This window comes from Oryx dammah, unplaced genomic scaffold, assembly GCF_014754425.2.
Source record: "Oryx dammah isolate SB20612 unplaced genomic scaffold, SCBI_Odam_1.1 HiC_scaffold_22, whole genome shotgun sequence".
Taxonomy (NCBI): Eukaryota; Metazoa; Chordata; class Mammalia; order Artiodactyla; family Bovidae; genus Oryx; species Oryx dammah.
In genome coordinates this window covers 11,859,771-11,931,859 of record NW_024070206.1, presented here as the reverse complement: position 1 = coordinate 11,931,859, position 72,089 = coordinate 11,859,771, and the positions used below count along the sequence as shown (strand labels likewise).

The 72,089-nt window shown below is 42.8% G+C and overlaps 1 protein-coding gene and 1 long non-coding RNA gene across 2 annotated transcripts; both read left to right on the top strand.

Moving 5' to 3' along the window:
- Positions 1–46,635: 46,635 nt before the first annotated feature.
- On the top strand, positions 46,636–47,438 carry LOC120880983 (60S ribosomal protein L7-like). Its single transcript, XM_040264465.1, has one exon. It carries the CDS (start codon positions 46,833–46,835, stop codon positions 47,388–47,390), a length of 558 nt encoding a protein of 185 aa, XP_040120399.1. The 5' UTR covers positions 46,636–46,832; the 3' UTR covers positions 47,391–47,438.
- On the top strand, positions 46,638–65,038 carry LOC120880984. The gene is made up of 3 exons (XR_005725171.1): positions 46,638–46,750; positions 51,782–51,783; positions 65,026–65,038. It is a non-coding gene; the product is annotated as an uncharacterized LOC120880984 (long non-coding RNA).
- The last annotated feature ends 7,051 nt before the right edge of the window (positions 65,039–72,089 follow it).

Genomic DNA, 72,089 nt, shown 5'->3' with positions numbered 1-72,089 from the left:
CAGCATACCTCAAATAATTTAGAGAAAGAGCCCTTATGTCATCATGAAAACCAAAACCACCTCCAAACATTCCTGTAATCATATGGCTGGAAGGCTCTTTGGGAGATTACTTAGTTGAGTGACTCTTGACTGGAGGATTATTACCCCACTCTCCCCTACCCACCCTGCCATGGGTCATCTGGAAATGTTTGGAGGTAGTTATAACTTTCATGATGACTAGGGGTAGGGGCTTTGTAACTGCAGTTAGAGCTCAGGATTTCAGGGACCTTAAACATCTCACCACAATGAGCAATTCTGCCAAAGAAGAATTGTCCCACGTAAAAGTCAGTAGTGTTCAATTTAGACCGACAGCCACATTTTACAGATGAGAAACCTGAGGCTCTGGTATAGGAGATCTTTTGTCTAAGGTCATCCAGGTTGTATTGGAGCTCTTTGCCAGGAACTGGGGACATAGACCACAACTATTTCTTCGTACACTACAGTCACACTTAGCACAGTGCCTGGTGTGTCATCAACCCTCAGTAAATGTCATCTGTTACCATCATCAATATCACCATTACCTTCCTGAGTTAAGCTTATTCTCTTACAAGTAAGGAAGGTTCCCGGGGTGTAGATTGGAGATACAAATTATAGTTTCTAATTAAAACAGGAAAGCAATCAGAAAAATACAAGGGTCAGTACACTGAGACAGGACATTCAGAATCATTCAGTTAATTCCAAACAGACTGTCTCAGCCTGAAATGCTGTACTCAAGGCAAAAGGCCATATGGTGGCTTGGTTGGTGGCATCTCCAGAGTGCTGAAGAACTGCCCTTTGGCCCAATTGTTTTTAACTTAAATGATCTGGAAAAGAGAATAAATCGCACATCATGGCTACCCAGAAGTGTGTCAAGCATTAAAAACAAGTCAGAAATAAGTTGCAAAATATTGGTCTCCAAGACGGAAAATAAAAATATGACTTCATGAAGAATGTTGGCAGTGCCAATCCGTATTAATTCGCATAGGCTTCTGAGTCCCTGGCTTGATAGAAATGCTTTTTAGGCAGGCTAAGATTTTAATTAAAATGGGAAAAGCCTCGCTGCACTGTCTCTAATGATCATTATATACAAGGCTCATAAGGTTGGAAGAAACTGGGGAGGATTTGCAGGAGAAATAACTTTGCAGAGAACTTCTGAAGGCTGTAGGAGTCCTGAGAAATTATTTCATTTAAAACCATTACTTTATAATAAAAGAATCTAAAGCCTAAGGAGATGACGCAATTTACCCACATCCTACGTAGTAAATGACATAATTCAGGACCGCCAGCCTCCATCCAGGACTGCCCTCACCACTATACTTCTAAAGAAACTGTAGAAATTGGTGATGCTGCCTCTTGACTTTTTTCTACTCAGCCTTAAAAGGAGAAATTTTTTGAATACTGAGGGTTTCTGATATGCTCATTTCCTGAGATTTTTTATGCTTTGAATATTTATGTATAATGAGATGATCTTCCGTCATGGGAAATAATGTCAGGTTTTTCTCCCAGAATCTTCTCTGCAGCATTCTGGATAGGCATTTACCTGTAAAGAGAGAGCTGGTCAAGCCTAAGGCCAAGGTCCATTCCAGTCCCACCGCTGTTCCACCTGCACGTTTCTTAGAAGCCAGGCTCTGCTCTTGCAAGCCGACTGAACCGGCTGGTGTCAAATAGATTGTGCAACTGAATGAAATGTGGAATAATTGCACCTTTCCATTAATCAATTATACAAGACTCAGAGCCATCCTTCCCTTAAAAGCCAATTGCTTCAGCAGTGGAGGTTTCTCCCTTTCCATTAAATATGTCAGAAGTTAAGCTGGAAAGAAATCACATGGGTTCATACATCAGTGAAAGAGAAGTGCACTCACACAGAATAATGGGGGTGAGAACAAATTGAAACAGATTGAATGCTAACGGACTAGTTGCCTACTCTTTCTTGCCTTACAGAACAGAAAACACAAGTAAAGCTCAGTTATGAAGGGTAGAAGAAAGAGAACAGTCAAGAGATTTCCTTGGAGAAAATGCTCCAGGTTCTTTTGTATCCCCAAGATTAAGCTCTGTCCTCATTTATGATGATGGTTCAAAGGTTTTCCATTAGGCAGGACCAAATGCTTTTCAGATGTCAAGCTCTGTCGTCAGCAGCAGCAGCTCGTAGTGTTCATCTCTACCTCCCATGAGATGATGTCTTAGTCCATTGTGGTCCTATAACAAAATACCACAGGCTGGGTGGCTTATAAACAGCAGAAGTTTATTTCTCATAGTTCTGGAGGCTTGAAGTCTGAGATCAGGGTGAGGGCGCCCCCAGTTTATGAGGGTGCTAATTTCTTCACATCCTTGCCGATACTTATAACCTGTCTTTTTAAAACTTTTTATTTTGTGTTGGAGTATATTGGATTAACACTGTTGTGATAGTTTCAGGTGAACGGCAAAGGGAATCAGCTGTACATATTACATGTATCTATTCTCCCCCAAACTCCCTTCCCATCCAGGCTGTCATGTAACATTGAACAAAGTCCAGTGTATCTGCTTTTTGATTATAGCCACCCTAGTAGGTCTGAAGTGGTATCTCATGGTTTTAATTTGCATTTTCCTGATGCTGGTTTTAGAAAAGGCAGAGGAACCAGAGATCAAATTGCCAACATCCACTGGATCATAGAAAAAGCAAGAGAGTTCCAGAAAAACATCTATTTCTGCTTTATTGACTATGCCAAAGCCTTTGACTGTGTGGATCACAATCAACTGTGGAAAATTCTGAGAGAGATGGGAATACCAGAGCACCTGACCTGCCTCTTGAGAAACCTATATGCAGATCAGGAAGCAACAGTTAGAATTGGACATGGAACAACAGACTGGTTCCAAATAGGAAAAGGAGTACGTCAAGGCTGTATATTGTCACCCTGCTTATTTAACTTATATGCAGAGTACATCATGAGAAACGCTGGGCTGGAAGAAGCACAAGCTGGAATCAAGATTGCTGGGAGAAATATCAGTCACCTCAGATATGCAGGTGACACCACCTTTATGGCAGAAAGTGAAGAGGAGCTAAAAAGCCTCTTGATGAAAGTGAAAGAGGAGAGTGAAAAAGTTGACTTAAAGCTCAACATTCAGAAAACGAAGATCATGGCATCTGGTCCCATCACTTCATGTGAAATAGATGGGGAAATAGTGGAAACAGTGTCAGACTTTATTTTTTTTGGGCTCCAAAATCACTGCAGATGGTGATTGCAGCCATGAAATTAAAAGACGCTTACTCCTTGGAAGGAAAGTTATGACCAACCTAGATAGCATATTGAAAAGCAGAGACATTACTTTGCCAACAAAGGTTCGTCTAGTCAAGGCTATGGTTTTTCCAGTGGTCATGTATGGATGTGAGAGTTGGACTGTGAAGAAAGCTGAGCACCAAAGAATTGATGCTTTTGAAATGTGGTGTTGGAGAAAACTCCTGAGAGTCCCCTGGACTGCAAGGAGATCCAACCAGTCCATTCTAAAGGAGATCGGTCCTTCCTGGGTGTTCTTTGGAAAGAATGATGCTAAAGCTGAAACTCCAGCACTTTGGCCACGTCATGCGAAGAGTTGACTCATTGGAAAAGACTCTGATGCTGGGAGGGATTGGGGGCAGGAGAAGAAGGGGACAACAGAGGATGAGATGGCTGGATGGCATCACCGACTCGATGGACGTGAGTTTGAGTGAAGTCCGGGAGTTGGTGATGGACAGGGAGGACTGGCGTGCTGCAATTCATGGGGTCGCAGAGTCGGACACGACTGAGCGACTGAATTGAACTGAACTGATGCTAATAATGTCAAGCATCATTTCAGGTGCTTACTGGAAGCTTGTGTATCTTCTTTGGATAAATTTCTGTTCAAATCCTCTGTCCATTTTTAATTAGGTTATTTAGACTATATCCTCCCATGATGGAAGGGGCTAGGGAGCTCTGTGAGTCTCTTTTATAAAGGCCCAAAATCCATTCATGAGGGCTCTACCCTCATGGACCTAAGCACCTACTGCCATCCCCTTGGGTATTAAGATTTCAACATTTGAATTTAGGGAGGAGACCAGTGTTCAGACCATAGCAGATGGTGAGAACACTGTGCTTTTTAATCTATTCTTGAATTTGAGACCAGAGTGGTAAGTAGTGAGAGCTATTTATGGCAATGAGATGGACTCTGGGTGTGAAAATTCAAGTCCACATCTTAGTTCAGAGATCTTCCTTCTCTCCTTAAGGCTTCCTGATCAGCCGAGTGCACACAGCTGGATACACTTGGTGAGGTCAGACCCAAGACATGCTGAGGAGTCTACAGTCCTCAGAAGCCTGCTGTCTCCATCTGCTATGCTGGAGTCTCGCTTCCTGGGAACCTGTGAAGGGGCCTCTAGATCCTCGTGGGATTCTCTCTGTTCCTATTTTCAGTTATTTGGGACTTAAACATACCCCCAAATGCATAGGCAGAGAGTCCCTAGGCTCTGAGAGTAGGGGGTCGACTCCAGGAGTCCTCCTTTAGTAGGAGGTTTCCAGGCTTGTATTTAGTTTGGGGAACTGTGGGGATCATTTATTAACATGCCCATGATGCCAGCTCTCAGAGTGGTGTGGGTAACAATGATATCAGAGAGTATAGGAGCAGTAATATCTGTAATACTATCAAAGCCGTTTAATGAGTGTTTACTACATGCTAGGAACTATGTTAAACATTTCAGTCTTTCTTTCTTATTACTTCTAACAGCCCAGTAAGGTGGATATTATCCCTCTTTTACAGGTGAGAAACTTAAAACTCAGATGTGAAATAATCTGCCCAAAGTCATACACAGTGAATGGCAAAGCTAAGATGGAAGTCTGTCTCACTCTGGGACTACTTGGCCACTACTTCCTGCTGCTCACAGGTGTTCTTATTTAGAGAGTCAAGACCCATCCTTGGAAATTAGTGGGAAAGACCTACAGGCACAAGCTATCTTCCCTTAATCTGGCCAGCTAGCTGGCCAGCCTCAGTCAGGCTGGCTCCTGACATTTGTGGGCTTGCCCAGGTTGTAAATGACACCCCACATGCTGCTGCTGCTGCTAAGTCACTTCAGTCGTGTCTGACTCTGTGAGACCCCATAGACGGCAGCCCACCAGGCTCCCCCGTCCCTGGGATTCTCTAGGCAAGAACACTGGAGTGGGTTGCCATTTCCTTCTCCAGTGCATGAAAGTGGAAAGTGAAAGTGAAGTCGCTCAGTCGTGTCCGACTCTTCACAACCCCATGGACTGCAGCCTACCAGGCTCCTCTGTCCATGGGATTTTCCAGGCAAGGGTACTGGAGTGGGGTGCCATCGGCTTCTCCGGACACCCCACATGACTAAATGTCTAATATTTTAAAGGTATAAATCTAGCTAACTCATAGTTAAATACAGTATGTTATCTATTTATTGTTTAAGTATAGTTGAATTACAGTATTAGTCTCAGGTGTAGAACATAGTGATTCAACATTTTATAGATTATATTACATTTAAAGTTATTATAAAATAATGGTGATATTTCCCTGTGCTGTACGATATATCCTTCTTGCTTATCTATTTCATACATAGTGTTAATAGTTTATATCTCTTAATTCCCTACCTCTATCATGTCCCTTTTCCAATGAGTCAACTCTTCCCATGAGGTAGCCAAAGTACTGGAGTTTCAGCTTTAGCATCATTCCTTCCAAAGAACACCCAGGACTATCTCTTTTAGAATGAACTTGTTGGATCTCCTGATATTGGGAGGGATTGGGGGCAGGAGGAGAAGGGGACGACCAAGGATGAGATGGCTGGATGGCATCACTGACTCAATGGATGTGAGTTTGAGTGAACTTCGGAGTTGGTGATGGACAGGGAGGCCTGGCGTGCTGCGATTCATGGGGTTGGAAAGAGTCGGACACGACTGAGCTGAACTGAACTGATCATGTCCTTTCTGCTATTTCTCTCCCCACTGGTAATCACTAGTTTGTTCTCTATATCTGTGAGTCTGTTCTGTTACATACATTCATTTATTTCACTTTTTAGATTCCACATATAAGCTGTAACATGAGTATTTGTCTTTCTCTGACTTATTTTGCTAAACATAATAGTTCCTAGGTCCTTCTGCAATGTTACAAATAGCAGAATTTTATTCTTTTAGTAGCTAAGTAATATTCCAGTATTCTTCTTCAAATTTCAATTTGCAGAAGCAAACATGCACACTTAGGTAAATTCACAGCCTTGAGTGCATGCGTGCTAAGTTGCTTCAGTCCTGTCTGAATCTTTTGTGACCCAATGGACTGTAGCCCTCCAGGTTCCTCTGTCCATGGGATTCTCCAGGCGAGAATACCGGAGTGGGGTGCCATTTCCTTCTCCAGGGGGTCTTCTCGACCCAGGGATCGAACCGATGTTTTTTACGTCTCCTGCATCGGCAGGCAGGTTCTTTACCACTAATGCCATCTGGGAAGCCCAATATATTCATATATATATATATACATTTATTTATACAGGAAGATCCCCTGGAGAAGGAAATGGCTACACACTCCAGTATTCTTGCCTGGAAAATCCATGGACAGAGGAGTCTTGTGGGCTACAGTCCATGAGCTTGGTGAACAAATCAAAATGTTGGGAGGATGTTTTTGTCTTGAGATTGGAGATGGCATGTAAGCTCTGAGACCACTGCCCGCTCCCCAGCTGGCAGTACCTTGCCCTGTGAATCTTCCATTTAGCTATTCCTGAGTTTATCCTTAAAATAATAATAATAATAATAATTAACAAAGTGTTTCTCTGAGTTCTGTGAGACACCCTAGAGAATTGCTGACCCTGAGGAGGGGGTTGTGGGAGCCCCTTAAATAATAGTCCACAGACAGGAGTATAGGTGGCCCCTGGGACTTGCCAGTGGTGTCTGAAGTGGGGGCTATCTTGTAAGATTGAACCCTTAACTTGTGAGGTCTGCACTAATTTAGGGTAGTTAGTGACAGAATTGAATTGTTGGATGTCTGGTTGTTCTCAGAGAATTGGAGAATTGGTGTTGGAAAAACCACACACATTTGGTCTCAGATGTGGTTTCAGAAAACACCCCACAATGTATAAAATATGCCTTTTAAAATAATTTTTTAAAGATAAACGGGTTTGTAATATATTTGTACATTTATTTATTTGGCTGCATTGGGTCTTAGTTGCAGCATTCAGGATCCTTGTTGCACCACGTGGGATCTTTCGTTGCATCGCCCGGTCTCTCTAGTTGCGGCACTTGGGCTTCGTTGCTCCGTGGCATGTGGGATCTTAGTTCCCCGACCAGGGGTTAAACCTGCATCCCCGGCATTGCAAAGCGGGTTCTTAACCATTGTATCACCAGGGAAGACCCAAAGCTACATCTCTTAAATAAATTGAGTGACTGGAGCACACAATTTTGATTGCAGGTGTGATGTGGATCCTGGAAAGAACAGGCCCAGGGCTGGGGTCCCTCTAGTCCAAGACTAAGAGTGGGACTGGCTTTAGAAACATCAGGGATGGTCTAGCATAAATCTAACTCTTTGACTGGAAAACATGGCTCAGACAGCATCCTCTTTATAAAAGACAACTTACTGTGAGTTTGGGGTGATGAATTAAATGAAGTCACAGTAAAACTTAAAATTGAGCTCTGCAATTTGATATCATTTTTTGCTGTAGTAATTCAGTTTTTAAGTTCCCATTTGGCATGAAAATTACTTATTCCTAAACTCAGGCAGAATGATTGACTTTTCTTGGGTGTGTATTTAAACTCTATTAGGCAATATAGGTTTGAGCTTCGAGGCTTAACAGAAGTACAGTTTTATCTTTGGAGAAATGTGTTAGTCACTTTTCACCCATGCAGAAACATCCTTTTGCCATTTGAAAGGAACAGTTCTCCAAACGGAAGTAGGATTTCTGTTTTTAAACATTTTAGGTCAAAGACAAAAGGTTAAGATCCCTGGTATACAGATTACTTATGAGTAAGATAAAAATGAAAATGCAGTAGAAAAAAAGGAAGGGACATGAATCAACACTTCACCAAAGGAATATAAATGGTCAACACATGTTATAAAAGATACTCAACCTCACTAATCATTTTAAAAACACAAAGCAATAGGTGTTGTTTTGTGGGTTATCTTTTTTTTTAGCCTATTAGATTGGGAGGGGAAAAGATTGCTAATATGAGAGAACAGAATTTCTAAACCTGCAGGATGAAGTGTCAAGTAGGTAGACTATTTTGGGACATGGGAACAGCATATAGTGTTATCTGCTATTATTGGAAATGTTTAAAAACATTGATTTGACAACTGATTTCTAGGAATTCCTCCTAAAGAAACATAGTCCAAACATAGATGAATTAGGATGCTCCTTGCTGCGGAGTTTGTTAGAGTACGAAGCTGCATATTCAGGAATCTCCAGGTCTACCATCTGATACCAGCTGCAGGTTTGGGGAGCCCCCAGACTACCTTCAGTTTCAGTAATTTGCTAGAAGGACTTGCAGAACTCAGCAAAGCCATTTCAACAGAGCCATTACTCTAACAATTAAATTTATCCCAGCAGAAACATGGATTAAAATCAGCCAAGAGGAGAGGCACACAGGGCTGGGTCCAGGAGACACCAGGCACAGTTTCCAGATACTCCCTCCTGCCCCCTCAGTGGACCAGAAACTGTATATGGCAGTATGCATGGCATATCGCCAACCAGTGAAGATCACTTGGGATTTGGTGTTCAAAGATTTTACTGGGGCTTAGTCACATAGACTCGACTGACCACCTGCGTGGCTGATTTTAATCTCTAGACCCTCCAGAGTTCGAGCTGCTACTGTATGACTCAAGGACCTCCAGCCATAAATCACACTGTTAGCCAAGACTATCCAGTATGGCCTGAGGCCCCCAGATAAACAAGGACACTCTTATCAGGCCAGAGAGTTTGAAGATGTCTAATGGATTTTATTCTGTAGATGGAGAAGATTCATTGAAGAATCTTAATAAGGGGGTACCAGGAGTAACATGTGCTGTAGACAGAATGTTATCTAGGTTAAAGATGTAGACAGGATCACAGTGCTTATTAATTCCTGCCCCAGGCAGCACTGCTCCCCACTGAGGCCCAGTCTCACATGCACATCTGAACTGGCTGCCATCGCTTCTTGGCCTTTTGGTTAAGATCAAGTGAACTGGTTACCATTATATTTAGGTTGGTGCAAAAGGTTAGTGTGGTTTTGTCCCGATATCGGCTACATTCGTAAAGAAATGTGGTTATGTTATACATCATTTTAATACACATTTCTCACTCTATGTTTTTTGGCTAATGGTTTATTATTTGCTATGTATTTTATATTTATTTTAGACTAGGGAAATGATGTTAGACAAAAATCAAATTTGAGCAATTTTCATATTTGAGTTCAAAATGGGTCATAAAGCAGCAGAGACAACATCAACAATGCTTTTGGCCCAGGAACTGCTAATGAACATACAGAGCAGCGTGGTTCAAGAAGCTTTGCAAAGGAGACGAGAGCCTTGAAGATGAGGGGGATAGTGGCCAGCCATCAGAAGGTGACAATGACCAGTTGAGAGGACGTCAAAGCTGGTGATCCTTACAGCTACACGCTGAGCTGCCGAAGAACTCAGCGCCAACCATTCTGCAGTCGTTTGGCATTTGAAGCAAACTGAAAGGTGAAAAAACTCATAAGTGTGTACCTCATGAGCTAACTGCAAATTTAAAAAAAATCATTGTTTTGAAGTATTGTCTTCTCTTATTCTGTGCAACAACAATCAACCATTTCTTGATTGGATTGTGATGTGCGACTACAAGTGGATTTTACACAACAACCAGCAACGACCAACTCAGTGGTTGGAGTAAAAGGAAGCTCCCAAGCACTTGCCAAAGCCAAACTTGCACCAAGAAGAGATCATGGTCGCTGTTTAGTGGTCTGCTGCCTGTCTGATCCCCTACAGTTTTCTGAATCCTGGCAAAACCATTACATCAGAGAAGTATGCTCAGCAAATTGATGAGATGCACCAAAACCTGCAGCCACCTTTGGTCAACAGAAAGGGCCCAATTCTTCTCTGGGACAACGCCGACCACACCTCGCACAACCAACGGTTCAAAAGTTTAATGAATTGGCCTATGAAATTTTGCCTCATTTGCTGTATTCACCTGACCTCTCGCCAACTGACTACCACTTCTTCAAGCATCTCGACAATTTTTTGCATGGAAAACGCTTCCACAACCAGCAGGAGGCAGAAAATTCTTTCCAAGAGTTCGTCAAATCCTGGAGCACAGATTTTTATGCTACAGGAATAAATAAATTTATTTCCCGTTGGCAAAAATATGTTGATTGTAGTGGTTCCTACTTTGATTAATAAAGATGTGTTTGAGCCTAGTTATAATGATTTAAAATTCACAGTCTGAAACCACAATTACTGTTTCATGAATCTAATATTAAAACACTGGTCTACTAATGAGTGGGCTCTGGAATGGGACTAGTTGCCAAGAGCTTAGTGTCTGTGGTATGTGCCGTGAACCTGGGAAGCCCAAACCTTCCTGGGTGCATCTTTTTTTGCCTCGTCTACCTGATTGTGTCCACCTCTGTATCTGTTTCCTGACATGTGCTCCAGGTGTCTGAAGGTGAGCTATCCTGAGCTGTCCACTGTTTGACCAGCTGCCTGGACTAGGCCTACTCACTCAGGCATGAAGGTCAGAACATCCTTCTTCATCTTCATGTCTGGACATGATTCTAGAAGGATCCCCTGGAACCGTGATTCTGCCATTCACCCAACTCCCAGCACCATCCAGAGAAGAGTGGCTAACATACACTCTCTCCCCTCCCCTAGACCCATGCCAGCAGGGCCAGTGAGCCCAGCAGTCTTTCCCACTGTCATGGATACAGCTTCAAGATCTTTTTCTACACAGTATTCCAAGCAGCCACTCAAAGATTAGTGTTGGCTATCAAGATGAAGGCCATTTCTCATTCTTGATGGAGGGCCCTGCCCTCCTTGGATGTCAGTGCAGTCCAAGGTGACTTCCACTTCAACAGAATCCTCCAGTGTGGGTTGTTGGCATGTCTGGGACCTCACCTGGCCTTGAGTCCACTTACTCCTGGCTTTTCTCTTCAACTTGGGTGTCTTAAGGTCAAGTCTGCCTGAGCCACAGTTCCAAGATATGAATTATGGAGATAGTTTGTGCTTCTGGGAATTTGGAAATCTTTGGAGACCAGTCAAGCCTTTTTTCAGTCAATACACTGAGAATTTCTACTCTCCCCGCAGCACTGGGCACAGCCGGCTTGCTTCCCCAGGAGCTTACTAGCTAGTTGGAGAGAGATTATGTGGGGCCATGAGATGAACCTAAAACTCCAGGCATCATAAGCTAAATGCTAAATGAGCAGAGAGGGTGACAAGTGCCAGAGGAATTCAAAACACACGGGAGCAGATGCTTTCAGAAACAGCACACAGGGCTCCACTCCTGATTCATCACCCAGTCGCTGGCACTGGCCCCACAAGTGCCAGATGCTGCGGAATGAGCAGGCAGGAGGAGGTGGTGTCCTGCCAGCCCAGCGGGGCCCCCAGAGCTTTGGTGATGCCTCCTGGTACTGGCAGAGGTTGCAGGAGGCAGGCAGGAGTGGGCGAGCAGAAGGAACGCCAGTCACTAGGAACATTCATGTGCTTCCCTGTCATTATCTGAATTAAACTCAGCTACACCCACAGGGCCCCAAATCCCTAGGGAGGCAGCAAGCAGAGAAGCCATTTCTGGGGGTGGGCGGGAGGCTGGGGCGTATGCTGTGAGGTTTCTCGGTGGCTTCACAGCAGCTGGTTCATGTGGGCTTAGAAAAGTGGAGGACGAGGGTCTGGGGCAGCAGGAACACCTTGACCACTGTGACTCCATTTTGAATTACTTACCATGTCTTCAGTTCAGTCCAGCCGCTCAGTCGTGTCCGACTCTTTGCGAGCCCCTGAATCGCAGCACGCCAGGCCTCCCTGTCCATCACCATCTCCCAGAGTTCACTCAGACTCATGTCCATCGAGTCCGTGATGCCATCCAGCCATCTCATCCTTGGTCGTCCCCTTCTCCTCCTGCCCCCAATGTCTTAACATAGCTTAAATCCCGTATATTTCACACAAGATGAGTAGGAATCATAGCACTGAAGAAATCACATCATAACAGAAAGACAAGGAAAGTGCAGAATATCCTCAGAGGAGGTAACTACAGAAAACCAGGAAAGTCACACCAACCTCCTGGAGCAAACTTGGAAGACGTGTGCTTTGCCTCCCCCCCGCCCACCCCCCTCCACAACGTGTTGCAGTCATCTCCATGGCCTGTTGCCAGACATTAAGGGGGTCCTTTCTGGGGTAACTTGTATCTGCCAAATCAGCCCTTTCTTCCTCCACCTCTGTTGCCTGCCCTGATGGAGGCCATGGGCTTCCCTTGCCCACACTGGCCCCTACTTGGGCTTCCAGATTCTAATCTTGCCTTATAAACAAATAACCTGGATTTTACATTTCTCTTCTGGGAAGGCAATCTGTTGGAAAAACAAAGCTCTTTGTGTCACTCTCTTATTTAAATCTGAACTCTAGATCACAGCTTTCACACCTCTTCGAGACCTGAGTTGGAGAAAAATAATTTACAACATGAGAGTTGTGAGTTAAGTTTTACTGGGGGCAAAATGAGGAATGGGGCCCACGAGGCAGCATGTCAGATCCTCTGAGAAACTGCTTCGAGAAGACGAGGAGGGAGCCTGGTGGGCTACACTCCATGGAGTCGCAAAGAGCTGGACATGACTAAGAGACAAACACACAAGTGCACTGTGTCTGTGAAGATGCAAGAGTCTGGGCTCACTGAAATCTTGCCTGTGATAGGCACTTCAGCTCTCCCGGCCTGTGTCCTGCTTTTCTCCACCCCGAATCCCCTCAGGGCGCACAGTCCGGAGTGACTGCAGTGGCTGAGGGCTTGGCAGCTGGCAGCCTGTCTGTCTCCATCATTTGTCTCCATCCTGTCTTCCCTCAGGGGCTGGTTGTAGTGGCTTGATGGCTGCAACATCCTTTGCTTACTGGGTTGGCAGCAACATTTTTTCCTCTCACACCATGAACTAGTGAAGAAAGCTTTTCCCATTGTTTAGGTCCCACGGAAAAAGTGTCTTATTTCCATAAACACGAGAGGGATCCTTGCCCACTTGCTGCCCTTCAGCCACATTATCACCTTTGTTGATGTCTTCGATTTCAAAGAAATAAAACAGGAGACAATTGCAGGGAGGCAGAGAAGCCCACTGCGGTATGGGCTGGGGCTACCCTGAGCTGCTTGCACCCTGACTCCGCAGGAGCATTAGGAACAAATGAGATCCTAGCGATGTTTTCTTAGGTCAGTCTCCCAAGGCAATAGAAATGAAAGCAAAATAAACAAATGGGAACTAATCAAACTTACAAGCTTTTGCACAGCAAAGGAACCCATAAACAAAACAGACAGTCTATGAAATGGGAGAAAATATTTGCAAATGATGTGACCCACAGAGGCTTAATTTACTGAATATGCAAGTAACTCATACAACTCAACAACAACAAAAATCCAAACATCCATATCAAAAAATGGGAAGAAAATCTACATAGACACTTCTCCAAAGAAGACAGACAGATGGCCAATAGGCATATGAAAAGATGCACAACATCACTAATTATTAGAGAAATGCAAATCAAAACTGTTAATACAATGAAATAGCACCTCACACCAGTCAAAATGACCATCATCAAAAAGTCTGCAAACAATAAATGCTGGAGAGGGTGGAAGAGAAGGGACCTCCTATACTGCTGGTGGGAATGTAAGTTGATAAAGCCACTACAGGAAACAGTATGGAGGGTCCTTGGAAAACTAAAATTAGAACTACCATATGATCCAGCAATCCTACTCCTGAACATATATCCAGGCAAAACTATACTTCACAGCAGCACTATTTACAATGTCCAAGATATGGAAATAACCTAAATATCCACTGATAGATGAATGGATAAAGAAAGTATGGTACATATAAACTATGGAACACTCAGCCATAAAAAAGAATGAAATAATACCATTTGCAGCACCATGGATATAACTAGAGATTATCATACTAAGGGAAGTAAGTCAGAAAGAGAAAGACAAATACCATATGATATCACTTATATATGGAATCTAAAATATAACACAAATGAACCTTGCTATGAAACAGAAGCGGACTCACAGACACAGAGAACAGATTTGTGGCTGCCAAGGGGGAGGGTTTTGGGGGAGGGACAGAATGGCAGTTTGCGCTTAGCAGATGTAAGCTATTATATATATTATAAGCGACAGGGTGCACTGTACAGCACAGGGCACTCTATTCAATATCCTGTGATAAGGCATGATGGCAAAGAGTATTAAAAGAGAATATATATATATATACACAACTGAATCACTTTGTTGTACAGCAGAAATTAATATGACATTGTAAATCAACCATACTTCAGTAAGAATTTTTTAAATTTATAAAAACAGTAAGTGAGGACCATTCAACATTGCAGGCGGGTGCCCACCCTCTGCTCTACGGGGCTGAGGGAGTGTGGGCTTTCTGTCAAAGGATGCTCCTTGGCTCTCCACAGTGAGATGATGCTCACAGGCGATGACCTACTTCAAAAGCACCTGCTTAGTTACTCTCTGGCATCCCAGGCTTTCTGATAAGGAAATGGTATGTGGGGACTGGAATTCCAAGGTCAACAGGAGTCAGGACATGAGCTTAGAACAACGGGCATGTACTATGAGTCTAGAACAGGGAGCATGAACTTTTGTTTATAAAGGCCAAATAGTAAATATTTATGACTGAATAGAGACCACGAACCATGTGATTTCTGTAGCAACCCCCCAGCTCTGGCCATTGCAGCGTGAAATAATACGCAATTGATGGGCCCGGCTGAGTTCTAACCAAACTCGTTTAAACAGCAGCTGGTGGGCTGAATTTGGTCTGTGGGCCATGCTTTGCCAACCTGTGGTCTAGAATTTCACGTTCAGAGATCCTGGGGGATTCTGTGTTGACGTGTTGGGCCACTTCTTGGATCACCCAGTTGCAAACATGCATCGTGACTTACTCAAGGTCACACGGCTGGTAAACAAGGCTGGGATCCCAGGCCAGGTATCCTGACCCCTGTCCAATGCAAATTTTCACTGCCCAGGGAAATGCCACCTCCTACTGTTCTCCTAATGTACCTACTATACTGACAATCCCAGATGGTGGGCACACAGAAAGGAAAATGGGCTAATTAAAATAAGCCTTTTTCATCCCCCTTTAGCCAGAAGGTTTAGTAGGAAAAAAGGTCAGTCACTCTGAGTTGCCCTCTTCTAGAAGTCCAGCACAGAGTGACGCTGAGCGGGGTTGAGGGTCAGCCTTTCCTTTGCCTCCTGGATCCACCGGGCTGCAGCAAATCAGCGTTCAGGAAAAGTCTCTGTGGTTCACTTCTCAGCCCAGGTTCCCTGGCAAGGACACTGCTGCTCTAATCCACTGAACTGCTGCTCTGATCAGAGCAGAGCAGGCAAAATGAGGCTTGTCTTTGGGGAATTAACCTTAATTTGCCATGTGATTTGTTTCTGTCCACCTGACTGTAGAAGTGTGGTGCGTTTTAACTCTGATTCTGCTTCAGGGTTCCTACAGTCTAGTTGTCAGAGTTAATTAAAATGCAACTTTTGAAAAACATTTCCAATGCAATAAGAAACCTCCATGTGTATATGCATGTATACATGTGTGTGTGTACATACACTGTTCTTTCAGTGAGCAAACAATAATTATTAGAGACCGTGTAGTAGCATTGAACCACTGTCGGAAAGACAAACATTTTTTGTGAGTATGCCGTAATCTGTTCCACCCCTCCTTCCCATCATGCCCTTTCTATTGCTATGCAGAGCAGTTTTGGTGTTTTCTTTCCAGCTTATAGACAATCCCCAAGATTCAGTGTGGTCTAAGAAAATGAGGGTCACTTCAGTGTCTTGCCAGCCAGAACCATTCATCCCTGTTGGATGCCTTGAATTACCTAAAACTAGTAAAAACCTTTGAAAAGTGTCCTTTCCTTTCTTTGGAAATAGAAGTTTTAGCTTTTAGGCAAAGACCATTGACTGGGCAAACTGTCCTCCTTTCAGAAGAAGGGTCATGCAAGGATTTAGAATCCTCCTGGCCACACTACAGGGAAATGGGTCATTCTTACCAGCACACACTGGATGTTTCATCTGGTCATTTCACAAAAATAAATATCAAGTATTTACTCTGGGGAAGGTGCTTGGTGTTCCTAAACCTAAAACGATGAGAACAGTGACTTAAGACTTCTTTGATTTTTAACCTGACATTAACCACAAAATGGAATTATTAACCTTCCGTTAACAAAGCAGCAGAGCAGAAACGGTGGTGAGGGTCCAGGTTATTTCCCTAGGGAACTGGGTATGTCATGCGTGTCCTGGTTCAGGGAAGAGCAGCGGCTGGGGATCTGCCCTGCTGCACAGCCCTGGCCTGGCGATGCTCCTGGGCCCTGCTCACAGAGGGAGGCTTGACGACCAGCCCACAGATGTGAGTGCTGAAAGGGGCTTCAGGACATCCCTGGTCCCTTCTCTCTCTGTGCAGCTGCACTGGAACCAGCACTGCCAGGCGTGTGGCCACTGAGCAAACCAGAACCCGGGGCTGGCACAGTCCCATTGGAGAGTGCTGCTCCTGGCTGGCCAGCTGTGCTTTGTGCCTGCACCTGTGTCTGGGCTGCTGGAGTCTGTACCCATTTCTGATTCTCTTCCTGATCTCTGGCTGCCTTCGCCTGGCGCCAGGTCTGCTGGATCACCTTCCAGCTTTCCACAAACAACCCTCCTGACAACTCCATCTCCAGTTGTTTCTTTTCTAAATCTGGTCATTAGGAAATATCTCCAGCCCTCTGCACCTGGCCCCACACCCCCTTCCAAGGCTCATGGATGGTTCCATTTGTGCCTTAGCTTGGAGTTATTAGCTACTATTTTTCTGGGATGGTATGAGCCTTCTGGAAACTTCATATTAACAATTGCCACAGGAACAACCAGTTTAATAACAGCTTTAATCCTCTGAAATCCAGGTCCCCCCAAAAGAGTATCCCCTTGCCTCAATCTGTCATTTTCAAAGCAAGTGAATTTACTCATTAGCAATCAAAATGATTACAGTTCAGATGTCTATTAGCTAATAAACCTGATTATTTTAAGGGCATCAGTTTTACTGCATTTGTCTGCAATCATGATGCTTTTGCCATTTTATTTCATGGCTCATGTTTTAACTCACTGCATATCTTAACCAGCTGTATTGTAACAGGGTGGTGCTATATTTGAAAAGTGACTTCACTTAGCCCAGAGATATAGAAAGACACTGACTTAAGGGGGGGAACCCTGATTTTTCCTGTCTCTGCTTCGTTTGTACTTGTCATTTTGAAGGGACGTGATCTGCTAAGATGATGTCAGAGCAGTGGTCCATGTGGACCTGGTTATTCCTGGATTTTTGCCACAGATTCAGGCTTCCCAAATGTCAAAAAGAATATGATCATGGCCCTGGCTGTTCCCTTGTCTTTGGCATTAAAAACCAGCAAACATGTGTCATCTCCCAGCTTCCTGGTTACCTCCCACTCCTCCCTTCCTGATGATGTCCAATCTCTTTTCCGTGGTTTGCTTCTGGATTTTATCAACCTAGCTTGCTAAGTATGATTTAATCTTACAATTCACTCTGAGTTCTGATCCCATCTAGTTTTTAAAAATGAATAGCTTTATGGGTTTTTTTTTAATTACACATTTTCATTGAAATGAATTCATACAAAACAAAAAGGTACCAAGAAAGAAATTTAAATACCACCTGACCTTATATCATCCAATGACAAGCACCAACTTTTTGCTAGATACCCTTTCAGGCATCTATATACAGTTTTATAAAAATGGGATTTACTTTACATTCAGTTCTATGTCTTGCTTTCTTCACTCAACCAGATGTCATTGTGGAGAGAGAGTTCCCCATGGGTCTCTTGTGCTCCTACAGGTCTTTCCAGGCATGCGCAAAATTGCAAGGTCATTTTTCAGGATTGCGTTGATAGCAAACTACCTGAAGGATATCTTCCTCCTGCACAAAGGGCCGTCTTGCTTACTGCTTGCAATAAAATGGTGGGTTCACTTGAATGTCAATGAAACCTCTATCTGAAAGGACACAATTTACATGTCTATAGACAAGAATTATTTTGGAGTAATGTCTACAATTTTTCAAGAAGTAAAATTGCTTCCATAGCATCAGGGTACCCCAGGGGTGTCCTTTACAGTCTGGATAAATCCACAGTTTCCAATGAACCGCGTTTCCCCCATTAGCACTAACCAAACAGAGGCAACGAACTCCAGTTGCCTCTCAGAGGGCAGCAAAACATTGGGAAACATGCAAGGGCAGGGTTGACTTCAAGTTCAGCTAGAGGAGAGCCACCTTCTATCCTTCCTGATTCAGAGCAGGGCTGGTCTCAGAGCTGAGGGGTCAAGGTGTTGAGGGTGCTGAGGAGCCAGACGGGGGCAAAGAGGGGGAGAGAGCCAGCAAAGTCATTACAGACACATCCATCATACGTGATAGTAATGGATTTCTATTCAAACCCACTTGAATTTCATGAAGCAAAACTGGTGTCCCGTCAGGTGTGTTAAAGCTGGGTGTTAATAAATGAAAATTGAGAGTAGGAAAAAAACTAAAAATGATACAGGATTTTGGGAAAGGGTCTAGAAGTAGCTCTATTTTCCCTTTTATTGCATCTCAGTTTTATTTCCAGACACAAATTTTCTCAGTGGAAGTGCCCACAGTTCAAAGTTCTGAGACTGGCCGTGAATCTCTTTTTAGCACCTTTTCATGGTAAAAAAAAAAAAAATCTGGGTTGTTTTCCTCAGGCCTGGCCTGGAAGGGGCCTCCCTCCCTTCTGCGTTTGGAGCTGCATTTTAATGAGACCCCAGGGGATGACTCTGGGGATGCAGGGAGCCAGCACTCAGGTTCATTTAGGAGACTGGCTTTTTTAATTTTATTTTTTTCCTTCTGGGTCTTGGGCAATGCTGAGCACTCCAGCTGACGAGTTTAGCTCTCCATTCTGAAGCACCAGTGCTGTGGTTCACTGAAAAGTCCTGAGAGGGCTCAGGGACATAAGAATGATGTGTGTCTAGTGACCACCAGGCTGTGCTTAAACGAGGAACAGTTTCATAGCACGGGGAAGTCTGCTCAATATTCTTTAATAACCTATGTGGGAACAGAATTTGAAAAAAAGAAAAAGATTCATGTGTATGTGTATCTAAATCACATGGTACACACCTGAAATTAACACAACATTGTCCATCAACTATACTCCAATATGAATAAAAATTAAAAACATTAAAAGAACGGTTTGTTAGGAAAATTCCACCTCTGCCAGCTGCCCTGTGTCAACTTCAAGGCCCATTCAAGTATTCATTCAGCAGCACTTACATTAAGCACATGTTTTAGGTTTCAGAACTTCTAGGATGAGCAAACACAGAACTCATGTCTGTTGAGGCTTGTTGTCCAGTACATGATAAACCCCCAAACAGACCATTGTAAGCAGCCTTTTTTGTTGTTGTTAGTTTCTCAGTTGTGTCCAACCCTCTGCTACCCCATAGACTGTGGCTTCTCTGTCCATGGAATACTCCAGGCAAGAATACTGACATGAGTTGCCATTCCTTTTTCCAGGGGAATCTTCCCAACCCAGGGGTTGAACCTGGGTCCCCTGTATTGCGGTCTCCTGCATTGCAGGCAGACTCTTTACCATCTGAGGACCAGAGAAGATCCCAAGCAGCCTAGAAGTGGCCAAAGATTCATGATGAAGAGAAAAAAAGCTAGGAACAGACCACCTGACTAATACCCACTCCCATCTGAGTAACAAGAATTATTTATACATATGGGGAGACATAAGACATATATGCTTATATATACAGAGAACATTTCTGGAAGCATAGAGGATAACTGGTTATTTCTGGAGGTTTGGCTTTGGGGAAACAGGCAAGGAGATTTTTACTTTCCACTTTATACCCCTCCATATGTTCAGAAAGCATTCTTTTTACAATGAGCAAGCATTACTTATAAATTACAACAACAACAACACAGCATGGCAGTGCCAGCAAAAAGATATGGACGGTGAGTAATGGAAGTGATGAAACAAGTTACTGGAACTAAACTTAGGAATTTTCTTGACCACCTTAACTGGGGTCAATTTTTCTGTCTTCTGGAATCTCATAGGCTTTTGCTCACACATCTGATGCGTGATACCTATCATTCTAAACCAGCATTTCCTTCCCCTTCCTCCTTCCCTCCCTCTCCTCCCTCCTCTCCTTCCTGCATTCTTCCTTCCTTTCTTCTACAGATGTTGATCGAGATTCTATTGTGGGCAAGGCAGATGATTCAATACTGTGTTATGACCAAGTTTTGGGGCTTCCTCAGTGGCTCAGCAGTAAAGAATCTGCCTGCAGTGTAGGAGATGCATGAGACATGTATTCAGTCCCTGGGTCAGGGAGATCCCCTGGAGGAGGGCATGGAAACCCACTCCAGTATTCTTGCCTAGAAAATGCCATGGACAGAGGAGCCTGGCGGACTACAGTCCATGGGGTTGCAAAGAGTTGGACACAACTAAAGTGACTGAGCACAGCACATGATCAAGTTTGGCTGAATATGACAGAAAGAAAAAAAATAGCAGCTCAAATAAAAAACATAAATTTATTTCTCTCATACATGAAAAGTGGTCCAGAAGTAAGCACTCCAGGACCTGTATGGTAGCTCCAGAGTCATCAGAAACCCAGGTTGCTCTAGCTTGCTGTTCTATCATCCTTGGCATGGCAATTCAGGGTCTAAGATGGTTGCTGCATCTTCAGCTCTAATGTCCAAATCCAAGCAAGCCAAAATGAGGACTAGAGAGGAACTCATACTCTCCTTATTTGTGAGACTTCCCAAAGCTACCACACCACACTCTGCTGAAATCTAATTGGTCAGAGCTTAGCCACATAGTCACATCTAGCTGCAAGGGAAGCTGGGACCTGTAAGAAATTTTGAAAACGTAGGGAAGCTGGAACATGTAATATTTTAGTGGGATGCATTGCTGCCTTCAATAAATTTAGGATTCTTTTTCTATTAAAAAAAATGGAAAAAAAAAAATGGAGACCAGATATTGGGAGGTCATGAGCAATCTCTGCTACACATAGGAGCCAAAACAGTCCCTGTCTTTATGATGCTATACTCTAGTAGGGAAATTAGACAGTAATCCAACAATCATGAAATAACAGTAAAATTGCACGTTGCAGTAAGTGAAGTAAAGAGAAATTTCAGTGGGTTCTAGAAATATATAATTAAAAGTCCTGACCTACTCTTGGGGGAAGATATCCCCAAGAAGTATGTAATGAGGTTGGCAATATAGGCAGAGGTCAACCATGCAAGGCCTTGTTGTCTATGTCAAGGATTTTGATCTTTGTCTTAAAAATAAAGTCATCCATGGAAAAGTTTTGAGCAGGTTGTAGGACTGATTTTGTTATTCTTCTATGATTATGTTATAAAAGATCTTTTTGACAGCTCAATGCAGTATGTGCTAAAGGTAGGAAGAGTGGATGTGAGGGATGAGATTGCACATCAGCAAAGGGATGACTGTAGTCCAGTTCAGAGTGTCTTCCTTTTTTGGAAATTGCCATTGGTTGCTGGTGAGGCTGCTCGGGGTTGTGCCATTTGTCTTGCCCTATCCTACTGAAGGAGGAGGGAAGGGCCTACAGCCACAAGAGAGGAAGGTCTGCATTGAGTCATGTGGAGTCATGTGTTATTTATCTATATTTTTCCAGTGATAGCACAGCCTGGTAAACATGGTCGGTTGCCTACCCAGCAGCTATTTCACTCACCTTTTTCCTGCTGAGTGAACCCTGATATACTCAAGTTGCATGGTAAACTCAGTAAGATTGATCACTCCTTTATCCCCTGGGGATAACTCATGATAGTACAGATATGATAATCCCATACTTCTTCCCAGATACTTTCCCAGCTTTCCTGTAGCTAGTGATAAACTTGTGACTCAGTGAGATGAAATGGAGTTTCTTGCCTAATTGCCTTAGCTGGAGAGAGCAATGTTGAAAAAATGTACTGAACGTAGGCATTGTGCCTTGTTACTAATCTTAGAGGGAAAGTCTCCAGTCTTGAACCATTAAATATGATTTCAACTGTGGATTTTTCACAGATACCCTTTGTGAAGTTGAGGAAGTTTTTTTCTGTTCTTCGTTTGTTGAATGTTTTTATCATGAAAAAAATGTTGAGTTTTCTCAAATGCTCTTTCTGTATCAACTGAAATGATCATGAGATCTTCCCCCCTTCATTCCGTTAATGTGTATTGCTTTGATTGATTTTCTAGTGTTGAGCTATCCTTGAATTCCTGGGATAGACTTAGTCACAGTTTAGAATTATTTTTATATGCCACTCGGTTTGTTAATATTTTATTTATGACTTTTGCATACATATTCAGAAGAGCTATTGATCTGTAGTTTTCTTGTTAGTGTTTGCCTTGCTTTGATAAGACAGGGTTATACTAGCCTCATAGAATGAGTTGAGAAGAGTTCTGCCTCCTTCTGCTGTTTGGAAGAGTTTGTGAAGAATTGGAATTAGTTATTCTTTAAATGCTTGATAAAATTCATCAGAGAAGCTAGCTAGTTTTGTTTTCCTTTGTGCTGTTGCTAAGTCGCTTCAGTTGTGTCCGACTCTGTGCGACCCCAGAGACGGCAGCCCACCAGGCTCCCCTGTCCCTGGGATTCTCCAGGCAAGAACACTGGAGTGGGTTGCGCAGTTTAAAAAATATCATTAACTAATTCAATCTCTTCCCTTGCCTTCTCAGATTGTCTATTTCTTCTTAAGTCAGTTTTGTTCGTTTATGTCTTTTTAGGAATTTGTCCATTTCATCCAGTTTATCTAATTATTTTGCATATAATTCCATTCAATTTGCATACATTTCCTTTATAATTTGTTATTTTTGTAAGATTGGTAATACTGTTCCCTCTTTTGCTTATAATTTTATTAAGTTGAGTTTTCTTTCTCTTTTTTTCCTGGTCAATTTAGCTAAAGGTTTATTAATTTTATAGATTTTTTTCAAAGAATCCACTTTTGGTTTCATTGCTTTTTGTCTATTTTTTCTATTTTCTATTTCACTAATTTCCACTCTAGTTTTTGTTATTTCTTGCTTTCTGTTGACTATATGTTTTTTTCCAGTATCTTAAGGTAGAAGGCTAGGTTACTGATTTGAGATCTTTCCTCTAAATATTGGTATAGCTGCATTCTCTAAGTTTTAGTATGTTGTATCTTTATTTTCATTAATCACCAAAGTATTTTCTAACTTCCCTTTTGATTTTTGCTTTGAAAGTGAAAGTGAAAGTCACTCAGTCCAAATCTTTGCAACCCCATGGACTGTAGCCTGCCAGGCTCCTCTGTCCATGGAATTCTCCAGGCCAGAATACTGGAATGAGTAGCCTTTCCCTTCTGCAGGGGATCTTCCCGACCCAGGGATCGAACCCAAGTCTCCCACATTGCAGAAGGTTTCTTCACTGTCTGAGCCACCAGGGTTTATTTAGTAGGAGTATGTTGTTTTCCCTCATATTTTTGAATTTCCTAAAGCCTTACATATTCTAATGAATAGAATATTTCAAAATTGAGAATATATCATTGTTGTGATTAGATTTTTGAAAGACTGGTACTTCTATATTGTTTGCACAAATTTTCACAAATTGATACAGCCATTGTGGAGAACAGTATGGAGGTTCCTTTAAAAACTAAAAATAGAGCTACCATATGATCCAGAAATCCTACTCCTTGGCATATCTGGAGAAAAACATGATTTAAAAGGATACAAGCACCCAAATTTTCATTGCAGTACTATTTACAATAACCAAGACAGGCAAGCAACCTAAACATCATTGACAGATGGCAAAGAAAATATGCTACAAATATACAATGGAATATTACTCAGCCATTAAAAAATAATGAAACAGGGAGGAGGGAGGGGGGTTCAGGATGAGGAACACGTGTATACCTGTGGTGGATTCATGTTGATGTATGGCAAAACCGATACAATATTGTAAAGTAATTAACCCTCAATTAAAATAAATAAATTTATATTAAAAAAAAAAGAAAAAGACAAATTCACTTAAGGCCATGAAGCAGGCATTCAAAAAAGGATGAACACAGTAAATATGATAAAATGTTTTATATGAATAAAAATAAAAGTGTAATAATATAATAAATATAATTTTTATTTTAAAAAAAAGAATGAAACTATGCCATTTGCAGCAACATGGATGGACCTGGAGATTATCATACTAAGTGAAGTAAGTCAGAGAAAGACAAATGTCATCTGATATTGCTTATTTGCAGAATCTTGAAAAATAATGCAAATAAACTTATTTACAAAACAAAAACAGATTCACAGACTTAGAGAAGGAACTTATGGTTTCCTGAGGGCATGGGTCAGGAGGAGGGATTGGTTGGGAGTTTGGGATTGACATGTACACATTATATTTAAAATGGATAACCAACAAGGATATAGCACAGGAAACTCTGCTCAATATTCTGTAATAACTAAATGGGAAAAAGAGTTTGAAAAATAATAGATACATGCATATGTATAACTGAATCAATTTGCTGTATACCTGAGACTAACATTGTTAGTCTCATGCTGTTAATCAACTGTGCTCCAATAAAAAAATAAACATTTTTTAAAAAAAACTTAGTACTTTCATCTTGTTTGTACAAGCTCTTGCTTTTTCTAATGAAGCAAGCTGCCATGTTGCATACAGATAGAGAGGCCTAACCATCAAGAACTGAGGGCAGCCCCTGGCCAACAAATCAGAGTCCAATGGCCCACAAGCAACTGAGCCAAAGGACCCAGCCAATGCATACTTGACTCACAGAAACTGTGAAATCATAAATGTTGTTTTTAAGCCACTAAATTTTGCGTTAACTTATAGAGAATTTCTCTGTCCACAGAATTCTCCAGGCAAGAATACTGGAGTGGGTAGCCATTCCCTTCTCCAGGGGATCTTCCCCACCCAGGGATTGATCTTGGGTCTTCTGCATTGCAAGTAGATTCTTTACCATCTGAGCCATCAAGGTAGCTCGCAGTAGATAGCAAATATAATGTAGTTAATTCAAAAGAAGGGTCTAGGTCCTTTGGGTGGACCAGCCATTTCTTTCTTTTTATTTCCTGTTTCCATGATGTATGAGACCTTGAAAGAACCCTAGCTCACACATTCTCTCTTTGCTCCAGCAGCTCTACTAAGAACTAAATGGTAAATCAAATTGGGTCTGCTCTAGGGAACTGACCATCTTAGACTCAAGAGAGGAAGAATCAAGAGACTCTTCTGTAAGTTCAGTTTTCCAATCTCTCATTCAGTACTGGGGTTAGATGGAGGTTGCTGTTTCTAAAGTGTTTCTTTGTTTACCATTTGGTTATTGTACCCAGTGAATAAATTTGCTTGTTTATAGTGGTTAGGGAAGAAGGGGAATAAAAGACTAGAACTCTCAAACCTTTACACCTAACCCTTATTACAATGAAAGCAGAGTATTCAGTATTCATAGTAGGTGTTCAATAAGTGTTCATTTTTTCCCTATCATGCTCCTTTCCCTTAGATAGTCTTCCAACCCAGGAAGACTCAGAGAAAAGACACAAACATAGATAAAAGACTCAAACATAGATAAAAGACTCAAACCGTTGGCACTATACCCCAGAACCGTGGTCTAATGGGAGGTTATAAAACTCCTAATTTGTCTGCTATTGACATGCTTATTGATAACCTTTGTTGAAAGGGGAATTCAACTCAACAAACATCTAGGTGATGGGTATTATTACATTGAGACCTCACAAACTGAGATGAATAGAGCATGGTTTCTGTCCTCAGAGCTTTTAGTCCAGAACTAGTACCTGTATGGGATAAGTTCATCTTTATGGATCATCTCATAATTTGAAGTTAAATTGCTAAGAATCCACTGATTTTTTTTTTTTTACACTACACTTTCCATAACCCATCCTGCTAAGTGACCATTTCAGGAAATCTAATAGTTCTTCCATTTTAGCTTCAGTCCTGGTGATGGATTTTTCCTGAAGCTATCTACCTAGGTGCTGCCTTGGCTCCCACTCCTAGAACAGAAGCCTACCCTGAAGGAACTCTACTAGCCTATACGGTAACTTTATGTAAATTAGAAAAAAGCACCTGAACATCAAGTCACTTCACGGCCATTGGTCACAGTGTCCACAATAATGGTATGACTCTATGACATCTATGGGGTAAATGGTTCCCCAGAGTTGTGTAATGTATGCTTGCACAAACATGAGAGATATACAGCTTGTACACTTACAGAGAGCAGGATTGGAAATATGGGGAAATGACCTGCTTGATGTGGAGCAGGAATCCGGGAATGCCGGAGAGGGGTGGAGCAGGGGTGTCGGAGGAGGAAGGAGAGGAAGGCCTTGTCCTGGGCGTCTCCTCCAGGTGCGCACCGGATGCTAACATTCACACAGGAATTTGCTAGCCCACCGTTGCTGTCAGTGCCTGTACAACCGCAGGATTTGCAGTGTCCTCCAGCTAATTCCGGTCTCAGAGAGTCTCAGACCAGGTAGGCTTGTCTCCTTGTTGAGCGCCGCTGCCCTGCAACCACTCGAGGGCAGCATCCCACCACTGGGGCTGCTGCCAAGTCTGTTCTCGGAGACCAGTGACCACCCTTTACAGGCGACAGGTTTCCCAGGTGGCTCAGCGGTTAAGAATCCGCCTGCCAAAGCAGGATATGCAAGAGACGTGGGTTCAGTTCCTGGGTCAGGAAGATCCCCTGGAAGAGGGCATGGCAACCCACTCCAGTACTCTTGCCTGGAGAATCCCATGGACAGAGGAACCTGGCGGGCTACAGTCCGTGGGGTCACAAAAAGTTGGACACAGCCCTGCACTACTTAGGCTACAGTAGCCTTCGAAGAACAGCAGAGCACTTCAGATGCCGACACTTCCGTCTGCGTTCCCTCTCCTCTCGGTCCGTTGAGACCCACACTGTGTCCCGGACAGAAATCTCCTGCCCAGATCCACCCTGCCTGTGGTTCTCAGGCCCTTCAGCAACCGTGCTTGTCCTCCAGACTTCATAGTTTCCCTCATGCAGACAGCACGCCAAGGTCTTTTCTGCTTTAATATTTCCTTCATTATACTTCCAACTGGAGAATCCCAGGGACGGGGGAGCCTGGTGGGCTGCCGTCTATGGGGTCGCACAGAGTCGGACACGACTGAAGCGACTTAGCAGCAGCAGCAGCATACTTCCAACACCTCCACCAGTTAGATACAACCAGCTTCTGAACACCCATCATGGGGTGTCAGAGAAACTCACATCACCCTATTACAGTCATTCTGGGAAGTGGACCTTTACTTCAGGGAAGGGGTTTCCAGAAGTTTTGTGAATTAAAATGGTACTGTCTCCCTCCTGCAGCCATATTTTTGTTGGTTCAAGAAGGAGATATGGGTGAAGAGGGATAAAATCCTTGAGCAAATTGTTTCATGTGACTGTATGTGTGAGACGTTGACCCACATCAGGATTAGAAGATTAGAATGGAAGCCCCTGCCAGCTTCACTCTTTTCCCTTCTAGAAATCCCAGCACACCTCTGGCTCCAGGTTGGGAATGGATCACAGCAAGATTTCTGAGGACAATAACCAGTTTCCAGAGCCACTGCCTGGAGCTTTGGAATCTGCCCTGAAGGGGCTTCTGTGCTGGACACGGAAGCTGTGTTGGGGGGACTAGCTTCCAACCAGAAGGAAACTCAAAGTTCAGTTTTCAGATGAGTAAATAACTACGTACAAATATCTGTCAGTCAAATGTTGACTGAAAATTTCCTGGATTTTTCCTGGTCTTCTGAATACATCCAGACCTTTCTTTGATCTTATCTAGGAGGTGATTGTATTCTCACTCTGAGTCAACTCAGTTAAAAAATTAATGAATGAACCTGCGTGGAGGGAGAGAAAGGATGGAAGGAAACAAAACTGAACAAGCGCTGGGAGACCATGGCTCAGGCTTTGTCATTAAGTATTTGGGTGACACTGTGTCTTAGTGATCTCACCATTAAGATAAGTGGTTTAAGGCAGTACCATTCTTGAATGCAACCTGCAACGTAAACGTTCTCTGCGGACACCCTTTCCCTCCCCCTTTGCCTGTCCGCCCCCATTTCTCCCTTCTTGCTCTACTTCTTCGGCACTCTCTCCTTTCACTCTTCCTTTTCCTCTTCTCTCATGTCTGTTTTTATTCCCAGATCTTTACACAGACTCTTTTATTTTCATCACCAGGCGATCTGTGCCAACAAGTGTGATGCAAATAAAGTTAGACAGGATTTTGGTTCTGACTGAATAAGAATTGCTCCACTTGAATTTTTTAAAAAAACAACCCAGTCCCTCTCAACTGATTCTATTCAAAGTTTCTTGGCCTCTGAATTTAAGGAACAAGTTGTTCTCGTGGGAGGTTAATTATAAAATGTTCGGTCCACCCCCCGCCCCAGGAGTGACCAACACACAAAACGAGTCCCCGGAAGGGTGTGCAAGCTCGGAACAGTCTTCCAAAGTGAGGACTTTCCCCTCACCTACCAGGTCAGTGAATCCAAGTTCAAAATTTAAAAATTCTATGAAGCCAAGTCTGCCTAATGATAGTGAGTTGAGGAGTCTCAGGAACATTCAGCATTTTCTGGCACACACACACACATCACACCGGACCATCGCTGTCAAAGCAGACTGGAATTAGCAACTCCAACTTTCTAAATGGTCTCTCTTGCTTATAGAAACAAGTGGCCGTGGTGGGGTAGTACATTTGGGAAGAACAAGAAAAACCACAAAAAGATGAAGCATCTTGCACTTCCTAGTTATGAGTTAGGGAGAGAATAGGATTCAGTTGCCTGAGGTGGGTGACATAATATGAATAAATCATGGGAACAGGACACAATTCTACTCTTTCCACCATTTTTTATCAAGGAGATGAAAAAACCAAATTGAATCAAGTGGAATAAACAATACCTTTGTGCCTAAAGTCCAAGATAGGTGAGAAGAAATTAAGAGAGCTCCTAGCTGCCCAGATAAAGTACCCTCCGGGCAGTTAAGATGGGCATAGTGTCTTAGCAGACGTTTTGATGCCTTGTCCCATATCCCTGGAAACCACCCGAGTTCGCAGCTATGGTGAGCAGTTTCTGTGTGCTGCCGGCTTCCCAGCTCAAGCACCTGACCCTCTCTTCTTCTCTGTATGAAGGCTTTCTCCGTCCTCACCAGGCATCGTTGGACTGCTCCCAGGCACAACCCAGAAAGTCAAAGGGGGTTAATGCCCGCAGAGGTAAGTCTCTGGGAAGTAAATGGGAAATAGGAGCCAGTGATAGATGCCGCAACCTCCCCCATTCTCCAGAGAGATGCTCTTACGTCACGGCCCACCTGGTACTCAGGGTAAGGCAACAATTGCCCACAGATGGAGGCTGCTCCTTGGCGCTTCCTTGCACGGGTGTTTGGCTTTCTCCATCTCACTTTCCCTGTTTCCTGCCTGGAGCCTCCTGACTTCACTTCCCAGACAACCTAAACCCAAGTCCTTGAAGTCCCTGTCTCAAAATCTGCTTTTCCAGGAACCCAAATGAAGGCTCCACTAGGTAATTTTTTTTTTTTTTGGTAAATATGCATAATATAACATTTTCCATTTCAACCACTTTTAAGGTTAAGTGGCTTCAAGTTTCATCCATGTTGTGTCATGTCAGAACTGCATTCCTTTTTTTTAAAAAAAAGAAAAACATTCAGATGTATTGAGATACAAGTTGCATATAGAAACATTCACCCCTTTGAGCTATAAAGCTCAGTGGGTTTTGATCAGTGAACATAGTTGTGGACCTGCCCCATAAATCAAGATACAGAACATTTTCCTCACCTTAATACACAGTGGTGTCAAGTACATTCACATTGTCGTGCAACTATCACTACCATCCACCTTCAGAAATTTCTCACCTTCTCAAGTTGAAAGCTTGCACCTGTTATCTAACAACTCCCCATTCTTCGCCTCCTCCCAGCCGTTGTAACCATCATTCTACTTTGTGTCTCTATGAATTTGACTATTCCAAGAATCTCATATGAATCGAATCATACATTTATTTTGTCTTTTTTTTGTGGCTGGCTTATTTCACTTAGCCTAGTGTCTTCAAGTTTCAACCACATTGTAGCATTTGTCAGAATTACATTTTTTTTTTTAATTCAGATATACTGAGGTACAAGTTACCGTATATATCAGTCACCCTTTTGAGCTATACAGTTTAATAGGTTTTGACAAATGGATTGTGGAATGGCTGCCATCAATTAAGTATAGAACATTTTTATCACCTTAAAAAGTCATACTGTGTTCAAATAGCCAACACACAGATAAAAACATGCTCAACATCACTATCATCAGTTCAGTTCAGCTCAGTCGCTCAGTCGTGTCCGACTCTTTGCGACCCCATGAATCGCAGCACGCCAGACCTCCCTGTCCATCCCTAACCCCTGGAGTTCTCAGACTCACGTCCATCGAGTCAGTGATGCCATCCAGCCATCTCATCCTCGGTCGTCCCCTTCTCCTCCTGCCCCCAATCCCTCCCAGCATCAGAGTCTTTTCCAATGAGTCAACTCTTCACATGAGGTGGCCAAAGTACTGGAGTTTCAGCTTTAGCATCATTCCTTCCAAAGAAATCTCAGGGCTGATCTCCTTCAGAATGGACTGGTTGGATCTCCTTGCAGTCCAAGGGACTCTCAAGAGTCTTCTCCAACACCACAGTTCAAAAGCATCAATTCTTCCGTGCTCAGCCTTCTTCACAGTCCAACTCTCACATCCATACATGACCACAGGAAAAACCATAGCCTTGACTAGACGGACCTTAGATGCCAAAGTAATGTCTCTGCTTTTCAATATGCTATCTAGGTTGGTCATAACTTTTCTTCCAAGGAGTAAGCGTCTTTTAATTTCATGGCTGCAATCACCATCTGCAGTGATTTTGGAGCCCCCCAAAATAAAGTCTGACATTGTTTCCACTGTTTCTCCATCTATTTCCCATGAAGTGATGGGACCGGATGCCATGATCTTCGTTTTCTGAATGTTGAGCTTTAAGCCAACTTTTTCACTCTCCACTTTCACTTTCATCAAGAGGCTTTTTAGTTCTTGTTCACTTTCTGCCATAAGGGTGGTGTCATCTGCATATCTGAGGTGATTGATATTTCTCCCGGCAATCTTGATTCCAGCTTGTGTTTCTTCCAGTCCAGCGTTTCTCATGATGTACTCTGCATATAAGTTAAATAAGCAGGGTGACAATAGACAGCCTTGATGTACTCCTTATCAGGGAAATGCAAATCAAAGCCACAGTGAAATATCACCTCACACCTCTTAGGATGGCTCTTATCAAAAAAATTTCTTTCCTTTTTCAGGATGGATAATATTCCATTGTATATATATACTATTTGTAACCTTTAAGAATTCATGTTAATCACTGGATGGAATTGTTGAATGACTGTAGGTGAGCTGGTTTTCAAAAAGGAAACATTCGTTTTTGCTGCACAGCAAACAATCCCTAAATCTCAGTGGTTTACAGCAAATACTCATTCTCCTCACTGCCAGGTGTGCAGGCCTGTTAGGGCAGCTCCGAGTCACACTGAGGGTCTGGTTTAAATCAGCAATGTACGTCTTTCATTCTTTGTGGGCCAGCAATCCCTGGCACAGGTGATTCTCATGGCGAATGGTAGGAGCACCTGAGGAGGGACTGGATGTGTAGGGCCTCTCGTATGTTTTATAAGCCTGCATCTCTGCATCTCTGCATCTCCCCCATCTCTTCTGCTGCCTTCCTTTGACTGGCCAGAGCTGCCAGATGGCCACACCACTGTCAGTGCTGGGAGGAAATAGAATCTGCCAGTTCCCATGGGAATCCTGCAACGTCAGACAGAAAAAGACGTGGATATATTATTCCAATGTAGGAGAGTGGAGAATTAGTAGCAATAATCCAAGCTATAATAGAGTTGATTATGGAAAATAAGAATTGATGCTTTTGAACTGTGGTGCTGGAGAAGACTCCTGAGTACCCCTTGGGCTGCAAGGAGATCAAACTAGTCTATCCTAGAGGAAATCAACCCTGAATATTCATCGGAAGGACTGATGCTGAAGCCGAAACTCCAATTCTTTGGCCACCTGATGGGAAGAGCTGACTCACTGGGAAAGATGCTGATGCTGGGAAAGATTGAGGGCAGGAGTAGAAGGGGATGACAGAAAATGAGATGGTTGTATAGCATCACTGACTCAATAGACATGAGTTTGAGGAAACTCCAGGAGATAGTGTTGCTGCAGTCCATGGGGTTGCAGAGTCAGACACAACTTAGCAACTGCACAATAACAACAACAAAACTTGATAATGATTCCCAGTAAATTTAGAATGGGATTCCTTAATGGGTGGTTCTGGAGTACTTAAAAAAAAGAGAATGGCAGCTATTCAGTATAACTTCATTAATAGTAAATCAGGTCAATCTAAGTTCAGAACTTTTTTCTCCTTTAGATTTGCTTTACAACCAAATCCAGGGAATGTGGCAGTTTTATTTAATTTAGATTTTAGAAAGGCATTCTAAATTTTTTTCTGCTATGTTCACCACACTGTACAATACATCCCTATGGCCTACATTCTATCCCTATGCTATACATGCAAATCCTTATGCTGTACAATACATCTTCATACACAATGGTTTGTACCTCCCTCTCCCTCGTCCCTATAGTCCCCTCCCCCATAACCACTAGTTTGTTCTCTGAATCTGTGAATCTGCTTCTCTTTTGTTATACTCGCTAGTTTGTGGTATTTTTTAGATTCTACACATATGTGATATCATACAGTACTTGCCTTCTCTTTCTGACTCATTCACTTAGCATAATACCCTCCAAGTCTTTCCACATTGCTGCAAATGGCAAATTTTCTTTCTTGTTTATGGCTGAGTAGTACTCCATTGTGTATATATGCCACATTTATTTATTTATTTGTTAATGGACACTTAATTTGCTTCCATATATTGGTAATTGTAAGTAATGTTGCTTTGAACATTGAGGTGTATGTATCTTTTCAAATTAGTGTTTTCATTTTTTTCCAGATAAATACCCAGGAGTGGGATTGTTGGATCATATGATACTTCTATTTTCAGCTTTTTGAGAAACAGCCATAGCATTTTCCGTAGGGGCTGCACTAATTTACACTGCCACCAACAGTGTAGGAGCGTTTCCTTTTCTCCACATCCTCGCTGACACTTGTTATTTGTGTTCTTTTTGATGATAGCCTTCTGACAGGCGTGAGGTGATATCTTGTTGTGGTTTGCATTTCCCTGCTGATTAGTAATGTTGAATATCTTTCCAGGTGCTTGTTGGCCATCTGAATTTCCTCTTTGGAAATTCGTCTTCAGCCCACTTTTTAAATGAGTGGTTTGGTTTTCTCTATGTTAAATTGTGTTACCTATTTATCTATGTTGGGTATTAATCTCTTATTAGTCATATCACTTGCAAGTATCTTCTTCCATTCAGTAGGCTGTATTTTTATTTTATCAATGGTTTACTGTGCAGAAGCTTTTAAGTTTAATTTTGTCTCACTTATTTATTTTTGCTTTTGTTTCCTTTACTTTAGGAAATAGATCCAAAAAATACTTCTGCAGTTTGTGTCAAAGAGCTTTCTGCATGTTTTCTTCTAGAAGTTTTATAGAAACCAGTCTTATATTTAGGTCTTTAATCCATCTTGAGCTTATTTTTGTATGTGACGTTAGAGAACATTCTAATTTCATCCTTTTACATGTTGCCATATAGTCTTCCCAGTACCACTTATTGAAAGACTTATCTTTTTATCATATATTTTGCTTTTGTTATTGTAGACTTATTGACCATAAGTGCATGGGTTTATCTCTGGGCTCTATATCCTGTTCTATTGATCTATGTGTCTGTTTTTTTTATGCCAGTACCATACTCTTTTGATTACTGTAGCTTTGTAGTATAGTCTGAAGTTAGGGAAATGTGAGTCCTCCAGCTCTGTTCTTCTTCTCAAGATTGTTTTGGCTGTTTTCTGTCTTTTGAGTTTCTATACAATTTTTTTTAATTACTTGTTCTAGTTCTGTGAAAAATGCCATTGGTATTTTGATAGAGATTACATTGAATCTGTAGATTGCTTTGGGTAGTGTAATTTTAACAATACTGACTCTTTCAGTTCAAGAACATCTTTCCATTGGTTTTTGTTGTCTTCAGTTGGCAGATATATTTTTTTTGAATTTTAGAAAGGCATTCTAAATTTTTTCCATAATATCCTTGAAGTTAAAATGGAGACATACAGATTATATAACAGTATTGTTATATAACAATATAAACAGATGTTTACACAACTGCTCTTAAATACTTTTGACTAATGGATCATGTGTCATTCTGGGAGGGAATCTCTTATAGCATGGCACAGAGATAAAGCTCTGTTTGGGCCTCCATTTTATATCAGTGATATGTGTGAAGACAGACATGGGAGTGAAGCAAGCACAGAATGGAATTACAGATAAAAACCCAAAGCGTAAATGTTAACAGATATAAATGCCAACTATCCTACTTAAACATTTTTAAAAACACCAAAGAAGCAAAAATCAACTACAGGAAGAGGAACACAAGGGAATGAAGAAAACTTTAAAACTCTCCTGGGGATCATAAAGGAAGACTTGACTAAAGGGAAAATATAGCTAATTCTTACATAGGAAGATTCAGTGTTATAATGCTGTCAATACCCCCTCAGTTGATACATATTTTAATAAATGAGTTTATTAACTCATTCATATTTGAATTACTGATGCATTTGGAATTCTTTCTTCGGGCTCTTTTAATTTGGGGGAGGACATATGGGGATTTGCAGGATACTGGCAAGGTTCTATTTACGGACCTGGGTGGTGTCGTATAAAGGGGAAACCCCTTTGTGTTTCTCCTTTATGCTTATACCACTGCCAACACTTTGCTTCACTTCTGACACCAGATGTGTGGATTTTCCACACTTCAAGTAGATCTCTGATGCCAACTGGGTGTCCTACAATTTAACATAATTCTGATACCATCGACTTGAAGATAGCTTCAGACCTTATACAGGAAGGGCTCCTTCCCACAAGACATGTTCCTCCCCGCTGCCATTTTTAGATGCCAGTCACAAGTCTCAGGTTATTATCTATACTGGTTATAAATCAGGTTTCTGTGACTCCCTCTTGCATTCAGTACTTTGCTAGAAGGTTCACAGAACTCAGGGAAATTCTTATGTTTACTGGTTTATTATATAATGAAGGACACAGATGAACAGCCAGATGAAGAGGTACATGAGGTGAGATCTGGAAGGGTCCCAAGTGCAGGAGCTTCTGTCCCTGTGTAGTTGGGATATACTACCCTCTAAGCATTTGGACTTGTTCACCAACCCAGAAGCTCTCTGATCCTTACACTTTGGGAGTTTTTATGGAGACTTTATCACATAGGCATAAACTCAATCTCCAGCTCCTCTCCTCTTCCTGGATGATAGTGGAATAGAGCTAATAGTTCCAAGCTTCTAATCATGGCTTGGTCTTTCTGGTGACCAGCCCCCATCCAGGAGCCCACTAAGAGCTGCTTCATCAGAACAAAACACATCCCTATCACCCAGAAAATTCCAAGGGATTAAGTTCTGTGTCAGGAACTGAGGTCAAAGACCAAATGTAACTCTTAGCACTTAGGAAATTACAACAGTTTAGTAGCTCTGTGCCAGAAAACAGGGGCAAAGACCAATATAAATATCTTCTAATTTACATGATACCAGGGCATTTGCTTTATAATTTGTTGCTTTACATTTGTTTTATGTGCTCCTAATCATAATCTCCTTCCTCTCCCCAGATGTAGCCATCATCCAAACTCTTATAGTAATCAATTTCTGGCACTTAGTTTATATATCTGAATGGTATAGTTTAGTTTTACCTATTTTTGAACTTAATATGAATAGAATGAAATAGTACATATTTTTAATGTCTGGCTCTTTTCCCCTCCAAACTGTATTTAATATTCATACATTTAAATATAATGCAATGTATTTTCTGTCTTACTGTTGATTATTTTGACGTGTCTGGCTTTTGAGTATTAAGAACATTGCTACCGCGAGCCTCTTCTTGTACATGTGTTTTGGTGCATATGTGCTCGGGTTTCTCTTGTATACATAACTAGGAGTAAAAATGCTGAGTCACAGAGTATGAGACTCTTCACCTTTAGTAGACAGAACCAAGCAGTTTTTCAAAGTGATTATAGTAATGTATACCACTCCTGGAAGTGTTCAAGCATTCTTGTCCATCCACTCTTTCCAACTCTTGGTATTGTCAGGCTTTTAGAATTTAGCCAGTGGATTTGGTGTGATTATAAAGTTGTCACCTGCATACTTAATGTATGTTATTCTCAGAAAGTCTCAAATTAATAAGTATATATAAAAATATATGTTTTTTTCCCCTGGGACAGGAGAAGGATGTTAACATACTTTTATTTCTCACTGCTCCCCTGATGCCTCTACAGCCTTACACACACCTACCTATGTTATATTCTAGAATTTTAGACTTAATTATTATTAAAAATAATATTTTTATAAGTAAAACTTATTATATAGTTTACTTTTGTCTGTGTATTATTACTTCTTCCATCCCTTTACTTCTTTCTGGATTCACTTCCCTTCTTAATGGAGAGTATTCTCTGTGAGGGTCTGTGGGTGGTGAACTTTCTGAGTATGCTAAAATGTCTTTATTTCATGAAAATAGTACATAACAATATGTCTTTTTATATCATTGGAGAAAAGATGGATTGTTTACTCAACAACAGCTTAAAATTAGATCCCTACATCACTCTTTTTTAAAATTTATTTTTATTTATTTATTTTTTGGTTGCGTTGGGTCTGCATTGCTTTGCGTGGAGTTTCTCTAGTTGTGGCGCATAGGGTCTCCTCTTGGTTGCGGGGCGGGGGCTTCTCTCCTTGCGGGGCACAGGCTCTGGGGCGCGTGAGCTTCGGTAGCCGCGGCACCCGGGCTCAGTCACTGAGGCTCGCAGGTCCTAGAGCGTGGGCTCGGCAGTTGTGGTACGTGGACTTAGTTGCTCCACAGCACGTGGAATCTTCCTGGACCAAGGATCGAACTGGTTTCCCCTGCACTGGCAGGCAGATTCTTATCCACCGCGCCATGAGGGAATTCCCTTATATCACTCTTTATAGTGAAAAAATGTTCAGATGGATCTAAGATTTGCATGCGCCAAAAGGGTGAGATTAAGCTGGCTTCACCAGAACCCACGGGTCAGTCATTACATCATTAAAAGTGGACATGCAGTTATTGAGTGTCTCCTAATTTGATCCAGTCAGATACAGAGCACTTGCTAAGAAGTATTCCTGCCCTTCACAAATTGAGCCTAAATCCAGTCAAGTTTTAGATCTACCAGAGAAATACAGGAGATGGTGCTACATATTTAGCAATACCACAAGGACATAGTCAATCAAGACCAAGGGTGGGAAATTCTAAAGTCTACCCCAAATTGCCCACGTTATTAAAAATTAACTGGCTCACACAGACAACACAACACACGCACACAGAGGAAACTACTGTGAATTAAAAGAGACAAGATCTAATAGTAAAATTCAAGGTATGACTTTATATGGATCCTGCATTGAACAAACTAACTGTGAAAGACATTTTTGCTACAATCAGGAAGACTTGAACATGGACTGAAGATTAGACGATATTGAAGAATTATTATAAATTTCATTGGTTGTGACGTGGTTTTGTGGTCTGTTAGAAAGTCTTTATCTCTTAGAGACATACACTGAAGTATTTAGAGATAAAATGATATGATGTCTGGGATCTATTTTAAAATAATTTATTAAAAATGTATGGAATCTAGAAAGACAGTGCTGATGAACCTCTGCAGGGCAGCAGTGAAGACGCAGACATAGAGAAGAGACGTGTGGACACAAAGGGGGAAGGAGTGGGTGGGACGAAGGGAGAGAAGAGTGCTGAAACATCTACATTACCATATGTAGAATCAAGTGGCCATTTGCTGTAGGCTGCAGGGAGCTCAAAGTTGGTGCTCTGTGACAGCCTAAAGGGGCGCGATGGGGTAGGAAGTGGGAGGAAGGTTCAAGAGAGAGGCAACCCACATATACCTATAGCTGATTCATGTTGATGTATGGCAGAAGCCAACCCAGCACTGTAAAGCAATTATCCTCCAATTAAAAATAATTAAAAAAAGAAAAAAATTGGGGGAATGCACGAAAAAAGAATAACAGAAACCAATAATTTGGTGTAAGGAGGTGTTCAACTTTTGTGTGTGTTTGAAATTTTTCATAATGAAAAGCTGAAAATAAAGACAGCCTTTGTAAAGCATCTGCCTCTGCTTCTAGGAAGCACTCAAACCTGTTAGCTATAATCACAATAACCACACACATAGAATGCTAGACAATATTCTACCAAGTTTTACTAAGTTAATAATACAATTGAAGTTGATAATATTGATGTGATTTGTGTTAAGATTTATTTTAACTGGGAGAAACAGACTTGATTAACAAAGGGCTCTGACTACCAACTTAATATATTTACTTAATGTCTCAAATACTGCATAAAAATAAGTTCTTGGATTGTGATTAAGAGACTTAAAAAAATAAAATTCTTAAGTTAGCCATTTAGGTTTCCTTGGCTTAGTATTTCTAGACAACAGTTTATTCCTGGTATTTCCTGCTTAAATAATTTCTGCGTTTTTCTCATTAATATTCTCATACTTTCAAAACTCGGCATAAAGTAAATTAATAGGAATTTTCTTTTCAAATTACCATTATGAGATAAGAAGCAAAATCTTGTGTGATAAATGGATATGAGATCTAATTTTTTCACTCTTTCCTGCCCATTTCACACATACTCTTTCAACATACAATTAACCTAATTAACTCCTGATTAGTCCCTAATAGGTAGGGAGGGTTTGTTATCTTTTGAGAACCATTTACTAAACAATGCAAAAAGAAACCTCCCTGTGTTCTTCCTCCTCATGTGTAGATCCTACAACAAATTAAGGATAAAGAATCCACATTGAGAGAACTCTATGGTCCACGTATTCCAGAAGTAGTCTCTGGAAATTCTTTGCAGCCAAAAATGGAGAAGCTCTATACAGTCAGCAAAAACAAGGCTGGGAGCTGACTGTGGCTCAGATCATGAACTCCTTATTGCCAAATTCAGACTTAAATTGAAGAAAGTAGGGAAAACCACTAGACCATTCAGGTATGACCTAAATCAAATCCCCTATGATTATACAGTGAAAGTGAGAAATAGATTTAAGGGACAAGATCTGATAGAGTGCCTGATGAACTATGGATGGAGGTTCGTGACATTGTACAGGAGACAGGGATCAAGACCATCCCCAAGAAAACGAAATGCAAAAAAGCAAAATGGCTGTCCGAGGAGGCCTTACAAATAGCTGGGAAAAGAAGACAAGTGAAAAGCAAAGGAGAACAGGAAAGATATACCCATTTGAATGCAGAGTTCCAAAGAATAGCAAGGAGAGATATGAAAGCCTTCCTCAGTGATCAGTGCAAAGAAATAGAGGAAAACAATAGAATGGGAAAGACTAGAGATCTCTTTAAGAAAATTAGAGACACCAAGGGAAGATTTTATGCAAAGATGGGCTCGACAAAGGACAGAAATGGTATGGACATAATAGAAGCAGAAGATATTAAGAAGAGGTGGCAAGAACACACAGAAGAACTATACAAAAAAGATCTTCACAACCCAGATAATCATGATGATGTGATCACTACTCTAGAGCCAGACATCTTGGAATGTGAAGTCAAGTGGGCCTTAGAAAGCATCACTATGAACAAAGCTAGTGGAGGTGATGGAATTCCAGTTGAGCTGTTTCAAGTCCTGAGGGATGATGCTGTGAAAGTGCTGCACTCAATATGCCAGCACATTTGGAAAACTCAGCAGTGGCCACAGGACTGGGAAAGGTCAGTTTTTATTCCAATTTCAAAGAAAGGCAATGCCAAAGAATGCTCAAACTACCACACAATAGCACTCATCTCACATGCTAATAAAGTAATGCTCAAAATTCTCCAAGCCAGGCTTTAGCAATATGTGAACCACGAACTTCCAGATGTTCAAGCTAGTTTTAGAAAAGGCAGAGGAACCAGAGATCAAATTGCCAACATCTGCTGGATCATGGAAAAAGCAAGAGAGTTCCAGAAAAACATCTATTTCTGCTTTCTTGACTATGCCAAAGCCTTTGACTGTGTGGATCACAATAAACTGTGGAAAATTCTGAAAGAGATGGGAATACCAGACTACCTGACCTGCCTCTTGAGAAACCTATATGGAGGTCAGGAAGCAGAAGTTAGAACTGTATATGGAACAACAGACTGGTTCCAAATAGGAAAAGGAATACGTCAAGGCTGTATATTGTCACCCTGCTTATTTAACTTATATGCAGAGTACATCATGAGAAATGCTGGGCTGGATGAAGCACAAGCTGGAATCAAGATTGCCAGGAGAAATATCAATAACCTCAGATATGCAGATGACACCACCCTTATGGCATAAAGTGAAGAGGAACTAAAGAGTGAACTGTGGTGTTGGAGAAGACTCTTGAGTTCCTCTTGGTGAAAGTGAAAGAGGAGAGTGAAAAAAATGGCTTAAAGCTCAACATTCGGAAAACAAAGATCATGGCATCTGGTCCCATCACTTCATGGCAAATAGATGGAGAAACAATGGAAACAGTGGCAGACTTTATTATTGGGGGGCTCCAAAATCACTGCAGATGGTGACTGTAGCCATGAAATTAAAAGGCGCTTACTCCTTGGAAGAAAAGTTATGACCAACTTAGACAGCATATTAAAAAGCAGAGACATTACTTTGGCAATAAAGGTTCTTCTAGTCAAGGCTATGGTCTTTCCAGTGGTCATGTATGGATATGAGAGTTGGACTATAAAGAAAGCTGAGCACCAAAGAATTGATGCGTTTGAACTGTGGTGTTGGAGAAGACTCTTGAGAGTCCCTTGGACTGCAAGGAGATCCAACCAGTCCATCCTAAAGGAAATCAGTCCTGAATGTTCATTGGAAGGACTGATGTTGAAGCTGAAACTCCAATACTTTGGCCACCTGATGCAAAGTGCTGACTCATTTTAAAAGACCCTGATGCTGGGAAAGATTGAAGATGGGAGGAGAAGGGGATGACAGAGGATGAAATAGTTGGATGGCATCACCAAGTCAATGGACATGAGGTTGAGTGGACTCCAGGAGTTGGTGATGGACAGGGAGGCCTGACGTGCTGCAGTCCATAGGGTCGCAAAGAGCTGGACACAATTGAGTGACTGAACTGAACTGAACTGAACTGAATGACCTTTGAGATGCTCAGGGTAATCATTAGCTTTCAACTTTTTGAGTCCAAAGCCTGCTGGTACTCTTTGATAGTTTGAGAAGATAATATTGCATAAAAGGGGAAAATGCTTTTCAAAATCACAGTGGGCATCAAGGTCGGACACAGCAGAGTCTTTGTCAGGCTTCTCATATGCTGTGTATGTGTGCTCAGTTGTGTCCGACTCTCTGTGACCCCATGTCAGGCTCCTCTGTCCATGGGATTCTCCAGGCAAGAATACTAGAGTGGGTTGCCATTTCCTTCTCCAGGGATCTTCCCAACCCAGGGATCAAACCCGCATCTCCAGCATTGACAGGAGGATTCTTTACCACTGCACCATTTGGGAAGTTGTCGTATGCTAATAAGCCCTGTTTTTCAATTGATGACTTGATATGGGCCCGAATGGGTTAAGGACTAGGGGTTGAAGAGAACTGACATTCAGGTCTAGAGAACTGACATTAAGGTCTTAATAAATAACGAGAATTTTTAATTCTTGGGGACAGCATTGGGGAAGGAGGAGTAAAGAAAAGAGACTGAGGGGTAAGGAAAAGAGAGTTAGCTAATTGGCATAGTACCTTGAATGTAGGGAGTACATCCAGTGAAATGTCCAGCGGCACAGTAGCCAAAATGACCCTTAGGAAAGGGAGATCTAATACAAAATTTCAAACAGTTTGTATTCTGCAGTATAAACACATTTGGTTTCCCCGTAAACACTGATGCACAAGCAGAAACATTTATGATCAGACTGTGTTTATTTTTTGTAGGAGAAAGGTGAAGATAATCAAAGAAACAAGTTTAGTTTCCTACGGGGATGGGTTTAGCATAGAATAATGTGAAGTTCATTAACTCAAGCATGTCATCAGAAGAAAGAAATTAGAGCCAGAGGTGACCATGAAAAACCCAAGCTTCCGAGAATTTGTAAAAATTGGTGGTAAGAGCTTAGACTTTTTAAAGTAGTGGAATGGGCATTGGAGCAAACTTTCTCCAGCTCTTAACAGGCAGGGCTACCTCGACTGATATACAGTCCTACTATCTGTGCTCATCCTAGAACAACATTGCCCAAACTTCAAGGATGTCATGTCTGCTTTCTAATGTCGACATGAAAGCAATATTCCTTTCGTCAGTCCCCTTCAGCCTGTTCCCATTTGAAGCCACATCCAGCCTCTGAACCCTGACATTGAATTAAATCTCAGAGTGGTGGGTGAAGTAGAAAAGAATAGTTTTATTCCTCTGCCAGGCAAAGGGAGGCAACAGCAGGGTCCTGTCCTCAAAACTGTGTGTCCCCACCTGGAGAGGATAGTGAGAAGTTTTATAGTATTAGTTCCCAGAGCGCATGATCAGCTCCTGGACATTCTTCTGATTGGTTGGTGGTGAGGTTAAGTCAGTGTCAGCATCTTCAAACCCTCCATTTCCAACTGGTTTGGGATTTACGTGCTTGTGGGCAGCATACCATTGTTAACCTTTAACTTCTCCCATCTGGTGGGGGTTTCAGTATCTACAAAATAGCTAAATGATATTGGCGCGTGTGTCCTTTGATGGGGAACCAGGACCTTGCCCCAAGCTGCACTGTTTTTCCTCTAGACTGTTCCCCCTTTGTCTCCCATTCTCTCCCTTCCCTCATTAGCAACTGTTTGAACCTGCCTGTTGGAACTCAGGGAAGGTCATAGAAGCTGAATGAAGAATCAGAGAACTGAGGGACACAGGAAGGCTTTTGTGCCCAGGAGCCCCACAACATCCTGCTTGGTATCCAATTTGCAACTTTGAACAAATCAGTTGTATTTGATTACAATTAATAGTTGTATTCATTTCAGTCTGTCTTTGAGAGAGAATGGTTCAATCTCCATAAGCATTTTAGCTGAATTTCTCTGACTCAAGTCTATTATGATGTACTTCTTGTGTAAGGCTGTGTTTTAAACAAATATTATCCAAGTTCAATGTTTCTAACCATTACCACTGACGTCGAGAGGGTTGAGTGTGCCCTCGATTTGATCATCTCAGAGATGCAGAGGACTCTAGACCAGGAATGAAAACTTCCATGTTTGCGTCTCAGATTTGCCACGTAACTCACAGTGTGACCTTGAGCCTCGATTTCCTTATCTGCAAAACAGGGTGACAGACCTTCACTGCTCATCTCATAAGACCCCTGGAAAAATTAGAAGAGATAATTTATACCAGTGATATTTTTATATCATAAGAATAGGTAAATTAGAAGTGATAATTTAGAAGAGATAATTTATATCAATGATATTTTTCAGCACATAGAATTATGTAAATAAAGGTGAATAACTGAGCTGATTATATTTAGGTTATAAAGACAAATGTATTTCATTTGCTAAGGACTATTTGATCTAACGATGTACCTGAGAAAAGAATTACTGAACCCTGAATGTTCTTTCTTGCTCAGTGGGTGATCTGACAATGGTCTAAACAAACACAAAATTGGGAATTCCTTTAAGCCTTTCTGGTTGTTAATTTTCCTTCAAGCACTGAAGCAGGCCAAGGACCCAGCTAACTTCTAGTTTCTCTCTTGTGGACAAACTGCTGGGAGAACTACAGCTGAACTTACTTTAAGGGTTACCGCCCTGAGGCTCTTGACGTTTTGCAGGACTTCCTCTGCAAGCCAAGAATCAGATATTTAGAGAGGACCAGACTCAGGTAAATAGCCTCAGGGCTGTAGTGCTTCAACTGAGGAAGAGAAACACCTTCCGGAATAGCTTCTCTGGCGCTCGTACTGCTTCACACCCCTTCAGCTGCTCTTCTCGGCTGTCATCACTTTGGTTGAATTCTCTTCCTTGTTCCAGGGAGGGAGACTGAAGAACCTCCAGGTCTCACCCATGCATGTTTTTCAGACTTAGTAACTGGATGTTTTTATGGTAGGGGTGAGAAAGTTACTATTATGACACAGGAAGAATAGAAACTAATTAGGACACAGAGAACACCTGGTATAGATTATCATGAATGGATAATCATTGTTGTCTGGTTATACATTTATCCAAACCCAGAGAATGCATTACAGCTTAAGGCAAACTAGGGCCTTTGGTTGATGAGGACGTGTCAGTGTAGGCTCAGGAGTTGTAACAAACGCACTGCTCAGGCTGGGATGTTGATTAGGGTGGAGGGTGGCAATGTATGCAGAAAGGCAGAGGGCATATGGGAAATCTCTGTACTTTCCATTTTGCTATGAATCGAAAACTGTTCTAAAAATTGAAAGTCTTTACAAAAGAAACGCAACAAACTTAAAAAACTATACAAAGATTAAAAAGAGACATAACTTTGCCAACAAACGTCCATCTGGTCAAAACTATGGTTTTTCCAATAGTCATGTATGGACATAAGAGTTGGACTCTAAAGAAAGCTGAGCACCGAAGAATTCATGCTTTTTGAACTGTGTTGTTGGAGAAGACTCTTGAAAGTCCCTTGGACTGCAAGGAAATCCAACCAGTCCATCCTAAAGGAAATCAGTCCTGAATACTCATGGGAAGGACTGATGCTGATGCTGAAACTCCGATACTTGCCACCTGATGCAAAGAACTAACTCACTGGAAAAGGCCCTGATGCTGGGAAAGATTGAAAGCAGGAGGAGAAGGGGATGACAGAGGATGAGATAGTTGGATGGCATCACCAACTCAATGGACATGAGTTTGAGTAAGCTATGGGAGTTGGTGATGGACAGGGAAGCCTGGTGTGCCGCAGTCCATGACTGCAAAGAGTTGGACACTGAGCAACTGAACTGAACTGATACAAAGATATTTTAATGCTAGTATCAATACATCCTTTCACAATCTAAACCTTAAAGTTCTTGATACATCACACACATACACAAACAAAGGCAAAGTAATTACAGAGCAAGCTCCTTACCCACTTATCAAGGCAATCACTGGTTCTGCATGAATGGTTGAGTCTGGGGGTCGCATGCTGTCTCTCCACGTTGGTCCCCCAGCTGCTTACTCTTGGACCACCAATAGTTATCACCAGGCAGTTATAGCCATGCACTCCCTGAGAACTGAGCTCTATGCTTTGCTTCTCCTTTATTTTTTTCTTAGTTGTGTCATTTCCTTGGGTCTACCACTTTTCTCCTTTTCTTTCATTCCTGAGAAGAGCAAGGATGACCCATTTATACATGTCTTTATTGTTGTTGTCTAAATATCATCAGCCCAATTAGTAATCACACACTCTGTTACACAAAGCAAGTTGATCAAGGAGCAATGGATTGCATTCCACTCACCCCAAAAATGCATGGCTGGGAAAATGAACAGTTGGCACTACTTATAAGGCTTTTTAAAAATAATTTTTTTTTATAAAATAATAAACGTTCATGATAGAACTTGGCAACATATAAGAATAGCCCTAAAACCCTTTTGTTGGAGATGTCTGATGTTGCATTTGGTTGTACGAATGGTGTCTGAACCTAGAACATCTTCCTCTTTACATAGTGCCCACGGGAGAGAAATGCACAAAAGAAACAAGGCCAGGAAGGGCCTCCTTGCCACGAGGAGGGGTTCTGGATCTAAGTCTGACACTAGACTTGTGCTGGATCCCATGGAATGCTCTTTTTTCTGAAAATAATTGGGCTTGAACGGCTTTGAACCAAAGCAGACTATAAACTGCCTCATCTGGGGCCTCCAGTCCTGAGCCCAAGGGGAGTGACAGCTGCCCTTATTGGAGCCAAGGGGAGAGAGGAGTCAGGACAGGGGGCCCTGAGGCCCCGGGCTCACCCTGCTCTGGTGGGCAATAGCCTTGGGTCCAGCAGTCGGTGGGGACTGCATGGCCTCCCACCCTAGCCACCAGTTGTTGTTTAGTTGCTCCGTCACGTCTGATTCTTTTGTGACCCCAGGGATTGTCACCTGCCAGGCTCCTCTGTCCACGGAATTCTCCAGGCAAGAATACTGCAGTGGGTTGCCACTTCCGTCTCCAGGGGATCTTCCTGACCCAGGGATCCTGCACTGGCAGGCAGATTCTCTACTACTGAGCCACCAGGGAAGCCCCAGCTACCTGTGCTGGCCCAGAAAACAAGGCCCCTAAGAGACCTGAGATCTGATGGATACAGAGCCCTCTTGACCTCTTGGGGGTGATGACGGGAGAAACGGGAGGGATGGGGAGAGAAGAGGAGAGAACGTTTTCCCCCAAGAGATCTTCACCTTTGACCCAACAACCCCACTCCAGGGATTGTATCTAAGGAAATGATCAGGCACATGTGAAAGCCTTGGCTATAAGAATGGCCATTACAGGTTTTCCCGGCTGGAACCATGGAGGGTGCAGAAAAGAAGAAAAAGAAGGTTCCTGCTGTGCCAGGAACCCTTAAGAAAAAGCGGAAGAATTTCGCAGAGCTTAAGATCAAGCGACAGAGAAAGTTTGCCCAAAAGATGCTTTGAAAGGCAAAGAGGAAGCTTATCTATGAAAAAGCTAAGCATTACCACAAGGAATACAGGCAGATGTACAGAACTGAAATTCGAATGGCTAGGATGGCACGAAAAGCCGGCAACTTCTATGTACCCGCGGAACCCAAATTGGCGTTTGTCATCAGGATCAGAGGTATCAACCGTGTGAGCCCAAAGGTTCAAAAGGTGCTACAGCTCCTTCGCCTCCAGCAGATCTTCAACGGCACCTTTGTGAAGCTCAACAAGGCATCAATTAACATGCTGAGAATTGTGGAGCCATACATTGCATGGGGGTACCCCAATCTGAAGTCTGTAAATGAATTGATCTACAAGCGTGGTTATGGCAAAATCAACAAAAAGCGAATTGCCCTGACAGACAATGCATTGATTGCTCGATCTCTTGGGAAATATGGAATCATCTGCATGGAGGATCTGATTCATGAGATCTATACCACTGGAAAATGTTTCGAAGAAGCAAACAACTTTCTGTGGCCCTTTAAATTGTCTTCTCCACGAGGTGGAATGAAGAAAAAGACTACCCATTTTGTAGAAGGTGGAGATGCTGGCAACAGGGAAGACCAGATCAAAAGGTTTATTAGAAGGATGAACTAAGGTATCTACCAGGATTATTTTTGTAATCTGGTTGATAAACAATTGAAACAAACAAACAAAAAAGAATGGCCATTACAGCTTTACTCATGATATTTAAAGTAATTCAGATGTTAAGTGTTAAATAAATATGGAAACTAAATTATGAGGCTCTTAAAGGCAGACTCTACATATCAAAGTTAGGGTCCCTGATCCTATCAAAGCCATTTTCAAGAACTTCAGCTTATAGCTCAAGAATACTTATTTTTCTAAATTTCACAGGATTAATCCATTTCTCCCACAAGGAAAACATCAGAAAAAAGACCAGTGAAATGCCTTTCACAGATCCAAAGAGCAGAGAAAAAGCCAAAAATAATACTGACATTTGGAGCTGGACAGGACTTTAGAGATCATTTGGTCCAATACTTCTCACTGTGCAGATGATATAAAATCGAGTCCCTGTTGAGGGGACATGACTGACTTGAGATGGAGTCAGGATCAGATTCCTTTTTGTGGGTGCCCCCCACCCTTGGGCGCCTTCTTCTGCCCCTCTGAGGCATTTACATTCTGGGAGAGATTTGGATCAGACCTTTCCTGTTGATGTAACCTCTGATTAAATTTGGCATTCAAATAGAGTTGCTCAATTTAGCAAATAGAAATAAGGACACCCAGTAAAATTCGAATATTAGATAAACAACAAAAGTTTTTTAGTATAAGTACATCCTATGCATACTTTTGTTGTTTATCTGATATTCGAAGTTTACTGGGTGTCCTTATTTCTATTTGCTGAATTGAGCAACTCTATTTGAATGCCAAATTTAATCAGAGGTTACATCAACTGGAAAGGTCTTATCCAAATCCTTCCCAGAATGTAAATGCCTCAGAGGGACTCCTTCTTGGGTGGAGGGCACCCGAGAAAAGGAATCTGATCCTGACTCCATCTCAAGTCAGTCATGTCCCCTCAACAGGGACTCAATTTTATATCATCTGCACAATATACAGTGGGCTTCCCTTGAGGCTCTGCTAGTAAAGAATCCGTCTGCAATGTGGGAGACCTGAGTTCGATCCCTGGGTTGGGAAGATCCCCTGGAGAAGGGAAAGGCTACCCCCTCCAGGATTCTGGCCTGGAGAATTCCATGGATAGAATTCCATGGACTGTATAGACCATGGGTCCACAAAAAGTCAGACACAACTGAGCAACTTTCGCTTTCACTTTCACATATATACTAAAAATGGATTTGTTCATATATATGTCAGCTTCCCAGGTGGCACTAGTGGTAAAGAACCCAGCTGCCAATGCAGTAGATGTAAGAGACATGAGTTTGATCCCTAGGTTGGGAAGAGGCCCTAGAAAAGGCATGGCAACCCACTCCAGCATTCTTGCCTGGAGAATCCCATGGATAGAAGAGCCTAGAGGGCTATAGTCCATAGGGTTGCAAAGAATCGGACATGACAAACTACTTAGCACACACACATATACATTTAGTATGTATGTGTATGCTCAAAACTATCTAACTTTCAAATTTTACTGGCTACTTATTTTTAAAAACTGGATATGTTTTTATTTGCTAAATCTGGCAACTCCACATGCGAAAAGAGATAGGAGTGAAAGGTTGTTAGCATAAGAAAGGATGAGCCATTTCAATTTCCTGGATTTTGCAGATGAAAAAACTGATGAACAAAGAGAAACTGTGACTTTTCCAAGGTTCTGAAACTGTCGGACCAAGTTCAGATCAGAAATCAGCGTGATGACTTCCAACCTGTGACTCTTTTAAGAATGAAATTCCAAGGAGATGGTCTCCTGTTCAGTCAGTACCCCTCCATACGTCTCCTAGGCTACAACCTCACAGTGAGGACTTTCCAGGTTGCCAACACAACTTGTCCAGCACAGCATGCTGGGAAGATCTTTTAGAACAGTGGTTCTCAGATGCCAGCCTGCATCAGAATCCCCAAGAGGCTTTCACAGATTGCTGGCTCCCACCTCCAGAGTTTCTGATGCTGGAGGTCTGGGGTGGCCCCAGACTTTGCAATTTCCAATATTTTTACAGGTGATGCTGATGCTGATGCTCTGGGAACCACAGTGGAGAATCACTTCTTATTCTACAGGAGTTCCTTGATTAAACAAGAAAAGACAAAATCCTTATGCTGGGTAATCGTGTATGTCAGTCATTTAAAATCTTATCTTGTGTGTTATGAACGACACTTTTTAGGGTCAAAACTGATTTAAAATGATTTGCTGAGCTGAAACCAGTACAACTGGACTAGAGCAATGAATTACATGATTATGAGAAATATTTAGCTGGCAAGGGGAAGAGGGAGTAGGGAACAATAATTTAGTTTCAGGAATGAGGAACCACGTGAACAATTTGAAAATGCACTGTAGTCAAAATGTTCTGTGACTATTTCATACCTTTTGTTTTTTCCCCTCAAACTTAGCTATCCAATTAGGTGACTAATTGCAGCTGAATGAGACATTTTGTTGAGATCGTTAGGGCCCAGATACAAAATTTTGAGGCCTTTGTTCAGTAACTTTTGTGGGAACTGAGCGCCCTATTTCCACTCATCCAAGCTGCAGATGGTTTCTTGTTGCCCCTTCCTCCTCCTCACCCACCACAGGGCCTTCTGGACTGTCCCCTGAACAACGACCTCATTGTCACACCTCTTTTGGGTGCTGAAAGAAACCATCGAACCGAAGTTTCCAGATCTCCCCTTCTCATCCTCGTCCTCCTCCAGTTGGCCCACCACAGCCCTGAGCTCCAAGGCTGAGAAGTCAAACCCATGGTCAGCATCTTCTCACCTCGTCTCTCTGCATTTTAGTAAGGCATATATGCCATGATTATTTGACCTTGTGCCAAATGACATAGGTTAATTTTAAAATTACTAGAAGATGTTATTTTAAAAAATTGTATTGTATTTTTTTTGTGGGGGTGCTGTGCTGGATCCTAGTTGCATGGGCCCTTCTCTAGCGGTAGGCTCAGGCTTAGTTGCACCGGGTCATGTGGGATCTTAGTTTTCCCAACCAGGGATCAAACCTGTGTCCTCTGCACTAGAAGGCAGATTCTTAGCCACTGGACTACCAGAGAAATCAGCCCCACCCCACCCCACCCCAAATCATATTGTGTCTTGAAACTGAGGGGTCTGCTAGATACATTGTCACGGGAAAAGCAGTCTTTCTGGGAAACTCAGGTAGCCGCAGTGGAATTCTATGGATGAAGTTTCACTGGAAACTGTCCATGGCAACAAATAAAGAGCAAAGGGGGAACAAGCCACACCAGCCAGTGGCTGAGCTGAAGAGTGGTATCCTCAAGGCTTACTGCTCCCAGAAGTACATCCCCAGCTCACCTGAAGGCAGGGGCCCATGGTCCCTTGAAGCTGGGAGCTAAAAACAAAGGGAATTGGCTCCCTAAATTAACTGCAGCCCAACAGCTCTCCCAGGTAACAAGAATGGCACCTTACCTTCGTGGAAATGGCAATAAAAGCACATTTCAGATTTCAGCTGGATATTAAGAAAACAGAAATTAGAATGAACTCCTTCAGGGATAGATGTGTGGTAGGCAATTTATTATAGGGTTCTGATTTCCTCTCTGCCTCTCAAATATCATGCCTGTGACTCCCAGCAGGGAGCTTGGTGGAGGTCAGGGATAAAGGCTTGTGATATAGCCTGATAAATAAGGCCACAGTAAGAAACAGCACTGTGAGGGATTACAGCAGTGAAATGTGAGGCAGGCGCGTCCCTCAGACTTTCTTGCTGCCATGTTGCCATGTTTCAGAGGCTTCAGGGAGCTGAGTGAATACAGTCTTGGGGAGAGGCTGGGCCAAGGCATGCTATTCAGAAGGCCACTATCAATCATTGGTTAAATAGACCTGCAACTCAGCAGTAAGGCTGGGCAACCAGTCATGTGGTAATGGGATTTTATTTTTCTTTGAGTTCAGAGGTTGAGGAATTTAAATAGCTTACCCAAGATCCAGCATCTCTAAGTGGCAGAGTCAGAATTGAACTGAGGCCTCTCTACCCATCCCATTTGTGGTCCATGCCCGCCCATTCTTGTGTAGGAAGAGTAAACACAGAAGGAAAAAACAAAAGAAGGGAGTTGATCCTTGTGTTCACAATTCATGAAAAGGATCAGAATACAGTCCTTCCAGTGGTAATTGGTCTGAAGATCCTATGGATAGAGGAGGTGAATGAAAGAGCACTAGAGAGAGGAAAGAGAGTGGCCTCGAGCACAGAGACACAGAGGGTAGGGAGGCAAAGGAAAGAAATGACGACTGAAAATCGTGGCAAATATGTATATACACATGCACACACGTGTACACACGCACGCTAGTGTGACAGGCAGTCTTCTAAGTGCTTTACCTTTAAAGGTATTAGCAGTTCATAATCCTATGAGGAAGGTGAGTGAGTGAAAGTCGCTCAGTCGTGTCTGACTCTTCATGACCCCATGGAAGAATTCTCCAGGCCAGAATACTGGAGTGAGTAGCCTTTTCCTTCTTCAGGGATGAGGTAGGTAGGTGGTCAGATATTAGATAGGTGGTCGATTATTAATATTTTTGTCATTTTACAAATGAGAAAACCAAAGCACAGACAAGGTAATTAGCTTGTCCAAGGTCAGATTGCTTAGCCACACTACCAGTTAATAGTAGAGCTTGTATTTGAACCTATAGAATTTGAGTCCACCCTCTGTGCACCTACCTCTGTGCGACTCCAGCCCTCCCAATGAGTAAGTCAACTCTAAGAATACCATGGACATGGAAAGAATACAGACCATCGTGAGCTCTAGGTGAAAATGGTCCAGGTGGGACTGGTTGTCAAAGAGGAGCAGTGCAGGCTGAGCTCAGCTGATGGAGGAGCAGAGTGATGCCTCCCTTAACCAAGGCTTGGAGCCAGTGTGTCTGAGTAGGCGTGTGGATTTAGACCCAGCTCTGGCCTCACGTGAACTTGGTCATCTTTGACAAATCACATAGGATCTTTAGACTTGGATTCTTTAAGTGAGGAATCCAGCAGAACCCTTACAATATTAGGCAAGTAGTAATTAAACAATATTGCCTTGTTGCTACCCCTAGGGATGTTTAATGGTGTTTCACAGAAAGTGTCTTGGAATTGAGTAACTGGGGATCAAATTTTGGATCCCTCTCCAATCCAGGAAATTCTCCCCAAGAGAGATTTTGAACATTCATTCTATTACCACCATGTGCAGAAAATGCTGGTCCTGCAGACAGAAAGAGCCAGCAAAGAATACAGAGATCCAAATCATCCATATTAGACAATCATAGAGGCACTACTTTGTTTATTAAAGGAGCAGGGAGCCAGCATCTCCTGGAAGGTACTGGTGGGAACAGTCTTTATAGAAGATGAAGTTTAAGTGGAAGTCTACTCACATGTCATGGTGGGAAACTTACTACTGAGGGCTTAGCCCAAGGCATGAAATAGGCATCTCAATATAGCAGTTGAGCAGACACGCATAACCGTGTCTCAGATTGGCCCAATAGGACATGGTCTTGGCTGCACTGATTAAGGCCTAGCTCTTGTGAGAAAGAGCTACAGGATGGTATCAGGGCTCATGGTTCCCTCCATAGTCCTTTTGTATGTAGCCACACCAAAATCTGTATATCAGTTCATCTATAAGTTTGTGCTCTTCATAGAGTATGATGCTAGTCCCTTTGATGTCAAGCCTCAAGTTAAAGAAACCAGCCTGGAATGTTGAGTGTAGCTATCTGGACTTGGTGAACCCTATTACATGCACAATTTTGTGCCTAGAGTAAATAGAACAGGCAATTGGCACCCTTAAAAAATTCTTTATTGGTAAGATTCATTTATACATATGTATAAGTACCTTAGGTATATATACCTATGCATACCTTAGGTCTATTGTTGCTGCTGTTGTTGCTAAGTCGCTTCAGTCATGTCCGACTCTGTGCAACCCCATCAACGGCAGCCCACCAGGCTCCTCTGTCTATGGGATTCTCTAGGCAAGAATACTGGAGTGGGTTGCCATTTTCTTCTCCAGACTTAGGTCTATAGATGATTGTTTTTGACTTGATGGAGATTACAAAGGGAAATTGGACAAACAAACCACAGTTGATCACACATCTGCATAGTCATTAATGGCTAGCTAGGGTAATCAGAAAGGGAGAGCCCACTGAAAACCTTCAAGGACATTCTGTGGATGAAGTGTGGGTGGAGGACTATGAACTGATAAGAAAGGAGGGATTCAGGTTTGGAGAATGGGATACGAATTCATTGAGGACACATATCTTGAATTCCAGCAGAGGAGGAGATATTGGATTGGCTCAAAAGTTTCATTCTGGTTTTTCCGTAACATCTTATGGAAAAACCTGAATGAACTTTTGGGCCAACCTAATAGAATAAAACATGAACATAATGTCAGCTGGGTAAGAAGAGGATGTCATTGGCCGAAATATTTAGAACATGCGGTTGGGCCATATGGTCAGGTAGTATACTGAGAAGATGCCTCCAGCAGGATCAGGAATAATCTGTCCCTCAAACAGAGCAGGAAGATGGGTTTCCTGCCAGGGCTATGACGTGCAGGAGAATGACACACATTTCCTGGGTGAAAGGAGGATAAGTCAAACAAGGAGCAGGGAAGAACTTGTAGAAGTTTCTGCAGTAGAATGGAGCAGTCGTCTTGGGGCAGATGGTGTGTCCCTAGCTATAGGAAAGCCAAGTGCTGAGACCAGACGATGTCACAGAAAAAGACAGCCAAGGGTATGTGGGCCGTGTGCTCCTTCTAGATGCTTCGAATGCGGGACACTGGGTTTTTACACTGGAGCACCAGCACCCAGCCAGCAAGCCAGATCATGAGAGCCAAGACGGACATACACATGGATGAGGAAGAAAAGGCAAGACAATGCGGGATCAAATCCAGTGAGTGGTGCTCGGAGGATGAGGCCAAAGGAAGCCAGCAGGACAAGAGACAAGAGGAAGCATGCATGCATGACTTGCCTTTTAAAGGAAGGGACAGGAAAACAGGCGAAGAAAAGAAAGCCATTCTGCTTGACCTTTCAGTCTCCAAAACCAGTGGGTCTCAAACTTGAACATGCATGAGAATCACCTGGAGGACTTGTATCAACAAGTTGTATTACAACTGTGTTAAAACACAGATTCCTGGGCTCCAAACCCAGAATTTCCAATTTAGTAGACTGGGAATGGGACCTGAGAGTTTGCATTTCTAGCCTTTTCCTAGATGGCAATGATGTTGCTGGTCTGAGGACCACGCTTTGAAGACCATGGATCTGAAACAGTGGTGAGGAAGAGTTTGGAGTTTTGTTTTGCAAACTTGGTGTATCAGTGCCCTTCAGAAAAACCAGAATTAAGCTTGGTTAGGGTCAAGAACAAGAAAAGCTTACATCAATGTGGTCCTGAGGAGGAAGATGCCAAGGATGTGAAGTCCCAAACTGACTCAATTAGCAGAAAGAGGAGGACAAGACTGGTCCTCTGCTCAGTCAGCCAGGGAGACCAGACAGACACAGAGGGCCTACTTGTACACTTGGAGTCAAGGAACATTTGAGAAAGGGTCTCTGAGACCAAAGATTTCTTCCATTGCCTTGTCAGCTGTCTGAAATATTAGTGGTATGGTTCCATCTAAAGCAACAAGAAGACCTCTGGGCATTACCTTCTGAACTTGCAAAGAATTCAACCAGAGTAAAGTCTATATAAATTTTGAATAAATTTTGTCCCAATTCTGTCTTGCACTGGTGACCTCTGTCCTCCCTCAGCTCACAGTCTCCACTCAGGACCCGGCACTGTTATCTGAGCTCTTGACACCTGAGGGCCTTTGAGGCTGAGATTACATCTACTTCTATTTATTTCACCTCCCACACCTAAGGATCAGTGATTTACACATAATACATTCTTATAAATCAGTTTGGTTCAGTTGCTCAGTTGTGTCCGACTCGTGACCCCGTGGACTGCAGCACTCCAGGCCTCCCTGTCCATCACCAACTCCCAGATTTTACTCAAACTCATGTCCATTGAATTGGTGATGCCATCCAACCATCTCATCCTCTGTCATCCCCTTTTCCTCCCACCTTCAATCTTTCCTAGCATCAGGGCCTTTTCCAATGAGTCAGTTCTTCGGATCAGGTGGCCAAAGTATTGGAGTTTCAGCTTCAGCATCTGTCCTTCCAATGAATATCCAGGACTGATTTCCTTTGGGATGGACTGGTTGGATCTCCTTGCAGTCCAAGGGACTCTCAAGAGTTTTCTCCAGCACCACAGTTCAAAAGCATCAATTCTTTGGTGCTCACCTTTCTTTATAGTCCAACTCTCATATCCATATATGACTACTGGAAAAACCATAGCCTTGACTAGATAGATCTTTTTGGCAAGTTCTTATAAACAGTTAACAGTTATTCAATATGAATAGGGCTTTCCTTGTGCCTCAGACAGTAAAGAATCTGCCTGTCATGAAATAGACTTGGGTTTGATACCTGGATTGGGAAGGTTAGAATGTTACCCACTCCAGTATTCTTGCCTGGATAATCCCATGGACAGAGGAGCTTAGCAGGCAACAGTCCATGGGGTCACAGAATTAGACACAACTGAGCAACTAAGCATGAGCAATATGAATAATTATTAGTTTTCAAATTAAATACACAGGGAATGCTTTCATAAGATGATCTGATTTTAAACTGTTATTTATATTTTTACAGTGTTTTTTTGAAGCATAGTTGATTTACAGTGTTGTGTTATTTTCAGCTATACAGCAAAGTGATCCAGTTATACATACATACATATATATATATATATATATTCTTTTTCAGGTTCTTTTCCATTATAGGTTATTACAAGGTATTGGATGTAGTTCTCTGTGCTATATAGTAGGTCCTTATTGTTTATCTATTTCATGTATAGTAGTATGTATCTGTTAACCCCAAATTCCTAATTTATCCCTACCTCCCTTCACCTGTGGTAACCATAAGGTTGTTTTCTATGTCTGTGAGTCTGTTTCTGTTCTGTAAATAAGTTCTCAACTCTTTCTTTTAAGCACACATACCTGCAGCAGTTTCATGTATAGCAAGTTGGATCTGATGTTGCCATTGGCTTCTGGGCCCACTTCTGACAGTGAGAAGCTAGGGAGCCTTTGTCTCTCTCAGGTTATTTGATTCCCCGTCAGTCAGCTGGAGAAACCTACCTGGCTTATCTCATAGGATTGCACAAGAGGAGGCTCAAGTGAGATGGATGAGAAGTGCTTTGAAGCTCTTAGGAAACATACCAATACAAGGGGCCTAATTAGATGTGGCTTCTCTCCATTGTTCCCTCTAGTGTAAATGCTTGGTTGTTGAACTCTGGTCTAGTCATTGGATGACAATTGCAAATGCATAAGACAAAGACCGGAGATCTGTCTTTGAGAAAGGAGATCGACTTACTTTGAAGCTCTTCAGGGAATTGTATGCGAATTCTGTATGCGAATTGACAGCAGGTTGCAGATCCCTTGATACCTGATGATAAATTTAATAGACCCTCATCAAAGTGGGGGCAGAGGTCATGCAAAATTGAGTTGTTATCCAACAGTAGCACTTGCTGTGAGGATCCTTTTGGAACAAAGCAAATCATCATTAACTCTCAAGGTTTAACGTGCCACTCTAGCTAAACAACATCTTTTCTTTTGTTACAGCTGTGCAGCTTGATTTTTCAGACCAACGTATAGGAACTTATATTCAGTTCAGTTCAGTCATGTCCGACTCTTTGAGACCCCATGGACTGTAGTACGCCAGGCTTTCCTGTCCATCACCAACTCCTTGAGTTTACTCAAACTCATGTCCACTGAATTGGTGATGCCATCCAACCATCTCATCCTCTGTCATCCCCTTCTTCTCCCACCTTCAATCTTTCCCAGCATCAGAGTCTTTTCCAATGAGTCAGTTCTTCGCCTCAGCTGGCCAAAGTATTGGAGTTTCAGCTTCAGCATCAGTCCTTCCAATGAACATTCAGGACTGATTTCCTTTAGGATGGGCTGGTTGGATCTCCTTGCTTAATTTTATTCAATTTTGCCCTTTGGAAAATATAAACAAATACGGGCTCAATGCAAGGATAGCTAAATTTCATGGTGACAGTTTGGGGACCAGAGTGGGCTGAAGCAAAAGCCCTGAGGAATGTCTCTGGAATTCTTTCTCCAGGTGGGGATGGTGCAGATGCTTTTGTATGGATGCTCTTAGATGTTCAAATTGTCCAATACTTTGTAGCAACCCAGATCCATCACCAACTGTGTAATCCTATTTCCCAGCCCAGAATCCCTACTAAGGTAGAAAATGAGGTTAGGGTTTCCATTCAGGTCCTATGGTCACTCCTTCCTTTAAACTCAATGCCCACAAACCATCTCTTTCATCATCGGAATCGACATCAAACAACCTGTTTCCAATCTTCCGGCACCTCGTCCCTCCTTGCACATCCTCAGAAGTTACGGCTGTGGCCAATCTATCTCCTTCATGAGTCCTTTCATTTCCCCAGGAGGCAGCCCACCTAAGGCTGGGAGGCTTGAGGTGCTTGGCCCAGTTCATCACTTTCCAGATATGCTGTTCTCTCATCTCTGACCGCCTGGCCTCACGCATGTTGGTTCTGCCCTTTGCAGTCCGGGGCTTGTTCTCTTTGATGGAGAAAGCTGAAGTGCATGGGGGAAGGATTAAGAGTCTATTTGCTCAGCGTCACTCCTGGCACATCATTTTTAGTTTCAGACAGCTTAGGGAAACAATTCTGCAGTATCCCTCCCTGATACTTGTTTTCTGCAGGGAAACCAGAATTATGTCAAACTCTCAGAAAACCTGTGACGTTGATGAAGGTTATCTATAGCTGCCCTCCATCTTCCGTATTAGCTCCCACTTCCCCCCAGCTGGGGCCACTCTGTCTGGTGCCTAGGCTCTGTGGGTTTTCTGTCCTACCTTTGGGGATCCTGCCTGGCACACAATCAAGTTAAAATAACAGAAGGGTCTTCAGTAACAGAGCTAGAAGTGATGTAGAAAACAGACATTCTCTTTAGCATTATAATGTCCAGGAAATAAATTGGCAGGGGGCTGACCTTGGCAGAATGGAGATCTGACTGCTCACCTGTATCTCTCCCTGAGGTTAGATCACGATGTGGGCCTGTCACCTCTCCCCTCCTCTCTTCTTCTCTCCCTACTGCTGGACTCCGCTTGGTAGTGATAATGGATGAAACTGAATGATTGACTGCTGACACTGGCAACCTAACCCAAGAGGACATGGGGCTGCAGAGTGGACTGCGGATGGATGGGGACTATGGGAGGAACAAAGGAGTTAATAATGACTCAGAGGCTGAGGGAAACGAGGTACAAGAGAACCAAGGAGGTTTCCAGGACCAGATGTTTCTCTGCTCCTGACAAGGGGGTGGCCATTTGGGGAATCTGAGAATCTAAAGAAAAGACTGAATTGATTGAACAGTCTGGCAGGTCAGTTGAACAGAAGGGATACTCCACTCCCTAAATCCCACTGTTCAGGGAAGACTGTGGAAATGAAATGAGAAATGAAGGACTGCTCATACATACATTCTTCTAGGATCCTGAGTATGCTTGGCTGGCTCAGAATAGGGTTCCTTGTTGATGGGTGCCTCATCCTCACTCCCATGGCCCCACATTGCTCCTGCGACAAGTGGCATAGAGCTAGCAGCACGCCTGGGTTGCATTCTTGCCCCAGCAGGCTGTCAAGTCATTTTTACTAAGGCGCCAACTGACTAGTAAGGTGCTATCTGTGAGAACGAATTGCATTTTGTAATATTAAGTTCACAAGTATGAACTCTGTGCTGTACACACTGCACTGTGGTTGGTACCAGGGCTATAGCATTGAATAAGACAGTACCTGGTAGACTTCCCTGGTGGCTCAGATGGTAAAGCGTCTGTCTACAATGTGGGAGACCCGGGTTCGATCCCTGGGTTGGGAAGATCTCCTGGAGAAGGAAATGGCAATCCACTCCAGCGCTATTGCCTGGAAAATCCCATGGACAGAGGAGCCTGGTAGGCTACAGTCCATGGGGTCGCCAGAGTCGGACACAACTGAGTGACATGTATTGTATTGTATTGTAAGACAGTACCTGTCTTCATGGGTCTCATATTTAGTTGGGAGTCAGATATTGAGTACTTGATCACAGGAATGATGAGAGTAAGATGTACTATAGAAGAGAAGCCATGGGCACTGAGCCTTTTCAGGGGGACTTTCCCTAACCCTGAGGAGCCAGGAAGACTTCCTTCATGAAGTGACCTTTCATTTGAGTTCTGAAAATGGGTAGGACTGGGTAAGTACAGAGAGGCAAGGACGTAGAATGTTCTAGAAAGAAATGAGTGTGTATATGATTACTCTGAGGTAGGGGGAACAGGCTTCCCAGATGGCTCAGTAGTAATGTGTCTGCCTGCAATACAGGAGACCTGGGTTCAATCCCTGTGTTGGGAAGATCTCCTGGAGAAAGGAAAGGCTACCCACTCCAGTATTTTGGCCTGTAGAATTCCACGGACAGAGCCGCCTTACAGGCTATAGTCCATGGAGTCGCAAAAGAGTTGGACACAGCTTAGCGACTATACAACTGTACAACAAAGGGGGAAACAGAAGTTTCCATGAGTGGAGTGCAGTGACTCCATGGGGAGGCTGGGGAGGTGGGCAGGAGCCAGGTCACATAGGACTTTGCAGACCATTTCAACGCTTGAGGATTTTATTCGAAGAGCAATGAGAAGCCAATTAAAGGCTTTAAATGGAAGAGTGAAATAATTAGATTTGCATTTAAAAAATGCAAATGGATAGAGTAGGGGAAATAGACTGAAAAGGGTCAAGAGAACATGTGGTGAGGCCAGCTGGGCGTCTATTATTAAACAGTATAGATAAGGAATGGGGGCATATTGAACAAAGGTGGTGGCAGTGGTGATGAAGAGAAGTAAATCTGTTTGAAAGTCATTTAGAAGGTTAAATATCCAGACGTGGGGGTTAATTGGATAAGGTTTAAATGAGCTATCCAAAATAGCATGGAGAAACACCCTTTGCTGATGTAGAGTGATGGAGGGACACAAGTATGGGAAGAAATCAGGGCTAGGTTTTGGATATGTTGCACTGGAGAGATGTTGGGATAAAACCATGCATCTCATGTGACAGTCTGAAACAGCCATCAGGAGCCATGGGCAAATGCCACCCAGAAATAAGCCTTCAACCACAGATCATTTATACGGTGATCCTGGCTGACCTGGGATTACTGCGGTGTGTGTCTGAAGACAAAAAAGGGAACGACAGGAAATTTACAAAATGACTTCATTAAACTGTATCAAAGCAAAGACGCAGCATACTGCTTAAAAATCCATTTTGCTGTGTCTTTTTTTTTTTTTTGAGGTAAAATTCACATAACAGTCACCATTTTAACCATTTATAAATGTACAGTACTGTGGTTTCCAGTATAATCACAGAGTTGTGATTGTGATTCAGCCATCCCCACTATCTAATTCTAGAACGTTTCATAATGTTCCCCTAAAAAACCCTGTACCCTTTAGGTACTCACTTCCTGTTTCCTCTTACCCATGTTTGTTTGCAGGCTTCATCATTTTTGTTGTTGTTGTTGAACACTAGACATCTTGAACGCCAGCTCTAGAAATCAGATTCTCCTCCTTCCTCAGGGTTTCTTGTTGACGCTTGTGGTTACTGTTTGTTTTTAGTTTTGTGACTTTTTCTGAACCAATTAAAAAAAAAATCTGTTCTTTATCATGTGTGGCCACTGAAGTCTGATTTGCTTAATTGTCAGCTAGCTTCCCAAATGGCACTAGTGGTGAAGAACCCACCTGCCAATGCAGGAGACGCAAAAGATTTGGGTTTGATCCCTGGGTTGGGAAGATCCCCTGGAGAAGGAAATGGCAACCCACTCCAGTGTTCTGGCCTAGAGAATCCCATGGACAGAGAAGCCTGGTAGGCTACAGTCTATAGGGTCACGAAGAGTCAGACACAACTGAAGTGACTCAACAGATTTCCTAAAATGCCCAGAACAAAACACAGAAAAATATCCAGGTCTGTGCAGACGTGTGTGCATGTGTGTGTTGGGGCATGCCCCCCACTATACACTGGGCAGGTTACAACTCTTCCCTAGCCTTCACTTCCTGCTTCTGTAGAACATGCAGGTCAACCAGAGGTGAAAGCTTAAAGCCCTCTCTGGTCTTTTCAAAGCATATGCCCTACCCTGGGCATGTGTGTGGCCTTCTAGATCCCTAAGAATATGGGTTTTCAAAGCCCTTATTCCTAAAGAATCTCACTCTTCATCCTTTCTTCCCAAGCTCTTGGGTATGTATACCGTGTGCCAACTGTTATCCCTTCCTCTGCAGCAGTGGCTAATACATTTGCCTTTAAGTATTTCTGACAAATGTCCTTGCAGGCAGCTGCCTCTCTACTCTGTGAGAGTTCCAGTCTAAGTAAAATATAAACAAGAGGGAGCCACCATTCAGGTCAAACTAAACAACCATAATTATTTGGGCACCGGGTCTGCACTATATGTGCCAGCACCAGGAGCCCATAGCAGCAAGGTAGGCTCCATCTTTAAGACTGCAGGCAATCCAAGGAGGTGGGGATGGAGCTAGGATAAGCTACAATGCCACAAAGATTTTCTACCAAGATTCAGCCACCTTTTTCTTGTTTAAGCGTTCATCTGGCTGCTATAAAACTTTGACTCATCTCTAGAGTCCCAATAAAATTGATTTGACATTATTCACTGTTTTTATAGAGGGATGGTCTTTTGGAGTTTCCTACTACACCATTTCATGGGCATCTTAACAGTCTTTGCCCAGAAGAATGACAGGCTTTGAGAGCTGGCACAGTTTGTGATGGTTGATGAGAAACACAAGAGGCAGAGAAGCTAAACATTGTCATTAGCTTGCGTAGGACTGGCAATGTCCATGGAGTGTGACCAGGGCACAGGGGAGGAGCAGAGTCACTGAATACACGCATAATGGATGGGGTGAAGAAGATAAGCACGGGAAGATCCAACTTTGGTCAAATGTTTCCTCTTACTTCTCCCTCGTATCATCTACCTTAATAAATGGTAATTGTTAAATATTATGCAGCTTGGTCTAGCTAAGCACTGTTTAGGAGACCAGAGAAAGAGAAAAGTACATCTGGGCTCAGAGGACATGTTTAATTCTGCTGATGAGATGTCATTCATTTGCCTTGAACAGCTCTGGAACTGATGTGGGGAGTTGGGGGGCAGTGGACAAAGTATTACTGTGATGTGATTAGGATTTGTAGGGACTTCTTTGAGATTTGAAAGGACTCAACCTGTGCACTCCAATTTGGGAGCCACCAGCTACATGTCTGGAGAAGGCAATGGCACCCCACTCCAGTACTCTTGCCTGGAAAATCCCATGGACGGAGGAGCCTGGTAGGCTGCAGTCCATGGGGTTGCTAAGAGTCGGACATGACTGAGGGACTTCCCTTTCACTTTTCACTTTCGTGCATTGGAGAAGGAAATGGCAACCCACTCCAGTGTTCTTGCCTGGAGAATCCCAGGGACGGGGGAGCTTGGTGGGCTGCCGTCTATGGGGTCGCACAGAGTCAGACACAACTGAGGCGACTTAGTAGCAGCAGCAACAGCAGCTACATGTCACTTTTTAAATTTAAATTTTGATTAGGTAAAATGAGATAAAATTTAACATTCAGTTTCTCAGTCCCCCAGCCGCATTTCAGATGTTTAAGTGATACTTGTGGTTAGTGGTTACTGTATCAATGTACAGCATGGCTACCATTTCAGGAAGTCCTATTGGATAGGGCTGGGCTGGGGTGTGGAAAATGTACTCAGAATGTAATTTCCTCCTTTTGAGAAACTTAAAATTCCTTGAACAAAATCATATACTGCTGGGATGAGCAGTATAAGGCTAACATTCAGTTTATGTGCTATCGGGTCAAGATTTATATCTTTATGTCTTTGTCACAGAATCTCCTTAAAGGTCTTCTCCTCACAATCTGCCTGAGAGATGGAGGTGTCACCCGGGGAAGAACTCCTTCCAAGGGTAAAGGTCGGGCACAAAACTGGCTCAGTAACAGTGGCTCACTATCAAAGAGCAGAGGTGATTCTGGGTTTTCCAAAAGTCTGTCTCTCAGATTTGTCCTCCTAATTCTCACAAATTCACAACCAAGCTTAGACAGAAAGGCTCATGCCAGTACAATGGAAACAGTCTTCCCACTCACATCTCTGGGAAACATGGCCATGATAAGGACCAACATCTTGACATTACTGGGTCTTCCAATCACTCTATCTCTATCTCCTTCTCTCTCCATTTTGTTGTTGTTCAGTCACTCTGTCGTGTCCCACTCTTTGTGACCCCATGGACTGTAGCCCACCAGGCTTCTCTGTCCATGGGGTTCTCCAGACAAGAATACTGGAGTGGGTTGCCATTTCCTTCTCCAGGGACAGGTCCATTTATTTAGCAGTATTTTGTAGTTTTTAGTGTAAAGGTCATGTGCATCCTTTTTCAAGCTTATTCCTAAGTATTTTATGCTTTTTGATGATATAAATAGTAGTTTTTAGCCATTTTATTCTCCATATTGTTTGTTGCTACTGTAGAGAAATACAATTGAATTTTCATACTGATCATGTATTGTGCAACCTTGCTAAATTAACTTCTACTATTTCCCATAGGTTTGATGTCTTTGGAGCCTCCATCTACCCAATCATCTATGTTGAAAAATGACTGCTTCTGCTTGTGTCTTGGCTACTGAAATGGGGAGTTACTGTTTCTATTAGGTCATTCTTGGAAATGGAGACACTCTACCCTGTTTGCACATAGTTCCTTTTTATTTATCACCTCTTGAAAATATTTTTCATATCAGTAGATGTAACTTCCTTTCATTCCTTGTTGTAAAGTTACATGCTTCTCCCTTGGGTCGATGTATCCTAGTTTATTTATCCAGGTTTTTGAATGGACTTGGGTTGTTTTCCATCTTTTACTCTCACAAACTAGGCAGCAGTGAGCCTCTTTGATAACCACTCTTTCATATGTGTATAAGATCAACTCTAGATGAATTCCTGAAAGTGGAATTATTAGGGCAAAGCATATATGCATATGTAATATTGGCAGATTTTGCCTCATTTTCTTCCGTAGGTTTATACCACTTTGCCCTCCCTCAGCCATATGGGAGTAACTTTTCCCAAAGCTTTGCCAAAAAGGGGTTGTCCAGTATTTAGGTGTTTTCCACAGCGATAGGTGAGAAATGGTGTCTTGGCATCAACTGCTCCAGAGTCACATGGAATCTGAGTGCACAGCTGCGGATTAGTGGGTGTCCTTTTGTGGGTCTCCAGTACTGCCTGAGCTGAGGGTGGATATTGTGCCTGACTTTGGGTCACCGAAGAGAGGGAAAAAGCATCTACCCCAAACTGACCTCATCTACCCCAAACTGACCTGTTCCCACACTCACATTTGTATTTGTGTGTGACTTAAATAGAACCAGCTGAAAATCTCCTTCGGACCCCAAAGAACGAAAGAACATTCCTGTTATTGCCTAAAGGAGAGGGGATTGAGAGGTAAACCAAGGGTTAGGACCGGCATCAACGAGAAGCACAGTGAACCGTCTCTGGAAACCTCGGAGCTCGTGAGCCTTCAGTGGGCGCCTCCGCCCGGCGGCGCGGCCGTCTCCTCGCCACCGGAAGCTGTACTGCAGGACTTGGGGGGCGCCGGGGAGGGAAGACACACGTTTCCCACAGCTTCCTTTCAACTTGACATTATTTTCCGGGTCTGCTGGGGTTGCAAGTCCAGAAACCCGGAGAGAATTTCCTCAGATCTCTGTGTGCTGTGCCCCTCGGCCAGACCTCTCCCGGAAAGCGCTGGTGGGTGTTTTGTAAGTCGCTTCCGCTGAAGAATCTCCCTCAGGTTTCTGCCTGAGGCCCCGGCCGCTCCCACTGACCAGAGCTGTAAACACCCACCCGGGGCTCCGGGGCTCCCGGCGGCTGCTTCTCACACGCCGTCTGTGGAGTTGTCCGGAGACAGGCACGACGTCCGAGCTTCTCGGCGCGAAGGCGCGGGATTAGCCTCGGCGGCATTTTGAAAGCCTCTTCAGGAGGCCATCGAGATGTCAGTTATTTCTCTGAACTTGCTGCCCATCGCTTCCCCACTCGGAGCTTACCCCTGAGGCCACCGCTGCCTCCGCGGCCTGTGTTCACTCCTGCTTCCTTGTCATTGCTGGCGCTGCGCCCTGCCCCTGGTTTATTCCTCTTTTCTGTTCAATTTCTATGCCTTTTTCAAGTTCAAGGTCAGCTTGCATGTCCTGAACAAAACTTCCCCGAAAGTGAAAATTGCTCAGTCGTGTCCGACTCCAGGCCAGAATACTGGAATGGGTAGCCTTTCCCTTCTCCAGGGGATCTTCCTAACCCAGGGATTGAACCCAAGTCTCCCGCATTGCGGGCAGATTCTTTACCAGCTGATTCACCAGGGAAGCCCAAGAATACTGGAGTAGGTAGCCTATCCCTTCTCCAGCGGATCTTTCGGACCTGAGAACCGAACTAGGCTCTCCTGCATTGCAGGCAGATTCTGTACCAGCTGAGCTATCAGGGAAGCCATCTCCTGAACAAAAGCTTCCCCTGAACTCTAGCCTCAAATCACCTCCCCCTCTTTCAAATTCTAGCGCTTTTGTTGAGACCTTATTTGTCACCTGTGTCCTACTGCCTTGTGACCTTATCTTTCTGCTCTGTCAAACCGTTTGGCTTTTCTACTGACTTCCAAGTGCCTGCAGTGTGAAACCATGAGCAAAGATCACTTTATTTTCTCTCCTGTGTCTAGAATTTACTATGTACATAGCAAGTGTCCAGGAAACACATGTGGGATGAATAAGCAACTAACTCCAGCTCTTTTCAAGATATGGCAGCCGTTTTACTAAACACAGATCACTGTCACGTGTTTTGACTCCAAGCAAGTCTTTTATGCTTTGTTTTCTCATCGTGCTGCTTCAGAACATCCCTGATTCACTCATATCCAAGCAGCATTTGGAGCCCATTTGTTCTTTTTTTTTAACTAACCATCTCCTTTTCGTTGATGGCAGCTCTAGGACAGCACCATTTTTCCTGCACTCAGCCCCTATGGTCCACACTTTCCCTGCTTCTCCTCTCAGATACCCAGGTTTCAGGATCAGTTCTTTGCTTGAGGAGTTTCTGAATGGCGTGGAGTCAAGAACAGTGAAGTGGGACAGGGTATCCACTTTAGACTCCGGCTTCCCCATAGAGCAGTGGCAACAGTGACCGGCACTCATGCGGTTTCTTGTGGTTCACAAAGATTTTGCATATTAGTAACTTCATGTGACCACCACAACCACACTGTGACGTACATCCAGAAACATTTTGTGTGGGAGGAAGTGGGGAGATCTCTAGGCTGGGTAGTGGATTCCTTCCTTTGCTGTGAGGAATATCACAACAGGCCTCTGTGTGCCTGGAGAAGAATTCAATTTAAATGTAATAGGATGGGTGACAACCTAATGATCGTGTTCCTCATTTGTTCTTAAGGAAAGCCAGAGAATGTTCTATAATAAAATCTATCCAGGGGAAAATAACTTTTATCACTCATGCCTTCTTGAGGTCCTGAATAACTTAACCTAAGGCATAAGCACCTTAGGTTAAGGTGCTTGAAGGGGGCTGTGGTGCTGCTAGGAAGGTGGGTGGGGAACAAAGGCTGCATAGAAAATAAATGCTAATTTAGAAACATATAGAGAAAAGTATAAATTTAAGAGGTTCTCCTGTAACTTTTGATAGTTTAATGGTTTTGTTTCCTGCCTTTCTCTTTGCATATAAATAGTATATTAATATTACACATAAATTTATAATCATATTTTTACAGCCTGCTCTTTTTTTTCTTGATTCATTATGAATATTATTCCACCCTGTTAAAAAATTCTTTCAAAATATCACATATATTGGCTGGAACAGTATTCCAGAATGAAGCATATCATAATTTATTTAACAATTTTCCAATTGTGTGATATTTATGTTGTTGCCGATGTTTCTCTGTTACAGATAAAACTGCAATTATCCTTATGCTTAAATCTTTGCCGTATCTCTAATCATTTTCTTTGAACAGATCTCTAGAAGTGAAAAATCTAGGTCAAAGCTCAACAACATTTCAAGGCTCTTGGTACATACACAATCAAAACCTCTTGAAAGAACTGTCTACATTTGATGTATCCATCCTTGTGTTCTTTTCCTCTTGGCCCACTGAAATCTGGCTTTTGCCCCATCAGCCTCTCTGAAATGGCTCTCGTGCAATTCACCTGTGACTTCTTACTTGATACGCCTGTTTTCCAGTCTCATCTTCCTTTTGAGTCTTCTATAGCATTTTTACTGGCAGTCACTCTCCCCTCCTCAAACTGTGCCTTCTGCATCTTTGTCTTTCTGGTTTCTCCATCACATCTTTCTAGGCTCAGGAGTGATTTTTGCTATAACAGAAAACCCTACTAACAGAATCTGAAATAAATAAGCACACAAAAAAGATGAAGTGCAACTGCTGAAACCGGCTTAGTAGCTCAAAAATGCTAGGACCAACATCCCTGAGATTCCCTTGGCCTTCTTCCCATGCTTGTTGCCTCAAGGTCACAATGCAACTGCTGTAGAACCAGGCATCACATCTATATTCAGGACAGGAAAAATGTGGCAACTTTTGTCTCTTTGCAACCTTTTAGTTCAGAAAGGGAGTTCTCTTTAGCAGACTACTTGCTATGTTTCATTAGCCAGAACTGGGACACATATTGGTCCTTACATCAATCATGATTCATCCTCTGGAGGTCTGGGAAAGGATTAAACTCCTGAGATCAAGAGATCTCAACTTCCTATCTGAACAAACCAGTGTTGTCTTAGTAGGAAAAATGGGGACAGAAAGGCGGAGAATGGCTTTGCATAGTCAATAGAGAGAGTTGCTGCATTGGTGATTTAGAGTTTCTCCTCGACCCTCTGTCCATTTGACTTGCTTTCTGGGAACCTGAAACTCAAATACAGACTCTTTCCTCCCCACATTGTGATGAAAAGTTCAAATCCTGTCTCTCCAATCCAGAGTCCAGCTACCCTCTTGGTTTTTCTCCTAAGATTCCTTAGGCCGTAGTGTTCCCTGCAGGTGCATTCAGAACCCACCATCAGAAACTCATGTCGCCTTCCGACTTCTCCCAAACTTGCCCCAACATTAAATAGTCCAAGAGCTTTCAAATGTGTTTTAATGTCTGAGCTTTAAATGCACTTCACATGCTTGCCTTATAGTCCTCCTCTGCCTGCAGAGTGGGTGGAACTGGGGACTAAGCTCCTTTGAGAATCTTCAGGACACTGAGGAATTGTTTATCTTAGTGTCTTAGCTTGAGATCCCCAAAGCAGATTCCAAGACAAAAAATTATGTCAATGCTTTATTAGGAGGGGCTTCCCAGGGGCTGCCGTCTACGGGGTCACATAGAGTTGGACATGACTGAAGTGACTTAGCAGTAGCAGTAGCAGTCCCAGGTCGCTCTAGTGGTAAAATATCTACCTGCCAATACAGGAGACTCAAGAGACTGGAGTTCGATCGCTGAGTGGGGAGGATCCCTTGAAAAAGGAAGTGGCAACCTACTCCAGTATTCTTGCCTGGAAAATTCCATGGACAAAGTCCCTGAGCAAGGACAGCCCCTGTTGCGGCCAGAATAAGATGAGACCACAAGGACATGAGGTAGTGGCTGGGGAGAGTGTGATAAGTGGATGAGCACTCCCATTTTACAGATGAGAAAGTTATAACTCAGCGAGGGGAGAAGACTTGCCTGATGTATACGGCCAGTGAGTGGCAGAAGCTGCATACCAGACTCTCAAGCCGGTGCTCTTTTACCATGCCCTGGGTCATTGAATGATTTGGGGGGCTCCTCTTCCTCTTGATTCAAGAAAGCGTAATCAAAGCTCTGATCCTTCTGAACTGAATTTCCCAAGTAACTTTGGCACCAACTCCATCCATCACAGACCGTGTGCACATCGTAATTGGAACCTTTTTTTTTTTTTTTTGGTCAGCCAGTTGTCTTTCAGAGAAAGCAACCCTGTAAAAGCTAAGTGGAAGTCTATTATGATCAGCCACATCTGTCCATATCAGGCAGGGGTTTTGCTCATCTTAGCCAAAATTGAATAGCAGCTGTCTTTATTTAATAAAATCCTGAGAATAATTGTAAACCGAGACCGGTGTACTAAAACTTAGAAGAGTGCTTTATAGCTTCATATGTCTTTTAATATTGCAAAGTGCCTCCTGTCCCTCTCTGTAATCGACAGGTTACAAATCAGGCATAACTATAACATAATCATAAATAGATTTTCTTCCAGAACACAAAAACAAACTGAGGAGCAGGTATTAATCATTCATAAATCCACAGTGTGCATTTTTCAACATCGTCCAGCAGTTCTCCAGCTCTCAGTGGACGCTTACTGAGTGTCCTGCCTGCAACTCAATGTCCACACTGTCTACCCTCGAGATAGCCTCCGATCCTACATGGTAAGGGCTCGGTGCCGCAAAACTGCACCCCCTTCGGATGCCAATCACAAGTCTAGGTTGTTGCCTGTGCTTATGACAGGACAGCTATAGATCAGAAGCCCCCGTGACTCCCTCATCAGGTTTGATTTCTTTGCTAGAGCTAGAGTGGCTCGTAGAATTTAGAGAAACATTCACTTACATTTACTAGTTTATTAAGTGTTTCCCTAGTGGCTCAGCGGTAAAGAACTCGCCTGCCAATGCAGGAGACGTGGGTTCCATCCCTGGGTTAGAAAGATCCCCTGGAGGAGGAAATAGCAACCCACTCCAGTATTCTTGCTTGGAGAATCCCATGAGCAGAGGAGCCTGGTGGGCTAGAGTCCATGGGGTCACAAAGAGTCGGACATGACTGAGCAACTGAACAACAACTAGTTTCTTAGAAAGGGCACAGAGGAACAGCCAGGTGAAGAGGTATACAGGGCGAGGCTGGGAGGGCTCCTGAGCTCAGGAATTTCTGTCCCATAGAACTGGGGTGTGCCACCCTCCTGGCATGTGGGAGTGGTCACCTACCGAGCAGCTCATCTAATCTCATCATTCAGGAGTCTTTTTTTAGTTGGGAGATAATTGTTTTACAATGTTCTGTTGGGTTCTACAAGTTTTTATAGAGCTTAATTTATAGCCATTCCCCCTGTCCATACCCAGAGGCTGTGGCTGGGCCTAAAAGTTCCAGTGCTCTAATCACTTTTCTGGTGACCATCCCCATCCTGAGGTTATGCAGTGGCCTCACCTTAAGTCCCCTCATTAGCATAAACTCAGGTGTGATGAGAGGGGCTCCTCGTGAAGAGCAAGAGACACTCCTGTCACTCAGGAAATTCCTAGGGTTTGAGGAGCTTCTTGCCGGGAACGAGGGACAAAGATCAACCATTTCTTATTACCACACAATAAATGAGTCATATTTTTAGTTTGCAGAGAAAGATGGTCGTTTACTACCTCTTTTGAAACCCTGGGCCTTCCTGAGAGCTGTTACTCCGTTGTCCAAGTCTTTTCAGGCTGCTGTAACAATCCCAGAGACTGGGTGGCTTACAGACAGCAGAAATGTTTACCTCACATCTTGGAGGTCTGGAAGTCCAAGATCAAGGCATTGGCAGAGTAAGTGTCTGGTGGGAGATGCTTCCTGACTTATAGATGCTTTCTTCTCACTGTGTCTGCACAGGGTGGAATGAATGAAGGGGCTCTCTGGGCATTCTTTTATAAGGGCATGAATCCCACTCCCGAGAGCACCACCCTCATGACCTCATCACCTCCCACAGCCCCCCACCTCCCAATACCATCACTTTGGGAGATTAGGCTTCAGTTTACAAATTTGGGGTAGAGGGGTACGCAAACATTCAGTCTATAGCAACTGTGAAATGATTTCTTGGGGTTGAATGCCTCCTAGGAAATGATGCTTAAGGAATTCACTCACTCTTCAAGAATTCAAGCACAGTCCCAGTAACTGACAAGCAACGAATAACTGACACATCAGAACTGTGAAAACAAAGGCACTAGTTTACAAAGTGCAAGCACACATTCCGAATACATTCACTGATCTTTGCTTTCCCTCCTGGCGAACGTATATCCTGGCCATGAGATTCCCTTTATGTGGACTCAGTTTGTGCTGCAAATTCTATTCACAAAATAATGGTACTTCCTGAGAGATTTAGGTTGTTATATTCTTGACTTAATTGAATAGAATGTATATTCTGGTCTTTGATAGTTGACTGATTGCCCTGGAGAAATAACTGGAACTCATTATGCTTTCACTGGAGACTTGTGTGTCTGTGTGTGTTATTTATATTAAAAATATAAAAAACACATTTTTGTGTAATCTACTCAACTGCAATTTTCTTTCTCCATGAAAATTATTCACATAAGCTGGGCTGCTCATTGTATCTGTCATTACTAGCAAAATTCCTGATGCCTAGGACAGAGGCTGGCTTAGACGAGTGCTGGGATCATAGAAACTACAGTCTCTTCTTGCCTATACATTTTATAATGGTCTCATAGAGACAGAGACAATTTCTGGTGAAGCAAAAATGATTTCAGCACTTAAGAAAATCTTCCTAAATGTCCCTTGAGATTTTTTCATTAAACTACAAACCACTGGGACGCATTTGCAATCGTAGTCATGTGTATCTCCTTCTGACGCTGGGAGATTGGGATTCATGCGCTAGAGATCCAATTCCACATTTACTGAGTGCTTAGAGAGGTGGTGTGTGGCTTCTCCCCACCCCCGTATTTGTCAAGTCCACATTCAGGTTCAGA

Coding starts and splice junctions, on each gene's coding strand:
- LOC120880983 (XM_040264465.1), top strand. CDS start 46,833: ATGTACAGAACTGAAATTCGAATGGCTAGGATGGCACGAAAAGCCGGC.